The sequence below is a fragment of the Coffea eugenioides genome, chromosome 10, assembly GCF_003713205.1.
Source record: "Coffea eugenioides isolate CCC68of chromosome 10, Ceug_1.0, whole genome shotgun sequence".
Lineage (NCBI taxonomy): Eukaryota > Viridiplantae > Streptophyta > Magnoliopsida > Gentianales > Rubiaceae > Coffea > Coffea eugenioides.
The window spans coordinates 31,812,656-31,879,203 of NC_040044.1; the positions used below are offsets into that span (position 1 = coordinate 31,812,656).

At 34.4% G+C, this 66,548-nt stretch overlaps 4 protein-coding genes across 5 annotated transcripts; 3 read left to right on the forward strand and 1 right to left on the reverse strand.

The window, feature by feature from the left end:
- The first annotated feature begins 8,057 nt into the window (after positions 1-8,057).
- On the forward strand, positions 8,058-11,903 carry LOC113750097 (protein STRUBBELIG-RECEPTOR FAMILY 7-like). Its single transcript, XM_027294032.1, has 11 exons — positions 8,058-8,151; positions 8,243-8,291; positions 9,711-9,919; positions 10,154-10,286; positions 10,420-10,491; positions 10,583-10,654; positions 10,762-10,833; positions 10,911-10,976; positions 11,069-11,131; positions 11,226-11,425; positions 11,673-11,903. The coding sequence occupies exons 3-11, from the start codon at positions 9,823-9,825 to the stop codon at positions 11,771-11,773; spliced, it is 876 nt and encodes a 291-aa protein (XP_027149833.1). The 5' UTR covers positions 8,058-8,151; positions 8,243-8,291; positions 9,711-9,822; the 3' UTR covers positions 11,774-11,903.
- Positions 11,904-14,613: 2,710 nt separating this feature from the next.
- On the forward strand, positions 14,614-27,463 carry LOC113748820 (eukaryotic translation initiation factor 5B-like). 2 transcript variants are annotated; one of them, XM_027292387.1, is made up of 12 exons: positions 14,614-14,801; positions 15,034-16,589; positions 18,834-20,347; positions 20,431-20,531; positions 20,652-20,742; positions 20,961-21,071; positions 21,148-21,213; positions 23,222-23,281; positions 23,718-24,275; positions 24,932-25,051; positions 26,728-26,847; positions 26,971-27,463. In XM_027292387.1, exons 2-12 carry the CDS (start codon positions 15,125-15,127, stop codon positions 27,034-27,036), a joined length of 4,272 nt encoding a protein of 1,423 aa, XP_027148188.1. In that variant the 5' UTR covers positions 14,614-14,801; positions 15,034-15,124; the 3' UTR covers positions 27,037-27,463. The 2 variants fall into 2 exon arrangements, with proteins under 2 accessions (XP_027148188.1, XP_027148189.1); XM_027292388.1 differs by having other exon boundaries at positions 15,034-16,578; positions 18,826-20,347.
- A 3,316-nt stretch (positions 27,464-30,779) lies between these two features.
- LOC113749925 (vacuolar iron transporter homolog 2-like) lies at positions 30,780-31,667 on the reverse strand. The gene has a single exon (XM_027293803.1). It carries the CDS (start codon positions 31,603-31,605, stop codon positions 30,934-30,936), a length of 672 nt encoding a protein of 223 aa, XP_027149604.1. The 5' UTR covers positions 31,606-31,667; the 3' UTR covers positions 30,780-30,933.
- An 11,865-nt stretch (positions 31,668-43,532) lies between these two features.
- LOC113750111 (transcription factor VIP1) lies at positions 43,533-50,072 on the forward strand. The gene is made up of 4 exons (XM_027294049.1): positions 43,533-44,268; positions 45,111-45,243; positions 48,113-48,197; positions 49,508-50,072. Exons 1-4 carry the CDS (start codon positions 43,700-43,702, stop codon positions 49,765-49,767), a joined length of 1,047 nt encoding a protein of 348 aa, XP_027149850.1. The 5' UTR covers positions 43,533-43,699; the 3' UTR covers positions 49,768-50,072.
- Positions 50,073-66,548: the final 16,476 nt, after the last annotated feature.

Below are 66,548 nucleotides of genomic sequence, written 5' to 3' on the forward strand. Positions count from 1 at the left end.
TAAAGTACTAGCTATTTATAGGCATTTTACTCTGAATCATATAATTTATGTTAAATACATAAATGTTTGTAAGTAAAATTTAAAAAGTGATATACTAATATTTTTACGAAAGGAAAACTAGTAGGTTTTGTATTTAATATAAATTAAATACGTGAAAGTAAAAAAAAAAAAAAAAAGAAATTGTCCATAACATATCAGGTCTTTATGGGCTTCCTCTATTACACAAACAAAGTAATAGCTATTTATGAGCATTTTACTCTGAATCATTTAATTTATATTAAATATACTGGATTGGAAAATCTTTGTTGAATCACTCCATTAACTCTGCTAATCTCAAGCAGCTTTTCACTTCATTCACTCGGTGGGAAAGGGGGAAACTTGGAGAAGAAAAGCAGTGGGTTAGAGAAAGAGTAAAGTGTGGACTTGTGTTTGACTTGTGTTGGTTATAAATTGATATTTGGACATTTGTTAACGGCCACGTGGTCTTCACCGTCCAAGTTGAGTAATTCCCGTTTTTTAACTAAATGTGGCAAAAAATCATTAATTCATGTACTCAATGTGTTCCGACGAAAAGTTTGGGGATCAAATGTGTCTTCGTCACAAAGTTTGAGGATGAAAAGTGGATTTTTCCCTTCATCCAATGTACCAATGAATCTAGGGAGAATACATGTATCTTCCTTCTTGAGAATATAAACGGACATCCACATCTTATAATTATTTCATAACACTTTCTAATTAATTACACAATCTTTTTTAATTTTTTGGTCTAAAGTACAAATTAATGATAGCTAACTGTCATTATATATTTTTCAAATGCGACGAGACAATTTAATAGCTGTATACTCCATCTATTTATGTCATGTATTTTTTTTTTCGGCTGTTCATTACATGTCACCGATATTGATGGATATCCGTTAGAGGTTTAATAAATATTGGGTCTGTCTAACGTGGAGCATTTTTTGCCAAAGTAATCTTCTTTTCGGAAAAAATAAAAAATCTTTTTTATTTATTATGAATTTATACAAATGTAAATAATTTAAATGCAAAAATTAATGATAATCATAACAAAGTCATAAAATGCATAGAAAACTTTTGATCTAATTAAACCTCCTTCAAGTTTCTTTCTTTATGCTCCCCCACATTTGTATTAAAATAAGGAAAAAAAATTGGACTCGTTAAGACAATGTAAAAATCTAAAATTTTTACAAGATATGTGGAATCATAACAAATAAATTGGTGAAATAGGTGCTAAAGTAAATCATGATAGTCATTTAATCAAAACTATAATAGTTACAAAATACCAAATCACCAATGACATATACATGTACAAATTCTAAAATTATAATACACAAATTTTAGCAACTGATATCTTCTCATTGAGGTAAAATTTCAACTGAAAAAGGCCTGTTGTTAAGTATATTCAAAGGGAATGATGAAAAATTTTAGTTGATAGAGATGAAATTTTAAATTTTGTATTCTATAAGATAATAATAATAAGGGAAGAGATGATGAACAATTTGAAATACTAATCAACGATATGGCTGTGAAAAAAAGTGATTTATGAGATATGTAAGATTTCAATAATTGTGATTTGAAAAAGATTTTACCATAGTTCTATGTAATAATTTGATTCAAGATAGATGTCATTAAGATAAGATTAATTATTTTTAAATGTTATTTTAAAATTAGAGATAATTTTTAAACATATAATATAATCCAAGTAGGATTCAATATGGGTAACCAATTATAAAATTGTATCATCATTCATATTTGAGAACTACAATCTTCAAAAGTAAACAAAAATTACTAAACTTCGAAATTAAATATCGGTTGGCTAATGGGTATCCATAGGCCATAGGACACTTACTAAGAGGGGTTTCAAGTGTTGGTTTTAAGGAAAAGTGCATTTAATTTGTAAATATATTTAAATGAAGGGGGTATAATAATCTTGATTATGTGTATTTACATCATAAATTAGGTGCTGACAGGTGAAATCTATTAAATACATAACACTTACATCATCCGTTCATACGTCACAGGGTCCAGTGTTTATCCCTAATGAAGGCCAAGTTAATGATTATCCGTAAATTGCTTAAAATTGGAAATCCAAACTGGTGATTTGGTTAGCTGTCCAAGCCCACGGATTTCTCCCCGCCAGTCTAGACCAGTCTATCATTGGAATGCAGCCATTACCCATTACTTACCTTTTTAAGCGTGATGATGGAATTTAATTTCTAATTTAAATTTGCGTAATTAACGAGTGCCTTAATTTGACGATCCGTGTATTTCTATTTGGACAAGATTATGAACGTTTTGGACTCCTGTATATATTACTAAATGTTGAAGATATAAATTAGGGGTCTACATGGAAAAGGATGATTAATGAAGGATAGGGATAATAACAATTCTTTAATAAGAAATTAGAAAAATATAGCAAAATAAGTTAGAACGGGGTAAAATTGGAAGAAAAATGGAGCTTTCAATGGAGCCGGGCTAGCCCAAATCCGGCTCGTTCAGCCTGTAAATAAAATTCGATGAGTCTGATGTTTAATAGGACTGAGCAAAAATTGGGTCTAAATGAAATGTAAGAATTAAATGTGAGTCGAATTTGGATTGCACTAGACTTAAACACTCGATTAAAATTCAGTCCGTTCATATATATATATATATATATATATATAATTGCATATTAAATGATAAATTATATTTAATTGTGTAGTTAATTATGAGATTGAGTCGAGCTCGATATGAGTCCCAATCTGTGAAGGTCCCATTTATTTTTGAGTTGAATTCAAGTTTGCCAAAGCTCGATTCTTCACTCAGAAATCAGAGAAATACAGCAAAATAAGTTAGAATGGGGTAATACTGGAAGAAAAAAAAGAGGAAGGTTTTTTTTTTAGTAAATCTTATATACACTGATTGTATATACACTATCACGATTAGATATATGACATATATATAAAATTTGAGTTACAAATTTAAATTCAAATTATGTGTCAATATATAAAAAATTAATTCTTCTTTTTGGTGTTCGGGTTAGATATCTCCGCGACGTGGTGGGCTTCGGATGTGCTAACAGATAAAGATCGAAGGCTATTCCCCTCCTTTGGCGGTACACCCAATGCACCTGACCAAGAACTTGAGATCTAACAGTTGGACTATTTTAAGTAATTTATTTAATTTGATTCAGTTGTAGATGTCTAATTCCCTGTACCCGTAAAAGATCTCTACAGTTATAGGCTCGATATAGGCAAATGATATTTTCATTATGAAATAATCCTCGGTGACTTTATCCTCCTTCACCTTATAAAATGTTACAGTCGAGTGTTAGGAATTATTTTTCAGGTGCAAATGTTGGTATTTTTTTTTACTTAGAAGTATTTCAAACTTTCGACCAGACTAATCCTCTAAAGTTGTGTAGAATCTTGCCCCAAAAATACATAGTGAAGTAGCACACAGATATCAATCATAGGACTTATTGATAACTATCAAATTACGAAATCAGTCGGACCACTTTCAGTACTGCTTTTTATTAAGATTTAAGGTTACGTGCTCACTGAAATTGTCCTATTGAAAAACTATATTTTAGTGTGCTAAGGTTGAGCAAACACCACCATATCTACACTGCTTTAGAACTGAATCTTATGAATGAAGAAAAATTAAGTCTCATCGAGCTTAAAGAATATGACAAGTTGACAACGATGGAGGAGTAGTCCCAGCTCTTAAAAGAAAATTCAATCTCTAAGCTGCCTGTAACAAAATATATGACAAAGTATAAAGCGTTCGACAGAAACAGATACACATTCCCTTTTCAGAACATATAGACGTGCATTTTACATGATTCCAGTTTTTGCAAGTATTAACCTCTGTTAATCTTCCTTTTCCTCTGTGATTGGGAGTCGTAATAATTCCATCCTTGAATGACACATTGCCTTTTGTCATCATACCTTTTTTCTTTTTTTCCAGTTACAGGATATCCAGAATCAGAAACACTTACTATGATGTTTCGGCACAAAACATGTATAGAAGTCCAAACTATCCATCAAGAACAAAAATGTGAAACATTTTGTCAAAAACACGAGCATCTAATAAGTTGAATTTATGTAAACACAGAGTAGTGAGGAACAATTTTGGTGCTAGCTTTGCATTACTTAGGCCTTGTTTGATAATTCAATTCGGCACTTAAACTTGATAAATTCAGATCTTAACATATTCAGACCATTTGATAACAAAAAATTGAACATCTGAATTAATTAAATGGTACTGAATTTCTTAGGCAAAACTTGCATCTAATAAGATGAATTTGTGTAAACACAAAGTAGTGAGGGACAATTTTGGTGCTAGCTTTGCATTACTTAGACTCTATTTGATAACCCAATTCAGCATTTAAATTTAGTGGAATCAGAGCTTAATATATTCAAACTGTTTGATAATCAAAAATTGAACATCTGAATTAATTAAGTGGCACTGAATTTTCTAGGCAAAACTTGCTCTCAAAATTAAGTGATAAGCTATTCACTTATCACTGAATACGACATGCATTCAAATGTATTAGATTTAAAACTTAACGATTTAATAACTTAATGAATTCGAATTTCAAATTTCAGATTTCATACTTCAATTTTCAAATTTCAATTTTATCAAACACATCCTTACTCTGCAACGCAGAATGTTGGGTGGTGTTCATACAGGGCAACATTATGTTACCTACTAGTTAAAGTGCGAGCTAAGTTGTAATGTTGAGCCCCTTAATACAACACATTACAGATGCAAACTATTGACTGCCAAAACAAGTGAAGAATAATGAGATGGAAAATCAGTTCATTCAAAGGAATTTCCCAAAGCAGCTAGCTTTGGTAAATAAAACAATTTTCCGCCCCTTTTTGCACTTGTACGACGCATTAATAGGTTCAACCCAATAATACCAAAAACTTTTTGCTGAATGCATTACTAAATGCTACCTTTATAGCCTATCACCTCCTAAAAAATTCTTGATCAATCTAAATCCGTAACAGACACCGGAAATTCGAAGAATACTAGTTATCTGCTCTTCTAAAGGAGTCACTCTTCCCCCAAATTTCAATTAGATCAAACAACATATAGGGATTCTTAGCTTTTTTGTTCCTTATGGTAAGCAAAAGCAAATGACTAAAACAGCCCCACTCATATTTCATGGCTGAAACAAAGAACAGCACAAAAATCTTTACCTTAATTCGACTCGACTCATAAAGGTACCATTTTTTCCAGATAAAACACAACTCACTCCATAATGCTTTGTTCTGAACTTATGTCATATGTCCAGTTCAAATTTTTGTTCCTAGGTGTTGAAGGACTTTTAAACAGACCGACCGGGAAAAAAAAAAAAAGGAGCCTTTTATTGTGGATTTTTGAGCCGACAATTGCCCTTGAAATCAAATTTCGTCAGAAAATGCTGCCAATTGAAGCTTCAAAGTATGCAGGAGAAACCAATAACTCTTTAACTTTTACAAGCCCAAGTGACAATTCTCGCAAAGAATTTGAAGTGTTATCAAACCCAAGACGGCCCAAAAAAAAATGCAAATAGAACGGGGCAAAGAAATTCTTGAAGGCTTTATATATCCAAATAAAGGATTGTGAGAGATTTACAAAGCATGTATACGTATAAATGCTAACAAAAGTGCAAAAGTGCTTATGGAGCTGACCAGAAGTGTGCTCAGGTGAGTTGAGGTTTGAGAGAGGGCGACCAGGAGATTTCTCTGAATGCTGCCTTCTCCCCATTAGTGCTGTTTCTGCATTTTGGACCGTTATCTATGTGGGTTTTTATTTTGTTTGAAATTAGTAAACAGGTTAAGAGCCCCAAAGTAAATTACATTGGAAACTAGAATTTTATCCGTGCCTTAGTACGGTCTTTTTTTTTATTTATTGTGGATTTATACAAATATGAATAATTTAAATATAAAAATTAACAACAGTTCTACATGTTCTTTCATATTAATTTTAAAAAAATTAATGTATTTTAAATGTTCAATTATTTACTAATTTTTAAAAATTTGTTTTCATACTTTCAGTATAATATGATAGTATACATCAAATAATGCATCTCATATCCAAAACTTGGTAGATATTCTTTTTTTATAAATATTCTTTTAGATAATTTAAATTTTTATAATGACCATAAACCTAGAATTATATATTCATACTTAATTAAGTAGAAAAAGATCCATTAATCCATTTTTCTTCATCAATAAATATTCGATTTCTAATAATATTAGTAAATCTATCGGTGTAACAGTTAATTCTCTTTTTTACACTAAATTAATTCAAAATTAAGAAGAGATGATGAACAATTTGAATACTAATTAATGATATAGTGGTGAATGGAAGTAATTGATGGGATATGTAAGATTTCAATAATTGTGACTTAAAAAGGTTTTACTATACTTCTATGTAGTAATTTGATAGAAAGCAGATATCATTAAGATAAAATTAGTTATTTTTTAAAGTTATTTTAAAATTAAAGATAATTTTTAAACATAAAATATAATCATTGTAATAATTTGATAGAAAATAGATATCGTTAAGATAAGATTAGTTGTTTTTTAAAGTTATTCCAAATAGGGTTTAGTATGGGTAAAACCAAGTGATTCATAATCCATTAATTCTCTTCAACGAGGCATGTCACATAGGAGTGAGAAACACTGTAATTAAAATAACTACTTTCATATATATATCTTACTATAAGATAAACAAAAGGCTAATGTTATCGTAGCGGCTTCTTTTGCTGACACATGACACAATGAATGAATTTTGAGCTTTTTCTTTTGCTTTGTATATAGGCTTGACATTGTCTTATGAAGTTGGCATTGCTTTAGATGTGCTCAATGACCTTAATTAGATTGCGTTTAACATTTCTTTATAAGGTTGCATTATTTTGGGTAGTCTTTTCAACCTCTACATTCTGAACAAATATAATTCAATTATACAATTTATATATATAATTATTAATATTTACATTAACATTTCAACTTATATTCCACAGATTAACTTAAGATTTAATTATTTCTATTCAAGTTTTCAACATTATGATTTAAAATTAAATTTGTCAAATTAAATTATCATTGAAAGTTAATGTGTTCAATGACCTAAATTAGATTGCATTTAACATTTGTTTATAAGGTTGCTTGCATTATTTTGAGCAGACTTTTCAACCTCTACACTCTGAACAGATATAATTCAATTATACAATTTATATATAAAATTATTAACATTTACATTAACATTTCAACTTATATTTCACAGATTAACATAAGATTTAATTATTTCTATTCAAGTTTTCAACATTATCATTTAAAATTAAATTTGTCAAATTAAGTCATCATTTAAAGTTAATATAAAGCAAAAGATTATTTAAAATTTATGCTATCCTATTATACAATTCATATATAAAATTATTATATTTACATTAACATTTAAACTTATATTTGACAGATTAACTTTAGATTTAATTATTTCTATTCAATTTTTCAACATTATCATTTAAAATTAAATTTGTCAAATTAAGTTATCATTTGTTTTATTGTCATCTAAAGTTATACAATTGACCTAACATTGCCACTTAATATTATATATTTTTATTATCAATCTACTTTAATTCATTTATACGTTTGGTTCTTAAAGTTATATCAATTCTAGTTAAAAGTTGAATACTTCCAATTAAGAGTTGAATACACTTCCAACTTATTTCTATTCAAGAAGCTCTCAGAGTGATCGATTCCAATTAGGAGTATTCCACAGAAAGCAACTCAGAGATTGTTTGGTTGTCCGGTTTTTACTCTGGTTCGTTTGTAACAAAGTCAAAAAAAATAAGCATTCTTTAACCACTCTGCATTCTTCACCTAATCAGATTAGACAAGTGCTTTCTTTGTAAGAGTTAGGTTGTACTTCATAGAAATGTCGTCAATCTTCTGATAAGTTATCAGTTGTACTTTATCTTTTCATAGCCATTAGATTCAAATATAAAGTACTAGATTAGTTGAGATTGAATGGTCCAGCTTTGAATAGTGCAGTCCACGCTACTACATACACTAATAGCTGCTGTCCCGCTTCTTTTCTCTTCCACTCGCGCATACCAGAAACAAATCTTCCTGCACTTTCTTGCATTCTGATCCTTTGGTAATACCATTTTTCTTAGCTTTTCCTTCATCATATATATGCATTAGTAACATATAGCTTCTTTTACATGTTTTCTATTTTCACGTTGCAGCATTGCTTTTAGCATTGAAGATTTGACTTGCACCATCACTTTACTTCAGGTTAGTCATATTACTCGTAACTAGCCTGCCTAATGTTTGATAAAATGCTTGTTAAGCTTTCTTAATGCTTCATATTTACAAATTTCATAAGTATTGGTAGTTACTTATTATTGAATTATATATTCTGTATGCTTATGATTGTGAGCTCCGTTAATGAATTTTCAAGTAACATGGTTAGTCCAAGCTATTTGTTCATGTGCAAGATGTTTGCTTATTTCTTTAATGCATAGCTAAGATAATTGAATGCCTGTTTCATCATGAGTTAAATTTTGACAGTCATAGGAAACGAAGAATGAACTAGACAAGCTAACATAATTATTGACTCGGCTGACAAAGGATGTAATAACAAATTTTATGCTAGTCAATATCAGGAAATTGTAACATGCAAGTTGAAGACCAAAATTTCAAAAGTTCATTGTCTAGATCATCCGCATTACTTTGACTAAATGAGGCAAAAAATTTATTGTCACAAAAACCAAATATCAACGTATAAATTAATTAAAATAAAATTGATAACAAAATTGCATGGTATACTTGGTCATCATTTTAGTTAGCATTAATGCCTCACATTTTAACAAAATATCAATGTATTACAACTCAAAAGAAAATTGAAAAAAAAAATGACTAGGTTCATTTGTTCAAATTCAAATACTAATATTCCAACTTCTCTCTATTTCACAAACATTCCATCAAATTTTGCTAACTTTAAACACCTCAAGGTGGGCACTGGCTGTGCGTAGCACAGCGAGGCCTTACTAGTATATATATATATATATATATATATATATATATATATAGATTGCGTAGGTGGATTCTGCGGGAACTTAAAGATGGCCTTCTAACATTGCTGCTGAATTATGGGCCCTAAGATATGGCCTAATCTCGGCTGATTCGTTGAGCATTATCCTTCTGGAGACTGGGGTTGATGCAAAAGAACTCTACCATCTTTGAGCATTATCCATCTGTACTTAGTCCTATGACCAATAAGAACTCTACCAAATTTCTTTCATCTGCCATTTCCTACAGTTAATTAATTACTTAGCCCCAAAATGAATGTTGTTCTCTCAGGTAACGTACACCGTAGCACTATTACGATTAAATTCAGGAAAAGATTTGCACACAAATCCTTAAAGGAGTTAGTAGTACTATGCATGATCTTCTTCTAGTATTCCTACGTACTTTCCCTGCATTTTTTGTCCATTTTCCTAGTCATACAGGACGATAGTAACAAGTCTATACTTCTGATAAAAGAAAGCTGAAAGAATTCTGTGGCTTTGGATTCTTGGGGCGGATAGTGTCTGCCAGCTTATTAATTTCCTATACTTGGAATGGCAACAGACAGTATAAATTGCTTATTCTGTGATACCACTACGTATATTTGCTAAAATTGCATGCAAGATAACGCGTCAATACAATCAGAATTAACACAGGAAAAAGGGTTCCAGCCAAGCCTTCTTTTTTGGTACTAAACTGGAAGTGGGTTTTGAGTTCTGGTGATGAATGGATAGAGAAAAAAAGTAAAAATAAGGAGATGAGGGCGGTGGAGCTAGCTGTGGAGATCATTTTTCTAGGCTGCATTCTGCTACGGGGGCCAAGCTTCACCAGTGCAGACACAGATCCAAATGATGGTCAGTTTGCTTGCTTGTAGACTCAAAGCCTCTGTCTCTCTCTCTTTTCTTTTCTAATTTTCTGTGGTATGAACTCTGAAGTGAGTTTATGCACTTGAAAAATGAGCCGTAGAATGCATGCAAATGTAGTGTCTCTTCTTACAAACTATAGTCATTGGTGTACATCTTAGTATTGATCTTTTGACTCCTATTAAAGCAGTTAATAGTAGAATTATTGGAATTTTGGATGTACAGTTGCTGCTCTTTTGGACCTGTATAGAAATTTGAGTTGCCCACCCCAGCTGACCAATTGGAAACCAAATGGTGGTGATGCTTGTGAAGAAAATTGGAAAGGCATTACCTGCTCTGGCTCAAGAGTAACAGCAATGTAACTCTCATACCCTAGCACTTTGTCATGATAATTATCTCATTGCCTGTTATTCTCACGCCTCTTTAAGTATAGATTGTTCCTTTTTGTGCCTTTTTTTATCAATGCGTGCCATTTTTGTCCCATGATACAGAAATCTAGCTAGTGATGGCTTCAGTGGTAGCCTTCCCTACTCCATCTCACAGATGACTTCCCTTAAGTACATGTAGGTTAAATGCTCATTGATCTAAATCCTAATTAACTTAGAATTTTTCCTGGAAGTAATCATGTGTCTTTTCTTCTCATTTTATTTGTAGAAATGTTAGTCACAACAAATTTCATGGCCATCTAAGAGATATGTTTGCATCTCTTACAAGTCTATTCATTCTGTAAGACATGCCTCCTTACACCTTCAAATTCTGAAAATTCTTGTAGATGACATGCTTCAAATTGATTTGGGCCTCGAACATGATTTTGTGGTTGCTTTTTTGTTCAGGGATCTCTCTTTTAATGTGATGTCAGGTGATCTTCCTAAAAGTTTCAGTTTATGCTCCAATTTGACTTTTATGTAAGTGCATTATCCTCACCTCTCACAATAGCGTTGAAGAAGCATTATAATACTAATGATAACTTATTATAATGCAGGGATTTACAGAACAATCAGTTTACGGGTACCATTGATGTCCTTGCCAATCTCCCTCTTAAATATTTGTAAGCTAATATTATTGATAGCTTAGTAAAAGAAAAGTATTTGGTGGTTTTCACTGGGAAATTATTGAGCTGATTTGCATTGATGTTGTTAGGAACATTGAGAACAACCATTTCAGTGGCAAGATTCCTGACCGATTGAAAGGCATAAATCTGCAGTAAGCACATCATGTTGTTTGTCAATATTTGCATTTAAAATTCTATATACTAGGTTTTGTAGATACGCATTAAGATATTCTATTCTCGTAACAGAATAGGCGGTACCTCTGGTCCTGCACCTGGTGCTAGCAGACCTAATGGCTTCGGTATTGGAGGTATTTTAGCAACTGTGATTTTCCTTTCAGTCGTGGGAGCCATGATAGCATTTTTTATCATGAAAAGGAGATCAAGGAAGCCATCCACGGTGATAGAAAATTACCCTGTTTTTCCACTTGCTTCGCATGAAGAACAAGGTACTTATCCTGGGATTTACTTCAAGAGGTTTTGGATTCAATCATATGATGCATACTTTTATATTTTACCTGGCAAAAAGTATTATTCCGTTTCCCATGGTGATATGGTTGCCTATTTCACTATCTTGTTTTACAGTGATATTGGATATTTAGCCATAGGAAAGTACAGTAGCAAGAGTATTGGTTTTGTTCATCATTTGCTATGTCTTCTATAATTACTAGGCTTTTTGTGATAATTTTTTTGCAGAGATGAAGTCTATTCAATCTTCTTCCACAACTCGCTTAGAGCCTCCACCTATTGATGATCAGAAATTAGTTGATGAAGATGATACATCAGTGATCATCTAGTATTGAATTAGTTACAGTTACTGAATTTAGGAGATTAGCCAAAAATGAAACTGATGGTTCAAAAGAAAGCATGTATCTAGTATTCAAACAATTACAGAAAGGAACCGAGGCAAATTTCATTTACGGATCATTTTCTAATCTATTTTGCTACCTGAAGTAGACTGTTGCAGGATGATAAAACATGGTCTCAAAATGATTGTTCACATTATTTTAATTATTAGAAGTTAAAGGATAAAAAACAACTCACCGAAAAAAGAATCAAATTGGGGCATGGTTAATTTTACGTGGTCCTAAGAATGTTGAACAGAATTTGCATAATAAATATCATATTTTGTGCTAATGTAACAATTAAAAGAAATCCCAGTATGTATGTCTTGTTTTATATATATATATATATACACACACACACACACATGTATGTATATACATACACTAGTATGTATATATATATTTTACGTAAATATAGCCACTTTTCCCAGCAAAATCAACTGTATTCTTACTTATCCTAATCAAGTAAACTGAATCAATGGTAGTGCACTTTCGTTACCTATCTATCACCTCGGATTAAACATCGTAAAGGTTTCTGGAAAGCTTGATTTAGTTTAGAAAAATTTAATGAATATCCTGAAATGCCCTTATCTTAAAATTTTTAATTTATTCTTCTAAACAATTGTAAAGTAATTTGACAAAATTATAAAAGGAATGAGTGTCAAGTTTTTCATATCAATATTTGTTATCTGATAATTAACTATAACAATAAATATTTTGGTATAATAGGCTACTTTTCATAGTGCGTTATTGGGGATATAGATTCTTTTTAAGATAAAGAAGAAAGTGTTATATATATTTTTTAAATGTTTATGGACTAGTTTTTTTTTTTTTGAAGAAAGTTTATGAATTAGTTCAGTGATGGAACTATCATAGTTTAGTAGTGATTTTGTGCCATTTATTTTTATTTTTATTAATCTATTCTTGAATTTGATACCCAAAAAAAAAAAGAGCTACAAAAAAAATTGGGGATATTCAAAGTTATCAAAAAAAAAATATATTACTAGTTTAATATTTGATCAAAATAGAGGTTAGGGACAATATTGGTAGTTCTTCTATATTTCTAATAAAATATAAGAGAAATGAATAAGAAGGAAAAAAATTATAAAATCCATTCTTTGTATAAACATGGCAACAAGGGAGTTCTATTAAAATATTAAGGTTAGTATTGTTATTTTAAATGGACAAGGAAGGTAGATATAATTTTTAAAACCTTAAGAAAATTAAGTGAAATAGTTAAAAACCACAGGGGAGGTTTCTGAAATTATCCCATTAAAAAAATGATTAACTTCCTCGTTTTAAAAGAAAGATGTTACTTCCAATAAAAAAAAAATACAAAAGACGATAAAACAAACATTTATGGAGGGATTAGATGCAAAATGCCGGCCTTCAAATGTATGACGTTAAGAAGGCCTTGCTGTTGCTTGAGAAGTAAACACGTCTTCAGTTTTCTGACAGGAAAAGCGCATCCCACTACATGATAAAACTCCCGGCAGTCTCACGGACAAAGCAGGCTTTTTCGGTACTTAAAAGCATGGTTTAAGTTACCATGAAACACGCCTTCGCGTCCTTCAACATTTAACTAGCTAGCCCCACAATCAAGAACTCTCTGTGGCAACATGATGTAGTTCCAAATTAGATTAGAACTTGCATTTTTTTTTAACTTGGATCATTCTGTCTAGAAAATCACTACTTATTGTTGATAATGGTGCCTCAAATCATCTCACTTCGTCACCAATTTCACTGGTAGATGTTCCCTTCATGATTTGGTACCAAAGCAAAATCCAAAATGATGTTATCCTTTTGAAATTGGATTTATAATTGAATTTTTCTAGTGTTTCTAGAAGTTTTAATTATATCAGCTAGGTTTAGACATTATTTTATCTCAAACATTTTTAGGGGAACCCGTATACAATTTTACAATTTTCATTGTAATGATATTATTATAAACGCCAGAGTGCTGATGACATATGATATCATATATTGGAAGTTGTCCTTTTGGTTTATTTGGTATTTTATTACATTTTACAACATTATTGCACTTCCATATTACACAAGAAAGAACGTAGCTTTTTCCTTTTTTTTTAATAGCGTAAGTGAGGGGTTTCGAATTACTGCCACTTCATTCTCCAGTAGCACCAAATTCATCCCTCTTTCCCACCTCAAGAAAGAATGTAACCTATCTTCAATATACTTTACTATAGACGGTGTTTGAAGTATAAAAGTATTTATTTTTCTAAAATAGTTTTTTTTTTTAAAAAAATCCCTACCAAACATAGTCACAATTTTAGAAGTCTAATTTTTGGAGAATCAAACACAATCATTTGACAAGTTGTACAATGCAGACTTCAAATCATAAAGGTGATACAGAAAATTTGTTAACACTTAAAAGTTACAATTAATCTTATATGCACTTGATAATATAATACATATTATAGTTGGTACATGATGATACCTATATTAAATTTCAAATTCAAATTTTAATTAATTGTAGGTGACAGTATATACTGTCATATTTAGTAAAATAATTCAAAAAATTATCTTCAAAATGATAAAACAACCATATCCTCATAAAACGAAAATAAAAAAAGCAACTTTCACGTTATTATAGTTTTGTACCGAAAACAATAACAAAAACAAAACGAGAGAGAGAGAGAGATCCTCATTTGGGTTCACAAAACCCAACCCTAAGAGCCACGTACACTCTCATCAATACTCCAATGGACCTAACCATCACGGCCCAAAAACACCCTTTACGAATTCATTTTGCCTCTCTCATTTCCCTTCCTTGCTTCTTCCCCAGCAGCCTATATAGTACTAGTATTTTCTACTTTCTCCATCAGCTAAAATCCAATCTTTCAACCAAAACTTCTTCCCTAAATTTTGCTTTTCATCATATTAGAGACAGAACCCCCGTTAACTTTTATCGGCCTCTGTATTTACTTTGGGATAATATTCTGATCGGAGCTAACTTTTCCAGGTATTTTTCAGTCTGAATATTTCTGATTGATATGAATCAGTATTAGATTGTTCAGGTACTTCTTATAGGTTAATTTTGATATGATTCTGCCAGAAAATCGTTGATGATAATCTACGGTTGGTTATTGGAAACATTTTATGTAGAAAATTTATAATTTATCAGTTAAGTTTGTGTATTTATGTTAAATATCGTAAATATGGATCTAATTTGATTGAATTCTTGTGCTTTTTAGGGTTTCTGATTCCGAGTTTTGAAGATAAAGTTAGGTTTCTAGATTAGAGTTAAGAATATTGTAAAGAATTTGTATTCGTCGATATCTCTCAATGGGTAGAAAGAAGCCGAGTGCTCGTGATGATGAGGTGGCCGGGGCGACGCAGGGTGGCGTTGGTGGGGGCAAGCCTAAGAAGAAGAATTTAGTGATTGATGATGATGAGTATTCAGTTGGGACAGAGTTGTCTGAGGAGAGTAATGTTCAGGAAGAGAAGACTGCAACGGTTGGTGGTGGTAAGAAGAAGGGTAAGAAGGGGAATGCAAAGAAAGGAGGATTAAAAGAAGATGACGATGATGATGACCATCCGGAGGAGAGAATTGATGACAAAGAGCATGATGAGGCACTGGATATACAGTTCGCAGGCAAAAAGAAAGGGAAGGCGAAGAAGGGTGGGAACAATAAGAGCAACAGTGTCTTTAGTTCTGGGAACTTTGGGTTGTTAGGGGATGAAGATGGTGAAACTGAGGTTTCTGAATTAACTCAGAGTAGAGATGGTGAGAGTGGGGGTAGTGAGGATGATGGGGAGAATGTGGTCGCCTTTACTGGTAAGAAAAAGCCTACAAAGTCAAAAAAGGGTGGTGGTAAAAGTGTGTTCAGTGCTGCACCATTTGATGCTATTGGAGTTGAGGATGATGAAGCGGTTGGAGGTTCGGTTTCTGGAGAGCTGTCTGATAAGGATGATGAGACAGTGATTGCATTTTCTGGGAAGAAAAAGCCATCAAAATCTGGTAAGAAGGGTGGCAGTGGTGCATTTACGACATCGCCTTTTGGTGCAATTGGTGATGGGGATGATGGAGGTGTTGATGATTTAGTTTCTGGGCAACAGTCTGATAATGGGGAGCCTTTGATTGAGTTCTCTGGGAAGAAGAAGCCATCGAAAACAGGTAAGAAGGGTGGTGGTAGTTTGTTTTCGACATCTAGTTTTAATGGGCTTGAGGACGGGGAAAACAAAGAAGAGAGTAAAGAGGAAGATGAGGATATTGCTTCTATTACCTTCACAGGAAAGAAAAAGAAGTCTTCCAAGTCTTCGAAAAAAAGCAGTGCTAATTCATTTGATGCTGCAGTTCTTGATGAAGAGACCATTGAAGAAGTTTCTATGTCCAAGTCAGGAGCTGAAGCAGCAGGAGATGGTGCCAGTGCTCTGGATGAATTAGACACATCAGTTGCTATGTTTTCTGGTAAGAAGAAGTCATCTAAAAAGAAGGGTAGTGGCGCAATTACTGCACTTGATGCTGGAACTGGGGATGAGTCCTTGGTTGTAGCTGAGGCTGATCAGCCTAGCGTTAGTGATAGTTCAAAGCAGATAGCTGAAGATGTTGCAGAGACTTTGAAAAATAAGAAGAAGAAAAAGAAGAGTGGAAGAACTGCCCAAGAAGAGGAGGATTTGGACAAGATTCTTGCTGAACTTGGAGAAGCGCCTCCTGTATCAAAACCTTCTCCCACCCCTACACCTGGTCTTCTGGAGCCAACTGCTGAGGAGAAAGTTCAATCTCAGCTTGAGCAAGAAGATGGTGCAGGTCAGTTATCTTATCATCATACTTGTAAATACTATAGTTTTTATTGTTTTCTTATGTATGAATAAACTTCCTGTGTAGTTTAAGAAAACCAAAATAAGGATAGATATAAAGAGAGGATTAAAACTTATGGAATTTTATCAGGGGCAATTAGCTTTCATTTTGCCACCGTAATTGCCTCTTCTTTTCCTACTCCCATACTTGTCTAACTTTTTACTTTTTCACTTTGCACTCTAACTAGGATACGTGTATTTGCTGATTGTGATCTTGTCAATTTGTAATATGAAAAGAATGTTCAACTCCACATTCATTCAATTGATTGATTGCATGTGTGTGTCAGTTTCAATATCTTTATCATAGACAAAATAATTATCTATGTGTACATTTTTTCAATTTTATGGTTCCCTTGTAATAATCTTAAGTTTGACATATTTTGTTAATCACAAACTTTTAATCTTTTCTTTTTAAGTTCTTTCCATGTATACTATGTGACTTAAGGTTCCAGTTGAGTTCCATTGAAGGAAATTCATCTAAATAGCTCTGCAATTATTTTGAGGTCATGATAATTCTAAATATTCTCAGTGGGTATTAAATATAAGCTTACAGTTTGATATAGCTACAGGCTTTTAAGCCTCAATTGTCTAAATTGTGTATGTCAAAAATTGAGTTGAGACTTGTATAATCATCTTTTGCTATCACTGAGCTAGCCTGCATTCTATTTTAGTTTTCGTTCATGTTCTTAATGCATAGAAAATTTTTTATTCAAAATTCAGTCTGATCTCCAGCTTTTTCCTGCAAACTACACCTTTGAAATCATCCCATTTTTTGTTTCCTACGAAACGAAATCGCCGTTCTTTTTAAATTCCTGATCTTTTAAATTCACTCATTTAATTTATTTGCATATTGCTAAATAATTAATGTATCTCTTGCTTATTCATGATCTTAATGATGTTTTATGCTAAAGTTAGGTATAGTAAAGATGGGATTTTTAATTTTAAATTCATTAACCAGAAGCGTAAATTAGGGTAAGAATGCAAGATGGATAGTTTTTTAGTAGATTAAGATTCTTGAAGATCATACTGCCAAGTTACAGGATTACATGGTTTTGTTTAGCTCTTCATTACTAGTAAATTCTGATATTTCTTGAAAATTTTAAGAGCAAAGAGATACTGGTAATTGACAATGTAAATGCACATATCTGAGAGTCTAGCTTCAGTCAGACTATCTTGGGTTTAACATATTAGGAGTAAATTTGGAGTATCTGAAGTGGAAGTAAAGTAATAAGTTGGTGTGGTGTTTGTTTATTTCTTTAATGTTATTGCTTAAGAATTTTTTTTCTGGTTTGGTTAAAGTTGGTTTGATATCCAAAACGTTATACATGGGTTCTACCTGATATCTGTAGCATTCTACATGTCTGTGCATGGTGGGATGACTTTATGATTGTGTCAGAGCTACAGGGCAAGGGGAGAGTTAAAAGATCATGGTTCTGGTTGTAACTGCTGGCTTCTACTATTTCTGCATAGAGGGTGAAACTGAGAGTTGAGAATATTGTTTCTTGAAAATGGTGACTGTTCGTATGGATTTGTTTTGGTTAAAAACATGAAGGGTGCTTACTACTTGAGGTGGTCTAGGTTGTAAGTTGTGAAAAGAAATGTACTGGTGCAAACTTTGTGAGATTTGTATGTTTCTTGAAAATGGTGACTGTTCTGGTTGTAACTGCTGGCTTCTACTATTTCTGCATAGAGGGTGAAACTGAGAGTTGAGAATATTGTTTCTTGAAAATGGTGACTGTTCGTATGGATTTGTTTTGGTTAAAAACATGAAGGGTGCTTACTACTTGAGGTGGTCTAGGTTGTAAGTTGTGAAAAGAAATGTACTGGTGCAAACTTTGTGAGATTTGTATGTGGACTGTGTGTATCGCATGGGAGAGATGAGGGTGTTGAAGTGAGAGGATGTGAGATCTTTGAAGGCAAGACTTTTTCAGTTCTCCTTGAGGCCTTGGTGGTTGGAAAAATGTGTCAGGACAAGGTTCTTCGGCGAACAATGAGGGAAGTGACTGACTGGAGGATATGAAAACAAAAATTGTGCCTAAATAAGTTTAACTTTTTTTGAGGAAATAATTGGTTTTATTCCTAGAAATGGATTAATAATTGCACTAGATCCACTGTATTAAATACGTAGGGGGAGTATGCTTGGCTCAGTCTTAATATGAAATATTCAAGAATGTCTCTTTTGATGCTGGTGCAGGTGAAAAAGAAGCTGAAGAAGGAGGGCCTGCAGAGTCTGCAGCGGCAAAGAAGAAGAAGAAGAAGAAGGAAAAGGAGAAAGAGAAAAAAGCAGCTGCAGCTGCACCTGTGACAGAAGACAAACAAGAAGATAGTAAAAATGAAACCAAGGGTAAAGCTTCGGACAAGAAAGTTCCAAAGCATGTGAGAGAGATGCAAGAGAGACTTGCAAGACTTAAAGAAGCTGAAGAAAGGAAAAAAAGGGAAGAAGAGGAGAAGTTAAGAAAAGAAGAAGAGGAGCGTCGTAGGCAGGAAGAACTTGAGAGGCTAGCAGAAGAAAAGAAACGCTTGAAGAAGGAGAGGGAAAAAGAGAAACTCATGAAGAAAAAGCAAGAAGGGAAGCTATTAACTGGTAAACAGAAGGAAGAAGCTCGTAGATTGGAGGCGATGAGGAAACAGATACTAGCCAATGCTGGGGGCTTGCCATTACCTACAGGGGATGCTGTTGGGGTGCCTACAAAACGGCCCAAGTACCAGACAAAAAAGTCAAAGCCAGCTTCTCAAGCAAATGGTGCGGCTGTTGCAGAGGCTCCTGAAAGCCAAGAAATAAAAGAATCAGAAATTGGATCTGAGGTCGACTCTGTGGAAACAGAAAAGTATGAGGAAGTGCAAGTTTTGGAAGTAGAGAAACCCCAAGAAGTTGAAGTTGAGGAGGAGAATGAGGTTGAAGTAGAAGAAGAAGATGATGATGAAGAATGGGATGCCAAAAGTTGGGATGATGCTGATCTTAAACTGCCTGGTAAAAGTGCTTTTGCTGATGAAGAGGTTGATTCTGAGCCTGAAAATGTGGGTAAAAAGGAGTTAAAGAGCACAAGGCCTGCTACAAATGATGCAGGGTCTCGCCCTTTGGCGTCAAAGACTGCAACTGCACCACTAAAATCTGTGAATCCTGAGGTTGGGGCTGTCGAAAAACAGAAGCAACGAGAAGCACCTACTAAAATGGATGCTGCAGAACCAGTTGCTCTCCCCACCCGGGGTGAAAATAATCTCCGCTCGCCTATTTGCTGCATTATGGGCCATGTTGATACTGGCAAAACTAAGTTACTTGACTGCATTCGGGGTACCAATGTTCAGGAAGGAGAAGCTGGAGGTATTACTCAACAAATAGGTGCAACATATTTCCCAGCAGGGAATATACGTGAGAGAACCAAGGAACTAAAAGCTGATGCAAAGCTGAGTGTCCCAGGTTTATTGGTTATTGACACTCCAGGACATGAATCGTTCACCAACTTGCGTTCTCGAGGCTCAGGTTTATGTGATATTGCTATTCTCGTTGTGGATATTATGCATGGGTTGGAGCCACAAACTATCGAATCACTCAATCTTTTGAAGATGAGGAATACAGAATTTATTGTTGCCCTGAATAAGGTTGACAGACTCTATGGATGGAAAACATGCAGAAATGCACCTATCATGAAGGCCATGAAGCAACAGTCAAAAGATATTCAAGCTGAATTCAACATGAGGCTCACTCAGGTTTTAGAATATATCGATTTCCTTTTCAACATGTTGAGTTTCTTGCTTTAATAATTCATGATTTTCTACTTCACTCACTACAGGTTATTACCCAGTTCAAGGAGCAAGGAATAAACACTGAATTGTACTATAAGAACAAAGAAATGGGGGAGACTTTCAGCATTGTGCCTACTAGTGCAATCAGGTTTTGTTTGTTATTCACTGATGTTGCAGCCCTGGTGTTCAAGTTGTTTTAATTTATGAATTTTTTTGTGTATTTCACGTACAATCTTTAAGTGCGGTTTGGGTTATATTGATGTTACAGTGGTGAAGGGATCCCGGACTTGCTTTTATTACTTGTTCAATGGACTCAAAAGACAATGGTTGAGAAATTAACTTTTCAGGATGAAGTGCAGGTATCCTTTTGTTGGTATTTTCTTTCTTTAGTATCGCTTCAGAAGTTGCTATAGTGCACCTGCTGTATTCAGGGATGTCCTCCGTGTAAAAACTTTCAAAGTTTTGATCTTGCGAAATAAAAATTAATTGTTGGTGTTCAAAGCAGAAAAGGGATATGGTTTATGTGATTTGTAAACAGCATATGCTTTTGACTGAATTACGACTTTCATGTTGGCAGTGTACCGTTTTGGAGGTTAAGGTTGTTGAAGGACATGGGACAACAATTGATGTGGTCTTAGTTAATGGTGTGCTCCATGAAGGAGATCAAATAGTTGTTTGTGGCATGCAGGTAATCTTTCAATTGGTAACTGGTACTTTTGGATCTTAAATAACTGTAATGCTCTTACACTTGTTGTCATTTTTAGGGTCCAATTGTCACCAGTATTCGAGCACTATTGACGCCCCATCCAATGAAAGAACTCCGAGTAAAGGTAAAAAAAAAACCCCCCTTTTTTTGTGAGGATCTTTTTCTGTTTCTGGACTCTGGCCCATTTCACTATTCGTTTGGGAGATATGTCTATTTGTTCTAGGAAAAGTTCATAGTTTGCGGATGGGTTGCATAAACGTGGACCGAAGATCTAAAGGCACTATGCTCGTCGTTTGAATCATAAAAAGTTTTGGAACATGAAGAGTAATCTTACAAATATATTACTAGTATTCCGTGTGGGTCACAAAATATGTAACTTTGGAGGCTGTTCTGAAGTCAGATGACTTAATAACATGAGGTGATGGGTGGTTTCGGGAGATATGTTGGATTTATCCTAGGAAAAGTTCATAGTTTGTGGATGGGTGGAGCAAAAACGTGAACAGTAGACCAAAAAGTGCTGAAGTTGGTAGAATGCTTGTTGTCTGGACCATAAAAAATTGGGAACACGAATAGTGATTTTACAAATATTTACTAATATAGCTTACGTGTTATGGAATATGTAGATTTGGAGGCTGTTCCTGAAGTCAAATGACTCAACTACTGAGTTCCCATAGAACTATTTCTGGGCTTATTTATCATAATCTTCTTGTACCTAATATGATTCCACACATTGCTTTTCCTGTCCCCAAGAGGGAGCAATTCATATATTTTAAGCTTGTTGGGACTTCCCAAAATCAGGATGAGATAGGATCAGGAATATTTCTTGTGTCAAATAAGTATTTTTCACGTAAATGATGAAATAGGTTGTGTTATCATGTTCGAATATCTCTGAAGAGTTACTAAACAGGACTTCTATTTTATATTTTTCATTGACATTTACCTGGCACCATCTAGCATATTGCTTGAATTTTCTTTTAGAATTTGTTCTGCACTCTTGTTTTATTTCTTCATATCGATGCAGAATAATCTTTCTGTTTGGATTTTCTTGAAAAATGATGTGGTTTTCAGTCATGTGGTTTAGGTATAGAAGAATATTTGGCCAAGAAGAAGATATTTCCTTCCGGGGATTTAGTGATGGCTCTAACAAAATGATATTTGTTGGTTCCGTGTTTGAGCTTGAGGAAAAGGATATGTAGCTTAAGATAAATAAGAACGCTCTTTTTGCGGACTTAGCAGCTAACTTAGAAAAGTCGTTATGCAATTAAGTAGTGGTTGATTTAGCACCTGGAAGTGATAGTGGATATGATTTGATTTAGAACCTGTTGGAAGAATCTTTAGAAAATTAGAAGATAGTATATAAATTTTGGCTCTGATAATCTGAGGATTTAGAGTGTAGTAGGAGTTGAGGTTGATGTAAGAGAGCAAGAGGAAGAGAAGTAAGAAGCTGTGGGAATTTTTCCTACATTTTCATGGGATTAGCCATCTAAGGACATAACATTGTTCAATCTCTTCAATGACAAAATGTTTGTGTTTGCTTTTCCAAGGGACTGTACCTTTTGTAGTTGCAGAATAGCTGCTGCAATCATGTTCATCTCTCATGCACTCAGAACTTGGGGACTATGATTTCTTTTTTTAGTGTGTTTTTTTTTATTAGCTATCATTACTTTTGTGACAGTAGTGAAGGATTGAGTATGTCTTTTAGTCATCTGCTGGAGACCATTAAACTAATGGCCTAAAGCTGATAAACCAACTTTTTTCAAACTGCTAGTCCGTTAAAACGTTTAATCTGTGCTTCTTTGCAATCATCTCTTAGTTGGAGCAAATCCTCCATCCAATTATTACTTAAATGATGTACTCACCTTTTTCTTTGTGAAAGAAGTTTAGCTTTTACTTGTACTGTTGCATCAGTACAAAATAAGCACATAAATTTTGTGAGCATTTTTAGGTTTTGGAGCTTGACAATCTGTAGCTGTCTTTGGCACTTTGGGGTTAATGTTTCTTTGCTCTTTTCTTTGTCATGCATACTTCAGTGGAAAGCTAGTCACTTTTGAAGACATTTTTCTCCCATATTAGGTTTTTTATGCTTGTATAGTTGAATTCTTAACTGACGATTTGGTGATTGCCTGATTCAGGGAACTTATGTGCATCATAAAGAAATCAAGGCTGCCCAGGGGATAAAGATCACTGCACAGGTGCTTTTTTGATTTATTTGCTGTAAGACGTTAACCTGTATTCTTTATCACTAAGGAGCAACATGTTCACAAATTTGCCACTACAGTGGACACCATACGTATTCTACATATATCAATTTTAGTTGGACTTCTGTAATCCTGGTTCTATAGTTTTTAGCTTTTGAAATGATGACATGGCTGTCGTGAGCCAACTTTGTAAATTCATCTGTTGCTTGGTAAGTAGCACTGGTGTACTACGAACTTGTCTTGAAGAAGTCTAAACTTTTTGTGGTAAATGGCACTAGCTCAGGAGACCACTGTCTAGTAGCCTCTGGTGTCACAAAGCTTGATTCACCTTTCACAATTAGCTCCCTGCCATAGGAGATCTCTGTCCTGTTGTATAATATTTTTGTTTCCCATTCAGAGGTAGTTTTAGTTTCTCATCTTTTCTTTTCAGGGTCTTGAGCATGCTATTGCTGGCACTGGGCTATATGTTGTTGGTCCTGATGATGATGTAGAAGATATTAAGGAAGCAGCTATGGAGGATATGAGGACAGTGATGAACAGAATTGATAAAAGTGGCGAGGGAGTTTATGTACAGGCCTCTACCCTTGGTTCATTAGAAGCACTACTGGAGTTTTTGAAGACTCCGGTGGTCAATATACCTGTGAGTGGTATAGGCATTGGTCCTGTGCATAAGAAAGATGTCATGAAGGCAAGCGTGATGCTCGAGAAGAAGAAAGAGTATGCCACTATCTTGGCCTTTGATGTTAGGGTGACTCCAGAGGCTCGAGAACTTGCAGATGAGCTTGGTGTCAAGATATTCTGTGCAGATATCATCTATCACCTATTTGATCAGTTTAAGGCTTATATTGACAACCTCAAGGAGGAGAAGAAGAAGGAAGCTGCTGATGATGCTGTATTCCCCTGTGTTCTTAAGATCATACCAAACTGTGTTTTCAACAAGAAAGATCCCATTGTATTGGGAGTGGATGTTCTCGAAGGTGTTGCAAAGGTATTGTATTAATTTTGTGATTCTTAAGATAATTTTCAACAGCTAGTGTGGGACATGGTATTCCAAATAATAACGGAGATGTGAAATTATTCAATTGACATTTTGTTGATTATTCTTGTTAATTTTGGTTTGCATAGTATAGTAAAGATTTGCTTAAATTAGTTACATGTTGATTGATTTATTATTGTTGTTCTAGTTGTCAATTTCATGATGCTGATTTTAGGGAGTAGGAAACTAGAAATTTTGGATTCTAAGAAATGGTTAGGATTCTTTCTTGTTGTGATGATATCTTAAAAGTTTTGTTAGTCAATTTATGTTACTTTTCCATCTTGAATATTGCTTAAGAGTCAGATTTTGCACCACTTTCAACCATTCACTCTGTACCTTTTATAAGTTAAAATGTCATAATACATGACTTCACCATCTTTTCCTATTCCTGAAGAGTTATTTGCTTTTATAGTTTGGTTTTGTCATTATTGTCCTCATTTTGCTATTTTCAGCTCACTCCTGCAAGATGCATGTTATCTTGTAGCGTTTATTAGCATATTGATTCTTGACGTGACATTATTATCTTATATTTCTGTGTTCTGATTTCTTGCTTGCTTATATCTTTTCTCTTTTTGAGGGTTTCTGATGGCAGTTTCCAATGCATGCAGATCGGAACCCCAATTTGCATTCCTCAGAAGGACTTCATCGACATTGGACGAATTGCGTCCATTGAGAACAACCATAAACCTGTTGACTATGCCAAGAAAGGCCAAAAGGTGGCCATCAAGGTACATATCCTGGATTTAGGTTTCCAATATCTAATTTTGAGATTGGTTTTCTGATGAACATGTGCTTCCTTGATGAATTTGGATTGTAATATTAACTTAGTAGTTGAGTAGTTTGTACATATATGCTATCAACGGCCATCAAACTGCAAACTAATATGGTGGTCATAAATTGTAATGGTCATTTGGATAAGGACTTTTTTTGGGACACACTATAGCATGAGATGGAAGCACTTGTTCGCTGCATACTGAAATTGAAAAAGCTCCTGTCTTCATGTAAATGGATTTTTGTAATTTTTAGTCAGAGAATTTTAAGGGGAAAGAGTAAAATCCAGTAGAAGGTTTGTGAAGGAAAGTTGAAGAGGGTGATTAAGATGGTAACTGCCTGCAGTTAGCTAAATCTAGCCATGCAAGGCAAAAGCAGAAACCAAGTGCTCTTCCTTTATTACTAACTTGCATGGTCAAACATTATAAATATCACCGCTTTGACTATCTTTAAAAGGTGTTGATGATTGATTTTTTAGATTTTCTAGATTCTGGCACTGGTTTAGATTTAAAAAGGCTGACAGTGACTGAGAAGTTAATGGTTTGTAAAGGATTCTTGCACTTGGCAAAGCCTTTTGATATTATGTGAAATAAACTTGGTAATGCATCTTATTAGAACAGAACCAATGAGAACTTTTTTCTAAGACTTATTTGCTCAAGTTGGCATGGTGGTTACAGGAATTGGTCTGGTTCAAATGATTTTTATACTGTTGTGCTTCAAGTCTTGAATTTGCAGGGTAGAGATACATATAAAAAATATCTAAATCCTTCAAAGACTTATTGCTTTTTGTTGTTTATCTTATTCTGGATCAATTATCTGGCCATCAAATCAAAAGACAGTTTTTTGCTCCTTTCCATGAAAATCTGAACCCATGGAATCCTGCATTCAGTTCCACTTGATACACTGGAAATTCTTCACCCTTAAATTACATAGAACCCAACTGTTCAAGGTATTAATGGGGCTTAGAATAGCTTCTGGTCCTTCATATTAAGAATTAGACGTATTGTTCTTGATTGAATTGGTTGATTTTAGTAAAAGAAGGTCCTCCTTCCGGAAACCTATGTTCTGTTGATCCAGTTAAAGGGGTTTAAAGTGGCGATGTTTGTGAATAAGAGGTTAGTATATGTGAGGATGAGCTTCCTGTGCAAATGGGAAATGGCAGATGGGGCTTGTCTTGCTTTCATACTCCTGTTTGCTTTGACTTCTCTTTGTGATAATGGAGAGGGAGTCCAAAAACTATTGCAAATCAGAAAGTTAGAATGTAATCATTTTGTATGATCTCAAATGTAGAACAGTCGGGCGCTGCTATTAATCATTTGAGACAACGATAGTGTCTGAATAGGATTTGCACTTTGTGCTGTGACATATTTGTTTCTGCAGTTCAACTGACAATAAATAATATATGCTGTTCTTCATATTCTGATGTCAAATATAGTACTTGGGTTGGTAATTAAAATATTTGGCTGGAGGAAATTCATAACCTTTATGCATTATAAAGACATTGATGATGCCTTTAGTCTTCTCGTGTTTTAAAATGTAATGACAGATTTGTGTTGCTGGAGTTTGTGAGTCCACAATTTGCATTACTGTTTAGGTTTTGTAGTGTTTAATCTTGTCTTTTATGCTTCTACAGATTGTTGGCAGTAATCCTGAGGAGCAACAGAAGATGTTTGGAAGGCACTTTGAGATTGAAGATGAGCTTGTCAGCCATATCTCAAGGAGGTCAATCGACATACTAAAAGCCAACTACAGGGTATGGCAAACTAAATTCTTTACTTATTTCCTCTTCAGGAGATCCTGAAAATTTTTCTCGGGCAGATTCCCAAATTTGAACATGTTATAATTTAAATTCGCTTGTATGCCTAAAAACCTGCAGGAAGATCTGTCTCTTGAAGAATGGAAGCTGGTTGCGAAGCTTAAAAATCTTTTCAAGATACCGTAGATGTAAAATTTAAGAGCGCAAAGAAGTAACTGGTCTGTACAGAGCTTACACTGGTTTGCATTGGCATTTGGTGATTGAACGGAAAGAGGTAATTGCTTGGGGCATTAAGCTTAAGCTTGGAAATCAGTAAATTCGAAGGAAGAAAATGCAAAAAGCAAGGTTTGCTGAGTACTTCGCGAGATCGCCTTCTTGCAGGCTATGGGGATGGATTTTCCTCATTTTTTGTGTGTACCTCTGGAAGAGAGTTTTTTGGCCAAGATGACAGTTTGCTGGACTTCAATTGGATGGTTACTGAGTGTTGGTGGATCATTTTTCCACCCGCTCTATGTATCCGCTTTAGCTGTTGTATTTTCCCACAATGGTTGTCTTTATAAACAATCAATGGTCAATTCAGTTTCCAATCCATATTTGCTTTTTCATTGTCCTATTCTTGATTCTTGTAGAACTATGCTCGTTCTCTTGTCCCTCTCCTCTCCTCTCGTCTCGGACAACAACTTGAACTCCAAAATTGGAGGAATGGTAGGAAGCATGTCGCTTTAACGTGAATCAGAAGGTGAACTCCAAAATTGGAGGAATGGTACACCATTTGAACTTCAAAATGGGAGGAAGTATGTCGCTTTAACGTGAATCAGAAACTAGAAAGTGATATAGAGAATATTTACCAAGAATCTGTTGGTCTAAACAGAATGAAGCGCTATGTCTTATTAGGGGTGAGCAAAACTAACCGTTGATCCGAAAATTTACCATATTCAATCCGCTTTGAAAAATAGGGTATTAGATTCGTATTATTTGACCGGATCAAAAGAGGATCGAATATCTGCTTGTATGCGGGGTGAGTTAGAGTCATACGATTAAGAATTTGCGGGTACCCAACATGTCCAGCATATATATATATAATTTATTTTTTTAATATACACATACTACTACAAAATAATACTTTTAGAGCTTAAAAAAAAAAGTAATTTCCTTGAACAAATTGCACTACAAATAGGGGAGGCTATAGTTTGTTTACAATATTTATTTGTAGAGGTTAAGTTTCTATATTCTTAGTAAAAAGTTTAATTGATGTGGAATATATATTTTTAAAACAGTACTACTTATTTGAAATTTTCATTAATTTTGAGTTCTTTTTTTTTCTTTTTTCTTGTAATCTCTTTGTATGTTTGTTTCTTGGTATGAGACTTTTTTTGAGGAAAAAAAATCTTTGTTAAGTTTAAGATGAGTATGTAAGATACAGAATTAAATTAGTATAAATTATTTTTAAAAAAAATTAAGTAATGAGTGGGGTGAGGAAAATCTGATCCTATTTTAGCGAATAATAGCTGATAACTGAGTATTCGCTGATATGTGGAGCAGATAATAAAAATTAAAAAATGACTAACCGACAAGGTGCGTGTCGGTCAGCCAAATGTTGTACGAGACGGATACCTGACCCATGCCCACCCCTTATCTTTGTTACGTGTTTGTCCATATATTTATCTAGAATTATGCTTGTTTTCTTTTGTAAGGTTAATAGTTGAAACTATTTAACAAGTTTTATCGTTTGAGAAAAGTGTTAATAAGCCTAGCCACTTAATGAGCAATGTGTCTTGTATACATTTTTTTAACAATTATATGCAGAAACACCTTGCATCTTCTCGGGGTCTTTTCCTACTCTTTTTGCGGAATGCGATTGTTTCTAGAACATCTCGATTCATCTAAGAATACGATGAGCCTCAACACCTAAGCTGTTCTTAGTGTTACAGGGCATGTTTAAGTTGACCGGAAAAATGTCCTTTTGGGTTATACATGGATTTTCGTTCTTGGACTACACTAAGAATAAGGAAAAGAAAAAGATAAATAAATAAAAGAGATACTTTGTTTAGCATTTTAGCCACTACTTCTATTGTCCTGTACAAGTACTTACCAAGATTTGCACAATCTCTATGTAGGATCGTAAGATCCCACAAAAAAACTTCCAAATTAACCAAATTAATTAATTTAAAGTTCATATACAGCTTTATACAACCAAAACAATATCAAATAAGTAAATTATTTATAAACATATAGTATTTTTTACCTATAGTTTGACAAGTAATAAAGAAGAAGAATATAAACAGTTATAAATTATAATTACAAGTATTAAAACCAAATGCTTTACAGTTTACACAACAAAAATTTCAAATCCAAGATAATCATTAATCTCCACCAATAATAAAAAATCATAACTTCCAAATCCAAGATCTCCAACATTAAAATTATTAATTATTTACGTATCTCAATTATTTTTAGACCTTTTTTGACTTCTAATAAATCCGAGACTTCTAGTAAAATCCAGACCAACATAGAAGAATAAACACCATTGATAGATTATTAGTAAAACCCAGATCAATATAGAAGAATAAATACCATTGACACAACTTTAGATACAATTCACAAGAATATTAAGTAATACAAGGACAGCAAATATTAGAAACAAGCACTAGAATGAAATCCACAACTATATATATTTTAATGTCACAAAATAACCACACAAAAAAAAGAAAGAAAAGCAACGGAACCCCAAAATGAAAAAAAAGGTCCGGACATCCTGTCAGAAATAAGAATACAACCCACCTTAACAGTTGATAGTACAAACATTTAGTATACATATATAGTTGATAAGTATAATTAAAAGAAACAATCAAATTAGGAGTTACGGGTACTCGCGGTTATTTTCATTGGGCGACTTCTTCTGCTGGAAATTCCTTGAACTTAGACAAGGATACAATGACAATAGAGAATTTGGGATGGGAGATTGGCAAAATTTTGTGAAAATTTATTGAAATCTAGATGGGAAAGAAGTTTGGAATGGAGATGGGGAAAAACCAAAGATGCTTTCTCTCTTTTCATCCTTTGTGACTTTGTTTCTATTTGTTTCATTAATTTGTTCCCGAAACCTTTTTTGTTGTAGCTTTTGTTTTTGAGACAAAAATTGTTGCAACATTATAATTAAAGGATCTAATTCTTTGATACCTGCTCCAAATGTTCTCATTTAGTTCAAAATTTAGCCCTACATTTATAAAATTTTCAAAAATTCAGAGGATCGTATGATCCTACGATCCCACTAACGATTCTAACGATCATATGCATATTAAGGCAATTTTTAATTATATCTACAATCCGGATCGATTTTGCTGATCGATCCTATGATTCGGATAGCAATTTTGACAACCATGTTACTGACCAAACTGGTTGGTCACATTTTGAAGTCAAAACATTCTTGATGATCCAGATTGGAAATAGTTTTAGCAGATCAAAGGCATCACATCTACTTTTACCTTAATTTGCATTTGACTACCAGTGCGACCATTCGTTTTTGCTGATTTCCAAATCTGCATTGCGAATATAAACCAGTAAAAGGAAGCCTCAATTTAGCAATCAACTGGTTTCTTGCGTCAAGGGGGGAAAAGACTAAAAATGAGGTAAAGTGAATCCTAAAAACTATGCACTTTCTGGCCGCTTAATTGATATTAAGCATCTTATTCTTATAAGTATTCTTGCTATTATTGAACTGACCTTTTTAGGGATAGAAAACTGAAGTCCCTCCTAGCAAAGGGCTTGCTGCAAAGTAGTAAGACTGTAAGAGCGTCTCTTGTGACTATCAAATTGAACCGGACTCCTCCATCTCGTTACCAAGAAAAGAAAGATATATTGGATAAAGAAAGTGTCTACCACAAAAGAGACTTGTGTTTAGCAAGAAATATTCTTGGACTAGGATCCACTAGATTCATTGGATGCATGGCAATAACTTATTCAAATCAAAAGACTTGATACACAAGAAAAGGTAGCACAATTATACATGATGTAAAGATTGCAAAAGAAAAAAAAAACAAAAAAAAGGAAAAAGAAAAAGAAGCGAGTTTGATTAACTCTAATTTACAGCCCACTAGAGCCAATCAATTTTGTCAAGCCAAATGTTATGGCCATAGCCAGCCAACCTCCAAAAAGAACCCTAGCTGAGGACCTTATTCTTGGTGCCTTCCCTAATACAGCCCCTAACCATCCAAACAATACTAAAGCAGCAGTAACTGCTGCAACGATCGCACCAAGTCTCAGCTTATATTCCCTTATGAATGATGCAGCAAGCAGTGGAACCAGTGCACCTACTGAAAATGCAAGAGCTGATGCCACTGCCGCTTGTAATGGATTTGGCAAACTCTCCTTATCTCCCTCTTCTTCTTCTGCCTCTTGTCTCTGCATAGTGATCGCCTTTCTGTTGTCTCTCTCCATTTGAGCCACCTCTATGTCAAGTTGCGAGTAAACGGAGACAAATTCCCCGATGGCCATGGAACATGCCCCTGCTACTAAACCAGCAAATCCAGTTAGGATCATGGTTTTGATGTCTGGTTTAACTGCTCCAACTCCCATCATTAAGGAAGCCGTGGAAACCAATCCATCATTGGCTCCTAGGACTGCTGCCCGGAGCCATTGTGCCCTTTTCGAGTAATTAATGTCCTTTTGTTTGATTTCATGGCCCATTTGACGTTCAACATCATTGGCAGAGAAGGAAAGTTTAGCATCCTGAGGAGTTGTGTGATTGGAAGCCATTATCAGCAAGGACGAGCTAATCTCAGTTAGCAAGAAAGAAGGAATATTGAAGAGGGAAGATGAGCTAGAGACTGTGGTGGACACACGCCTTAAAGTCCGCTATTTATAGGCGAAAACAGAGGCTTTTCTTTCACTAGTGGAGGCAAAAGTGGGATTTTTTCACTAAGGTGGCAAAGCCTTTATGGGAAGATAACAACGCCTTTGTGCAATAAAAAAGAAGACGATGAAGTTGCTTTATATAGTGAAGAAAATTTGCTAATATCTTATCAAGATGATCTACCTGTTCTTGTTGGCCAAAAACACAATCACATACAAGATATGGCTCAGTCCTGATGAATATTGGATGCTGCCTTAGATCCTCTATGTCGGTCATTGGTCTGAACAAAATGGTACTGACCAGAATTGACACTAACAAGAAATGACAGGTGGAACAGAATTCGTAATAGTAAGTAGACATAACATTCAAGAAATTACCGTACAATGATTGAGGAGAAGTGGCGAAAGAGGATGAAATACAAGAAAAAGAAGCAGAAGGATTGAGCTTGTTTTATAGTTGAAGATTAACGTTTGTAGATTAAGTTAGTTTAGCCGCCACATTGCAAAAGCATGACTACTACACCTTGCAAGAAACGGAAGAATGAGATAAGTGTTACAAGCCCTTTTGGCTTTTTGATCAGTTTCTTCTGTTATATGGTCCAAAAGGACAAGTTTCCTGCATCATTGCGTTGATCACATGTAATGTATGTGTAGTGATAGAATCGTGGTAAGTAAGGGACTGCTTGTGGTATCTGCCAAGCCTCAAGATTTCGGAATTCTTCTTTTGTTTTTGAGAAGGGGTAGGAGCATGGTTTGCTGTCGCGGGTCACGTTCACGTCATAGTCTTGGTTGTTTCACATCCGTCGCTGCATATCGGTTGAATATCGGGTGATCGCACAATATAGCACATAAAAATTTTCAAAAAATCTAAAAAATTGCTAAAATTAAAAAATACAAAAAAAAAACACAATCTGAAAAAATATTTGAATTGATTCTGAGTGAATTCGGATATATTGGCCGATACCTTGCATCATGGATTTGAATCGGCTGAGTCAGAGCGAGTCGTCGCGAATACAATAATATCCGTGATTTAGGAATCAGTATCGTACTTGTCCTCTCTGTTCCAATTACGACTAGACATCATATCTGTTCCCACCGTTTCGATTACAAATCGACCGATTCGTATCGAAATCGGCCGATATTGCTAACCATGGTAGGAGAATTACGAATTACATCTATTTTATTTTCTTGAAGAATAACATGACCATTCGAGCTCTTTGTATATACTCGTATATATGCCTTTTCATATTCGGCCTCCATCACTAGATATGCTATCCCCTGTACAATGTTTGGGAATCCTGGCACATATATAGTTGCTTTGCATATTGTAGGTCTGAGTCATTGTCAAGTTAGGAACTAATCAACCTTGCTACATGAGTGCAAAACAACATCCAGATGAATATTGATACTGTCAATATCAATATTATTACCACATGCATTTATGATTATCATCTGCGTCTCATTTGCCCTGGGGATTAAAGAGTGGAAGCAGTGGTCGCCAATGGACCATAAGCTAGTATAACTTAGGTGAAAATATTGCACCTTAGCTATCATTTTCTTTCATAGTTAGATGGATTTTGAGAAAACTACTACTTAGATAATAATATTGGTAAATAGAACTGAATTGTCCATTAATGGCTTTCATCGAGTTTTCCAACCAAAATATATCATTTGAAACTACTGCCATCAGATAAGTCATTTTGTTTGACTTCGATTCACGTACGTTCCTGATTTGTATGTTTTGACCAATCCTTGTATATTCTATAAATAACAAGTTGGACAGTTATATTCAACTACTTCATTATTATTGATACCTAATTCTTTTTCAGGGAATCCCACAGGAAAACATTGTACAGTACCAAAATCAGAAACCCTGTACAGCGTACACAACAAGGTCCACTCCTAGTCCTGGATAGGGTTGCAAACGAATCGACCCGTTCGCGAGCAGTTCGAGTCAAGCTCGACTCGAACTTGATCAATATCGAGCTCGAGTCGAGTTCGAGCTGGCTTGAGTCGAAATCGAGCTCGAACTCGAACTCAAAATATTAAGCTCGTTAGTTCGCGAGCGAGCTCAAGTATATATATATATATATATTTTTTATTTTTTTTTTATTTTAAGTATATATATATTTTTTATTTTTTTATTTTAAGTATATATATATATATTTTTATTTTTTTTATTTTAAGTATATATATATTTTTATTTTTTTATTTTAAGTATATATATATATATTTTTATTTTAAGTATATATATTTTTTATATATTTGTAATTTTAATAGTAAAATTACATATATATCCTTAATATTTTATTATTTATTAAGAAAAAAATATTATTTTATTTATTTTTTAAAAATAAATTTTTTATTTTTTATTTTTTTCGAGTTCGAGCTCGAGCTCGAGCTTGACTCGAATCAAGTCGAGTTCGAGCTCGAGCTTGGAATTGTCAGCTCGTCGAGCTCGAGTTGGAGTTCGAATTCAATGAAATTATGTCGAGGCTCGGCTCGATTAGACCAAGACTCGACTTGACTCGGCTCGTTTGCAGCCCTAGTCCTGGGGTGTAATCGACAAGAAATTTCAAGAAACATAACACTAACTTTTTACTGTCCACTCTCATCATTCGAGCATAATTTTTTCTTGGTCTACACTGCAGTAATTTAGGGTCGTTTAAAAAATTCATGCATTTGCTTGCTGGCCCTTAAATCCAACCAATAAACTCTAGATGGATTGCTGAAGAGGATAGCACTAAGTTAATGCAGAAAAGTGGGACTCAGAAATTATTAGTAAATGGGGAGGAGTGTGGAATCCACACGAATGCCACCAACTTTGTTTATCTTATTCGGTTCAGATTAATCCTAATGTTGTGGTGTACACTTTAGTCCGTATAATTTTCTCACATAAAATATGAAGATTATTGGAGGATTCTGGCCTCTGGGCTCCAACTTTTCATCTGTTTGGCCTTTCAGGTTACACGATAATTGGAGTGATAACGTCTTGTCTTATTGTGGAATTGATGCAATGAATCATTTTGAAATTGCACGAATAGACACAAAGATATCTTGCTTTGGCAGATTCGGAAAAAAAGAGAAAGAAAAAGAAAACAAAGTAATCTATCAGAACCCTGAATTTGCATCATGTTTTCTTATTCAACGTTGTGGAATTCATCTCATGAATACATAGATCACAAAAGCTTCACGTATTCTTCAATGACATTGCACTCTTTTCGAATCACTTTGAGAAAAGCAAAACATCGTACGTAAAACTTTGTATAATTTAATGTATGTGAAATGAAAAGATAATTAAAATACATATTTGCAAAATATATCAATAAAAAAGTTTCAAAATAATGACAATATAGAGATTCATGGGATGCAATCTTTAAAGCAGTCAAAGCTTGGAAAAGCCTTTGATAGTATAATAGTTACACGATTGCCGCACTCCCCCAAACCAATGTTCATTGAGAGAAAGGATATTCATGATAACTATGCACTGATCCCAAGGACTCGGAGATGAAAGACCCTCTGATCTTAAAGTTAAAGGTAAGCACTTGTTTTTTGGGAGAAATTAAAAGAAAAAAACATTAGCTTTCTTCTTTCTTCAACTTTTTTCTATTGAAACCTCTTACTGACTTGAGCGTCAGAGGCATAACAGGAGGAAAACTCTGCCATTTTCAGGACATCCCTTCCGTCAACTAAAGCCGTTGGTCACATTCCTGTGTTGCGAATGTTTGCATCTGCACAATGCAAGCTCCGAAAATTTCAGAAAAAAACAAAGAACAAGATATATGCACACAACAAACACGTTCTACAACTATAAAGGAAAACACAGAAAGCTTAAACTTGTAAATATGGTTTGAATCAGATGATATGACATGTAGAATATGGTAGAGAATCATATACTTTGCAAAAGTTGAACGAAAACGTACATCAGAAACCAAATTAAAAGGCTCGTCTAATCAACATTCTTTTTGTCCATCAATACATTCATCATTGTTTTGGTCCATGAGTACCAAAAAAAAAAAAAATGTCCATCAATACAATCATCATTGTGTCTCCTCTTTCTAATTTTTGTTAAAAATCACTTCTTCCATTAAAAAAAATAAAAAAATCTAACTTTCTTACTACTTCCAACGAAGTGGGAAATCCAAAACTCTCTTAACTTCTTGAGAATTACTGCACATGAAACCAAACTGTGACTGGTACAAGAAGTGAGAAGCTCATCATTGTACCAAAAAAATATTAAGATTGGGTTGGCGAAATAATTAACTTCACAGTGGATCTTAGATTCGACAAGAGGAATTTTCTGTTTGATCTCAACTAGCTTCCTCCAACCAAAAATGAAGGACAAGAACATGGTAGAATCAGAAGAGATTCTTCGTCTTACTCGGCATGATGGTGTAGATGGTCATAGAAGTTCATCTGCCCATTTACTTTCTCCCTGTATTACTACTACCAACGAAGAGGGATGTCCTAAACTGCGCTATTGCCCTTTTTCTTTTTCTTTTTTTTTTAGCTTCTGGATATTACTGCACATGAAACCAAATGGCGGTTGGTCATACAATTTAATGAGAAGTTTATCATTGTACCAAGAAATATGTGGATCTATGGATCAAGCACTCATTAGGTTCAATAAAAGGAATTGAGGACAAGAATATGGTAGAGTCAGAAATGATCATTCGTCTTACTTGACATGATGAAGTAGATGGTCATAGCAGTTCATCTATCCATTCAGTAAAGGAGTGCTAAAAAACAATAGGTGCAATATCTTCAAGTTGTGTAATTGTAAAAGCTTAACCAATTATTAATTTAGTGTTTCAAGTTTCTAGTGCTCTTCAAGTGCACGAGGAATATTCTCTTTTCCCAACTTCACTAGAGGGTAGACAGTGCATGACCTTGGCTTCCCATTCTGGACATTGAGGTGACATTTTCCTTACAAGCCATTGTCTTGCTCTTTTGTATTTCCTTTTTCACCTTTGCAATTGTTCCTTAATTTATGCACAATTTTAAGCTATAGTGGATCCGGTTCATGACATTTTGGTTTCACACTGGATCCTCAGTGCCACTTTTCCAGTGGCAATTCAGTGTCACTTCTATATTTATGTCAAGTGTTCTGTTTATTTAATTTGTCATGTGCTATTTATTTAAAATTCTTCTACCATCACGTGATAAGTGGGATTGGCACTGGATTTGACACCGAGTAGTGCCATAGAGGATCCCAACTGTTTTGGTTCATGGGGAAATCAAGCTTCAAGCACAATTATTACATTCTAGAACTAGATCAAGACGCATAATTTGTGGATACATTGTCATTCTACATAGATTATCTTCCTTATCCGAAGGAATACTTACCTACCATTGTGGTTTATGTTCTCTGCAAAGTGCACATAACGTGAGAGGCAATTGAGAATATTTCTATAACTCTTTATATAATTTGCTGTAGACCTAGATGTGTTGTACAGCCTCGGTTATCCTTTTTGTTGATCTCCAGCGAGATTCGTTTTGCTCATACTTTTGCTGAACGTCAATTTCATACATTTCCTTATGTGTACCGTTTAGAAAGTTAAATTCTTAGCGTTGATTCCTTTCTTGTTCGTGTAAAAGTTGTGATATTTAGTTATTCTTTAGTAGTTTTTCATTGATTTTGGATATGTCATTAGGCTTCATGGACATCCTTGATCGACTATATAGAAATAATAGATTCAATTTTTAGTTGATATTTACGTTTAGTTCACATCTTTAGTAGCAGCACTTTGTACAAATCTTGCTCATACTTGAATTCTATATTAAACCTGGTATTATGCAATTGGATTGAACATTATTTCCCCAATTTTATTTGTTTACATCATTATTACAATTTTCAATACACCTTTTTATCTTCTCAATTACCTTTTTATCTCACATACATCACATCACAAAAAGTGCTACAGTAAAAATATCCCAAATAACTTACCATCCAAACAAACCCATCATTTGTTTGTGAACTGAGGTTAGATTAATTAGCCAACCATAACGAATACAGAAGAAATTAAAAAAACCTAATTAACACAATTATAGAACATAACATGCGTAAAATCGGATTACGAGAAGTGTATGCATTTTTTTATGAATGGTTCAAGGCTTCAAGCTAAAATTCAGACTTTCAATTTACATTTTATATTATAATCATAAACATGATTAGCATAGCACATTAGTGTATGAGTTTTTGGTGGCAATGAGGTGCAATTTGACATGAATGAAATCTTACGGGGCTAAAGTGAAAATTGGAGCTTCTAAAGTTTTACAAGCTCGGATGAAGAAATGATCGTCTTCCCAGGAGCTTCTCCACTTGAAGAGCAGCCCATATCAAGCGGCCCAAGACTGTCCATACGTCCACCGCATGCCATGTAGGTTGTGTGCGTTAAGTGACTAAATAAATCCCCCTTCAATATCTTATCTAACAATATATTTCATTTTTTTTTGGAAGTTTTCCAAAAATAAATAAATCAATCAATAATTTTTCTAATGGGTACCGAAACCCAAAACATTAAAATTCATCTAACTTACTATATATATACACATACTAACAATTATTACATTCTTTTTTTAAAAAAAATTAATTATCACTCTCCTTTGTATTTATATACTTTTCCTATTTAATCTTACATAATCTCCCTTATATTTATTTTCTTTTTCTAATTAATTTACATTTTTAAAAATATAACATCTGAACTATATCTTAACAAGTGCCTAATAAACACCTGTTAGACAGACCCATGAATAAAAAGCTTGTGAGACTTATTAAATAACATGTAATGGTCTAAAAAACAAAACGGTGGATGCAATATGAATTGATATATGTAGCAACCAAGAGTAAAAGAATCCTTGATGTGACCCCAAAAAAAAAAAAAAAAAAAAAAAAAAAGTGGAAGAAAGATCGGTATAGATAACCATCATAGGATTTAGATTAAGGTTCCTTTATACAATAGTGAAGTCCTACTTTAAAGAAGGAAAATAGGTCTTTGCTCGTGCTTTCTTGCTATCTCCATAATCTAGGCATCAAGAATTATAGGATAGACTATTTACTTTTTGATCTCCAGAAAAAAAAATGATTGGTATTACAAGCCTCTATTTTTTTTTTTTTTTTTTTGTCAAAGTATTACAAGCCTCTATTAACCTACCAAGAGTACAAGAAAAAGTGTTAGACTCCATTTGGATTGTAATTTTTCGGGAAGATATTTTTTTGAAAAAGAATTACTTTAGTGCTTTATTAGGAAAAAAAGAAGTATATTTGTTTTGTGCATTGCACATGCATTATTGCTAGTAAAAGAAAGTGGAAAGAATAGTACACACTCATATGAGTGCAAAAATCGTGTATTGCACAATGTACTCGTATTGCCTTCTTCTTTCTTAAATAAAGTTGACAAACAAATGAGCTCCAACAAGATATTTTAGGTCCTTCACTAAAAATCTTCTTGCACTTGTCCATAAACGATCAACATTTCACCAAAACTTGGGGCTAAATCCCTTAGGATAAGAACTTCACATACGAGCCCTGTGATATTTTTTTTTTGGTCATGTTTTAGTACTCACCTATTGATCTCATTGCAAAATATTCGAAAGATGAAAATTTTCGATATCAAAAATTGAAGACACTAAACTAACAAATTTAAATAAAAATGTTTGGAAATATAACTAACTTTTATCATTCACTAAAAGTTGTATCTCACAATCAATTCCATTCATTCAATTACAAATCAACTCCATTTGCATTATCAACCGTAAGACACACTGTCCGATTGAACCAACTGTAAATAATCTCTAGCCCTGTCAGAACTAAAATTTGATTGAAATTAATACCAAATTATTCTTTTCACCCTCTTTAACTTCTTCAAAGAGGTCATGTTATCAAATTTTTTTTCTAGTAAAAAAAAATCTCATTCTAGCACGGGCCAAAAATTTGTAATTTATAGCCTTCACTTGTTTCGCAGCATTTTCATTCGTTGGATCCTTGTATTACATGTAAAAAGATACACAAGATTACCATTTCAATGCTTTAACCAAATACTACCTTTTTTTTTTTTTTTTCTGACGCAGGGGTAATCGGGGCCTTTGACCCGATTAATCCCCTGCGGCCCGAGAGGAGAGGCCCCATCCTCTCGAACACGGTAACCATGGGACTCAAAACCTGGTGGGACTGGACAACAGTTCTTAAAGAGGCTTCCGTGACCAACCGAGCTGCTCAATAGTAGAGATTATCAAGACATTTTCTTTCTTGCTTGTTGGAATGCGCTTTCTCCATCTCTACTTTACGCTTTAAGAATAACTATAGTTAAATTCTTTTCTTCTTTTTTATCAGATTCGCTTGATGGATTTCCAGATAGATTCCATCTGTTATAGACATATCGTTTGATGCAAGAAAAAAAAAAGGGTCGAACTTGAGATTTAACCTATAAGTACTGTACATTGATGCTCATCAAGCCTGAGATTTTCTTCCTTGTGAGCTTAAGACTTACAAAGAGTAATTGATGCCCTAGGCTCTCGCAAATCCATCAAATTCACTCATGAGTCCGTTTGGATAGTACAATTTAGGAAAAAAATTTGTAAATATTATTCTAGTTACATTTTAAATACAATTTTTTATCTCACGTGTAGGGGTGGCAATTCGGGTCTAAATCAGGTTGGCGGGTCGGGTCTGACCCGACCCGTCAGAAAATCTGTTGACCCGAACCCGACCCGCCAACCCGTGACGGGTCAGGTATGCTGACCCGAACCCGAAAATTTCAGGTTGACGGGTTGGCGGGTCGACTCGAAACTTAATTTTAATTTATTAATTTATCACTGTAATTTCTAATAAAATCAATTTCTCACAAAACTAATTACATAATCAAGTAATAAAAATTTAAATAAATAATTCCAAACCAAATCTAAAATAAATTAAACACCGTAAAAGTGTTTTATCCCAAACAAAATATAAAATAAATTAAAACAATATAAAAGTAAAAAATAATATAATATATTATTTGTCCAAATATAATAATTTCAACTTCACACAAATTAAATAAATTCATTTAGGATTAAGTAATTAATGCCTTTGAAAAAAAGAATAACTTAGTTTAGTTAGATAAAATTATTTTTATGTTTATTAAATTATTTTTAATTCGTAAACGGGTCATATCGGGCCATATCAGGTCACTACGGGTTGACCCGAAATCGACCTGTTTTCTTTTCGGGTTCATCGGGTCCAACCCGATTCTGACCCGAATTCCCGAAACCTCAACCCAAACCCATTAATTTCGTGTTAGGTTCGTGTCGTGTTTTCAGGTCGTGTCGAAAATTGCCACCCCTACTCACGTGCATTACACCACAAAAGGTACTATATTATTACTTCAAATAAATTTTTTTTTTCCAAATAATCCCATTCCATATAATTGTATATTTCTTTTGGAAGCCGTTAATCTCATAAACCTATTTTCTTTCGTTTTATTATATTTCCTTTACCGAGTACTCTCATAGTCCTCTTCATCATGCAAATCCTCTAGTCTTCTGTTCATATGTCCCCAAACTCTCCTCCAAAACACTGCCAATCCAAATGCCCAATTCTACTGAGTTGTACGATGCTTTTGTGTCAAAAGAATGGATTGCTATTTTTATTTTGTTATAACTTAAACAAATATATTTTTTATGAATTAATCTTTTCTACATTGATAGTGTATATACTATCAGTATTGGATGAATGACAACTATATAAAATTTAAATTTGAAATTCAATTTTTGCACATATGTCATGAATCTAACGATGATAGTGTATATACAATCAGTGTAGGAAAGATTTACTCATTGTTTTATATTTTTATTTTTTTGGGTCAATTCTCTCCCTCCCCATTTTCACTTCTTAAATCCCATCCTTCTTTTTCTTTGCAAAAAAAAAAAAAAAAAGGAGCAAAGTGCAATACGCATAGTCATTCACCAAAGAAACCAAACAAACGCCTCTATATTAAAGTACTAGTACTAACTCTTTTGTTTTTCTCAAAAAAAAAAAGGTACTCCCTCCGTTCCACTTTGATAGTCCTGTTTTCCTTTTCCATCTGTCTCAAATTATAGTCCACTTTCCAATTGAAGAATATAGTTATATTTTAATTTTCCTAAAATTTCCTTATTCAATGTAAGTTGTTGTTATTATAAACCTACCCCATTTAATGAGAGTTTATTCTTTTTTTACCATCAATTCAAGTTCCTATAAAGTTGTACTCTAATTAATGTGAGGGTATTTTAGGAAAATAGTTACCTAAATTGATTGTTCCAAAAAAGTTAACTACTTTTTTTTAAACTGTGTGAAAATCAAATCAGGACTATCAAAGTGGGACGGAGGGAGTACTAAATCTTGTTTTCTTTTTGTTTTTGATGTAGACACTTACGTAAACACTTGTGTTCCTAACGAGCATAATTATAACATTGAGAAAATTGCAGTTTTGATGACAAATATTTGGGACATTGGCGATTTGAGTCCTTAAAATTTTGACGAAAGCAAATCTAGTCCAAATGTTTCAATTTCTAACCATATGTAGTCCAATTGATTGGTTTTGGCAAATTATTAATAGAATTCGATTACATCAATAGCAAGCGCTAGTGGCTAAATTTTTTTTTTACAAAAAAAAGAGAAAAGAAAAAAATGTTGGTGGCCATAATTTGTGATTAAAGGGCAGTAATTAGTCTTTACCCTATATGACTATTGTGCATGCGAGTAATTCGTGCCCTTTAATTATAGATTATTGTTTAGAACAATTAATTCTTTTTTCCTTTTTCCTAATTTTTTTCCCTGAATTTAGAGGTTGGCACATGCTACTTATATGATTGGATTCCAAAACTAATATACCAAAATTAATCAATTGGACTAAATGTGTTTAGAAATTGAAACATTTAGCGCCATATTTATTTTTGTCCAAATCTTTATTTTTATGAATTTTTTTATAGAAAAATTATTATAACGATTTGATATATGTGACGTAAAAAAGCGATTGAAAAATGTGTACACAGAAAAACGTAGCAATTTTTCTTTGAAAATTGAAATCCAAACACACCATTAATATGTTGTTACCCCAAACGTTTGATACCAAAATTGCAATTTTCTCCTCTGACAATCTCCAAGGCAAGTACTAGGATTAGTCACTAGGTGTCCGAACGGAACGATTCGCTACCCGGACCCTTTCCCCAAGAAAACTTTTGTTGTTCTGTCTTGTCTGAGCCGTTTTTCCCGTCCCAGCACTGATGACCGATGACCAAATTCCACCCAATGTTCATGAACAGGAAAGTCCTCTAGGCCTCTCCTAAACTGCCAACTGCCCTAATCCAGTTGCATCATCCCAACAACCCTTAAAGAGTGGCCCCACATGACCCTTTTAGTCAATCCTCCAATCTTAATATAACTCCATTTTTCAAAATTTAAAAAAATTTTAACTGTTATTTTCGATCAAGTGACCAACCCCCTTCTGAAAAAAAGGATTTATTCATTAACTGCTGTGTTTGTTCTAATTATGTGTGTGTGTTATTTTCAGCTTCTGAAAAAAAAGACCAATCCTCCCTTTTTTTTAAATTTGTTTGAATTGATATTTTTCAGAATTTTTGTATATATAAGATAAAAATTTAATTAAGGTATGTGTTCACGAAAAAAATATAAATTTTTTTTGAATTAATTTTTCTTACACTGTCAATTATGTAAAATTTGAATTTGAAATTAAATTTTTACACATATATCATAAATTCAACGATGATAGTTTGTACACAAACAAACAGTATATAAGATTTATTATTTTTTTTTTTTTGAAGAAAGATGGCTTGCTATTGCTACTTGTCAAATAACTACTATTCCCTTACTCTTCACTCCGCCTTGGTACCTTGGTAGTAGTAATAAGACCCTCGAATAGTTTGACTGCTTAGCCAATTTCTCTCCACCATCACCACCGCCGCCACCACCACCACCCCCGACCAGCGTGAACCACCTTGGGTGGTCATTTTTTTGTTAGTGATGATGGAACCCAAGTTCACCGGAAAGCCCATAACGGCCCACAACGCTGTTGACCTGGACCAAATGCCAGACACTCCCAACCGAGGAGCCCACCACCGCCGAGCCCAATCCGAGACTTTCTTCCGCTTCCCTGACCTGGACGACGATATCCTCTTAGACGATGTCGTCGTCTTCGACCTCCCTCCAGGTCCTTCTCTTTCGTCAGATGCTACCCAGCTTCAGCCAAACAACAATGAGTCGGGCCGGGCTCAGGCTCAGCCTGCTAGGCTTATTGAGAAAAGTCATTTCAGGAGCTTATCCGTGGACGCTGACTTCTTCGAGGGTTTGAATTTTGGTGCCTCGTCGTCCTCCTCCGCCGACGGGGTCGGCGGAGGAGGGTCCGCGGCTGCGGGTTCGGGGGCGCCCTTGGGCCCTCGTCATAGGCATAGTAGTTCCATGGATGGGTCGTCGTCTTTTGCTTCGGCCATGACGACGTCGTTTGAAGCTATGATGGCGGATTCTGATAAGAAGACCGCGGGAGCAGATAGACTCCAAGAACTTGCTTTGATTGATCCTAAAAGAGCTAAAAGGTTGCAACTTTTTAAAATTTTTTTTGTATTCTTTTTTCATTTATTTCAGTTCGATTTTATATTTTCGAGTTTTGTTCATTTACATTTTTTTTCTGGTATCAATATTTTGAATGTTATTTATGGGAGCCTTTTATTTATTTATTTTTTTTTCTGGGGGCTCTTAAATTTGGGATGTGATATGGTTTGTGAGGTATTTTATTGTTTTGAAATAATTATTCGAGTAGATATTTGTTAGCCTGTGTTTGGTTCCTCTTGGTGGATTGGAGTTGCTTAATGAAGAAATTTTGGCTACTTTCTCATTTAATATAATTCCAATGATTCTGATAGAGAACCAAACAGAGACTAATTTCATTTCTAATAATCTTTTCAATATGTATCTGATTCTTTTCTTCTTGTGTTTCCTTTTTTTTGGGATCTTGTTTTTGGTGAAAGTTGTTTATTTTGTCCAGCTTCAAGACAAGATGAGACCCAGAGTTTGAACTATTGGCCACATGTCATTCTCTAGATGGTGACATTTCACCACTTGCAATAATACACAGATACACAGAGATAGAAACAAAAATAGCTGTCTAGTTAGATGATCACTTGACAAGGCAGTGCGTACTTGGTTTTGCTCTTAGAAACAGTAGCATCTTGCAATACCTGAGTTAATTTGTAATGAAAATTTATATCATCAACGTTAGCTTACATAAGTTGTAATTATTTACATGTTAGTGCTCTCACTTTATACATTATTTTATAGGTTTGAACCATCAATTCTTTTCTGCATGTTTGATAGATTTTTGTGTGTTATACAGCTATTTTGAGGATAAAAATGTTTTCTTTCGCATGCAATATTGCAGGATTCTTGCAAATAGACAATCTGCCGCACGTTCTAAGGAGAGGAAAATACGCTACACAAGTGAGCTTGAAAGGAAAGTACAAACCCTGCAGACAGAAGCTACAACGCTATCTGCACAGGTCACAATGCTGCAGGTGTGTGTCTTTATGTTCTTATGGAAATTTTATTTCAAATGCTTGAAATCGGATAACATGCATTTTGAGTTAATTCATATGGTTGCCTTTGTTGTGATTTTGGAGTTTATGTTATCATCAGAGGTCAGTCTGATCGTGTAGATATGAAACAGACATTTTTGCATTGTCTCTTTCACATAGAGGTCTTAATTCAACAGCTTTGTAATTTTGTTTGGTTGCTGCTAGTAAGTATTGCTCCATAAATTGACAAGGGATGTTGTAAGATTACAAGGTGTGCTGAGAATATAAAGGATTTAGTTTCATAGCTATGTTGTTTTTTCGTCTTGTACTTTAATCTGATTGGTTTTTTCTTGTCACTTACTGTTTCTGTATAGGCTTTTAGAGTTCCTTGCGTCAATCTTCACTTTACAGTGATATTTCTCTTTCTAGTTTGCATGTCATACCACTATTGCATGGTGCATGGTCCTCAGTTATCTGTTTAGTACAACATGTATATTGTTGTTTTGGGAGGAAAGGAGGGAGGAAAAGGACAATTCAAAAGATTATTTAAGAAAGTTTGAACACTAAAAGAAAGTGAAAGAGTTTTTTAAAGACAATGTATTACTGTTCTTTTATCGCTTTGACTTATCCTGTAAGAACCAAAAAATGGAAGAGAAAATTCAATTTTTTGCTTCAGTCCTCTGCCTTCCATTCCCCAACAACAATAATTGTAGCTCCAATTTTTCTTTTTTTTTTCATTGTCTACAATTTGAGAAACTTTATAGAAATCTTTTTTTTTTTCCATTAGTTCAAGCTGGTGTAACTTCCTGAATTCGGAGAAAATAACTTCTTTTAGCAGCTGAAGACAATTTCATCTCAGAAGATGGAGTCACCTCCTCCTCTGAGATTAAAGATGAGAGATAATGGGAAAATTCCATAAGACACATGCCACATTTAAAACTATAAAAATAAATTAGAAGTTGCTGCAGAAATCTAAGAAGGAAGGAGACCAAAATGCAATACAAGTATGTCACCACAATGATGATTTAGGCACCCTAAATTTATGATATATCACATTGGAGACAAGTTAAGTCGTCAAATATCTACTCCTTTTAATCCTTAAAACAAAATAGGATGATGGGCAGGAGTATTCTGAGATTTTGTTTTTACTTTTAATTTTTTTTCGGGTTGGGATTTTTTTTTGGGGGGAGGGGGGCGGGGAATGTGTTCTGAGATGGTTTTGGCAGGTAGTTGGTGGAAGGAAGTCAAGATAGTCCTGGTCGAGCTAGGTAGGATAGTGTTGGGTGAATAAGTGAAGATCGAAAGGAGATGAAGCAAAGGAAGAGTGGCGAAGAAGATGGCAGCGGGCACAAAAAATGTGGTGGAAGAGTTTGGGTTTTCTGATGTGGTTTTGAGGGAGAGGACAATATCTGAGTTTTTTTGGGGAAAGGAAGATGGGTAGGACATTGAAGAAGGTAATTAAGTACGTTAACTTTATCATGTTCATAGCTTATGATACATCTGTCACCAATTTGAAGGAGTTCAGTAGTTGGCCTATTTTTTGTGGAAATTAAAGACTTGAGGGCGTATAGACACAATTGAAGCTGAGGGAGCAATGTGTTACTGACCTTTAGTTTAGGCTGTTTTAGTGCATTTTATCCTTTTCAATAATGAAGCATGAGTAGAAAAAAAAAGGTAAAAAAAAACCATGAGGAAATAATTGTATTGAAGGTAACATATAAATAACAAATCAGTTGTCTTTCTACTTTAAAGCCATGTTATGTTCCTTATTGAAAAGAAACTAAATGATGCAAAATTGCTCTAGTCATGGTAATGGCTTCATCTGCGTGTATGTGGACCAAATTTTTAGAATTAAAGCTCCCCAAACGTAGTACCTCTTTTCTTGAAGACTTTTGAGTTGTGAAATTGTTTCTTTCATGAGGACCAGAAGCATATCTAAATATCTGCTCAGACTCTTTCTATCAAGGAAGTTAATTGTTTGAAGAAGTTTCAGTCAGCAAGAAAATTTAAATTTAAAATTGTTCAGTTTTTCTTTTTGGTTTATGTCTGATTATGTGGTGGGGAAGGACTGGAAGGATTTTATCTTTCCCTTATACGAAGAGTTTCTCTGTCTAAATATGTCCTTTAGTTTCTTTCCTGGAAATTGTCAGAATATAGAGTGACATGTCAGCCTTGTATGATCCTTTTTTGTCACACTTTTCAGCCACTTCAGGCAGTGACTGGAGGTAGAGTATACTCCACCAGGGTTGGAACCAGAAAGTTTACGTTGAGGGGCTAAGTATAAAACGTCTAATCCTAAGTATACAACATAAAATTATTTTACATTTTTTCAGGGACAAAAGTTTGAATTTTTAAGGAACATATTTAAAAATTTTCAATTATTTATGGAAGGCAAAATTGAATTTTCTTGAACTGCCCCTCTCCCTCCCTTGGGGTCCGCCCTCCTTGAAACTATGCTTATGTTATGGCTAAGAGGCTGTAAAGGCAAGTTTGAATCTACAGTGTTCACCAATACTTATGGTGATTCTCAATGCAAAGCATCTAGCTAAAGTACAGAAAAGTTACATTGGTTCTAATGGTGTATGGTTACTAATAAACATCTTCTGTAGTCAGAATGGTTATATTCTAGTTGTAATTGTCATTGAAGAAGCAGAGCACCAAACTTTCAAGAGGAGAAAAAGATCTAATTTGACAATGTCCATCCATATATTCTGAACTTTTGTCAAAAAGGAAAAAGTGGGGCCTTCTACAAAGAAAGGATATGTTTTTGCAGATACGAGTTCTTTTAAGTACTCTTTTCCATCAGAGTTGTAAATTGAAGAAGTGTGAAAACCCATACCTAGTGTTGACGTAATTTTTTGTTCTGCAGAGAGACACAACGGGGTTAACTGCTGAGAACAAGGAACTCAAGCTGCGTTTACAGGCTATGGAACAGCAGGCACATCTTAGAGATGGTAAGCATAACATGGACTTCTATTCCCCCCCCCAACAAAACACACACAAAAAAAAAAGCCCCCACCAAAATCCAATGATTTGGATAAACGCATCTGTGTACCTCTTACGAAAATGAAGTGTTGCTGGAGTCATGTTTGACTTGGATTTATAAAATTAAAAAAATTGGGAACTATGAAAGTAAGACCAGCCTATATTTTCTAATTATGTAAGATGTTGTAGGTTCATTGTGCATATTAGAGGAAGAAGCAAATTGTTTTATCCTGCAGATGCCTCTATTGTATTTTTTCTGTCTTTGTTTCTCTTTTCTTTTCACTCTCAACTGTGTTATCTTTTTTTTTTCGGTTTCAAATTACATTCTAAATCACCCCCCCCCCCCCCAATCTCTTTCTTTCGGTTATACTTCATTATAACACCGTGTCCTTAAAAGTTTCTAGTGCATGAATTTCCCCCTCTCTCATTCAACCAATGTAATACAGTTTGATCGCTAATTCCATTATATCCAACTTTAAAAGATGTCTTTGCCTTGGATAAATGGTACTGCACCAATCTCCCTAAATAAGCATTACCCACAACTGCCCTCTAGACCTGAGTTTGCTTCCCTGCTCCAATCTCATGCGGTGAATCTCCTCGAAAAAAAAAATAGGAAAAAAAAAAGAAGAAAGAGCACCACCTCCACTTTTTTGCCAGCCCTGCCTAGCTGTCCACCCCTTGTGACCCACATCCCCCCCCCCTCCCCCCAAAAAAGGAATCAGGTGTGAACCTGTCTCCTGGCCCCCATGCTCATTGGCCTTACCCCTTGTCTATGCTTAAATTACCCACTTGTCTATAAAAACAGGCACACCAAGTATTAACTGGCATAAACAATATCCACACATCTTGACCAATTGAAACACATTGTCCACAAGCTGATACAAGAAGATTAAACACCCAAGCACTATATCTGATATACAAAAGGTTAGTTCTTGGAATTTGTTAGCAGCTAAAGTGTGGTGTGTATGTGTGCTTCTCTGCTGTTCTTTCTGTTGCTGCTTTTTGTAGAGGTAAAGAATGACAAAGTTAAGGGTGAAGAGATCAGGGTTGGTATTGTAATAGATGCCGCACTTTTGTTGCCCTTAAGATAGGTGCTGGCCCAGCACCTTTTGGTGACTGAAGCAATACAGAGCACTAAGCACCGTCAAGAGATAAAAGCGCTATGGAGCACGAATGTTTTTCTGAAGTGACCTGGTTATTGTTTTAATATGGGTGGATTCATGCAATTGGGATGTTTACAACTAATCGCTGATGTATTCACTGTGTACATCATCTACAGCACTGAATGACACACTGAGAGAAGAAGTGCAGCGGCTGAAGATAGCAGCTAGCCAAATACCAACTGCCAACGGAAACAATTTTAACAGAGGAATGCGACCACAATATTCCTCCCAAGCTCAGACCTTCCATCACTTCGGCAATCACCAGGCAGAGCAGCACCAGCAGCAGCAACAGCATCACATGCCTCAGTCCACAATGAACCCGGGTTTTAGTACACAGCCCAAACCTAGCTTCCTGGATTTCAATCATAAGGTTTAGTACGGTGTCCATATTTCACGTGGTGGTTAGGTACTGAAATGTAATTGGCCGGATAGAATCTTGTATATGTTACATGTACTGCAGGTAAAGGTGGGGTAAGATTGTACTTGCATGCTGACCATCTGTTAGTATTGTTGTAGTGAATCATAATGATATAAGGGGGAAAAGATATAATGATGACCATCTTGTTATGTTTACTTATCAAATGATCAAATGATATAAGCAGGTGATATTTGTACTTAGAAAGATATCTTGTGATTCTTGTCTACATCAGAATAGCATTTTATTAGTGTTTTTTATGGCCAGTCGACAGATTAGCGCTGAGCTACTAGTCACCTCTTCTTTTGTACCCAACATTAATGGTTGATGGTTCCTTGCCCATCTTTAGCTTTTCTCCAGTTTTCTGCGATCAACTTGGTATGCCTAATGTATACAACCAAACTTCCACACAAGCGCGGCCTAAGGAATTTCATTCGAAATTACGAAAGCTAACTCATACACTTGAGCTAAGAGTTCTAAATCACTGCCATGGCAGTACTATCATGGTTTACTTGAGATTTTAGAACTTCTGTATAATGACATTATCATAGCGCCAAGATGGTAGTCGACAATTGATTCTAAGAGACCTCGTTGCCTCTGTTCATCTTTGAATTAATCAAATTCCAATTTTCAAGTAATTGCTATATATTGCAAAATATGATTGTGAGTGTTGAATTGTACTAAGCACAGGAAGAAATTCAGGAGAGAATCTTCTCTACAATAAGCTGCGTGTAATCTGAATCTCATAAGTTATTTGCAGCATTTGCATTAGTTATTATATCGTCTTGCAATTTCGGGTTTTCGAAAGCTATCAGAAAAAAAAAAAAAAACATCTTTTGTCCTAGACATCTTAAGATTTTGTCAGTGACTTCGTTTATTCCCACAAAAACCAAATTTGTGTCCAGAATTTCCAGTCATTGTTACCCTTGTCCAGAATTTTTTTTTTTTTTTTGGGTTCGGTTTTCTTTCTACACTTACTATAAGATTTGGTGAAAACACCCTTGTGATTCTCGCATTTTGCTTCTTGGAATGAATCCAACAAAATAATTTGGTGCCCAAGTGAAATTGTTCTCCAAACTTTCTTCTATGTTCTATCTCCCGAAAGGTAATAAATTTCGACCATCTGGTTCCATTCAGAACATTAGTAGTACTAGGTAAATACAGCCAGTGCACATGGACTTTTAACTTTTCAGTACAGGCAACACATCTGCAAACTATAGCAAGCTTGTAAACTGCAATCAATCATGTAACAAGGGGCAAAGATGGAGTTACGAGAAGCTAAAACTATATAAAGAAATGACAATTAACTGAAAGAAGGAAATCATCCATGGCCGGAAACAGGTCATTCGATGCAGAAATTTTCTTGTTTAGCTTTTCAAGCACAGAAAACGTTACAAATCATGGATATGCATTATTATAAAGGACCGCCAGGATCATGCTTTGCCTACTTATACAATGTTTCTACCAATCAAATCCATCAAGTGATCCTCTAAACCATCTTCTACTCATCCAACCTTTATTTATTTCTGCTATAAATTCTTCAGCAACCCGTCACTAAATCAAGTAAGATATCATATACACAACATGCTTTTACCCCACCCTTGGATTTTTCTGAAGCAACTATAACAAGGCTTCTACAATTTCGGATCCATCAAGTAATTCTTTGCAACGTGTTCTATGCTTTTCGAATCAGTTTCTCCACACAAATCTTTCAACAATCCATAACCAGACTACATGTTAAGCAATGAACACCACATGCTTTTACCCCAACCTCAAATCTTAAGCAATCATTACAAGATCTCTACTAATTAGATTTGTCAAGTAATCTTCTACATCTTCAAAGCTCTTTGTATCAGTATTTTTTGTCTCGTATGAATCCTTCAGCAATTCATAATTGCAACAAGTACCGCATCATGAACACAAGATGCTTTTACCCCACTCTGGATCGCTCTTTAGCAACATCTTTCAGCAATCCACAAGTGCATAATGTGACAAATCATGAATACGACATGCTTTTATCTCTTTCTTGGATCGCTCTTTACCAACTATTACCATGCTTCTATTAATTAGATCCATCAAGAAATCCTCTGCAACATCTTCTAAGTTGTTCCAAGAAGGCTTTTTGCACAAATCCTTCGGCGATCCACAACCAAGCTCCTCAAACTGGCTTTTTGTATAAATCCTTCAGCTATCCATATGAATCCTTCAGCAATCCATAACCACATCAAATTTTATGCTGGAACTTTTTCATCTTCTTGAAATGCTCCAAAGTAAAGAAAGCATGGCTTCAAATGATCTGGTAAATGCTTCTAGCTCAATTTTAGGATGCCCTTGCACAATGACAATAATACTAAGGTCTTGAGCTATCTGCATCTTGTTCCAACCAATCTTAGTTGTTGTTATTTCTGGTCGTCAACCACATTTGGTCAAGAAGACCAGAAATGACAACAACTGCAAGAGGTAGTCCTTCACATTTTTAGCTAATTGCTTTCCAATTTCAGAGTGTTCCACGAGACAGCCTCCTCAAAGAACCAGCCTTTTCTATATAACTCCAACTTTTATCGTCTCAGAGGAAACGAAGAAGATGAGGATTGCTATTAGATTCATCGTGCAAAGCCATATGACGAAGGGACTTGTGAAGAGGATTCTACTTCCATTGCAATCATCTGGAAGTTGTCACATTCTACCTTGCTCCAGACGTCATCCATGACTATGAGGTACTTCCTTACAGAACTCTTCAGCTAGATCTTCATCACTCATTTTGATAGTGTCGGTGAATAAGATTCACCGTATTATTTAAAATCTCAAGCAATAATTTCCTTTTCTCATATACTTGAGAAACAGAACACCATGCAGGAAAATATGGAGTGATGTATAACTGAAGCATTTAGAATTCAAATTCTTCACTAGCTGAAGTTGTTTTTCCAAATCCAGGCATGCCAACGTTGATACAATATCTAGGTGCAATGATTCCCTTCTAAGTTGGTTGATTATAAATTCAAGTTGATCATTGAGCCCCACCAAGGTTGTAACCCTAATTGTTTCTGATTTCAGATGCCTCAAGAGCACCTCAATTTGGCATTTAACAGAAACAATGAAATGAGTCCTGCAATTCAAAAGCACTCTAAGGTATCCCAAGAGAAAATAAATAAAGCCAAGTTCATGAGCCCTGGGCCAATTAGAAACTGATGACCTAAAATCATGGAGATGCGTTGTTGTGCCCTCCTCAGCCTTTACATTCTTATTTTTTTCAATCAGAGAATCAGAAAGCAATCTGTTCATTTTCTTGACAGTGGCAAGAAATACTCGGAGCAATTGCAGCCTCTCATGAAGGCCTAAAATTTGTTCCTTTGCAGGAACCATCAAATTGGCCTTGTACTTCAGTTGCTCCATCAGGAACACGTCTACTCTAATAAGCTTAATCATTTCAAGCAATTCCGAAAGCATAAGAATGGTATTCTTACTTGCCTTGTCTTCCAGCATCCAATTGAAATGAATCAAGAAATCCAGAACTCCGGCCTCCTTGCCCACTCCTTTGATGACAGACCAGATCAATTCCATCTGAGGTAGGACTGGTTTCAGAAAGGTCCACGCCAGACGAAAGATCCCAACTTGACCATCCACAGATTGGATGATATCAAGAAAAGGGCTGCTTACATCTTGAAGATTCAGCAGAAGAGAATCCAAATTGAAAAGAACAACACCATCAAAACATGGGATTATCTGACCCAGGTCTTGACATGTATCAGAAATTTCTTGACGAGTCTGAACTGCGACAGAAAGGTCGAGATATGATTCCATAGAAGAAGAGCTGAATCCAGCTCAGGCCCTCTAGCTATCACTCAAGAAGAGCAAAGTCATCAGTACAAGTTGAAGACTTCAGCCATTTTCTTTAGACAAAATTATCAATCTTGCAAGAATTTTCATGGGAAGAAATGATGATGAATTGGATACTAATGGTCAGTGGCTTATAAAGATGCACAACTAGGTTTGAGGTAATGAATGATCTAAATTTCAGATCTAGATTTCACTCAAATCCAATAAAGTCAATTCAAGATCTAGATTCTTGGTCTTTTTTTTTGAATATTTTATGCATCCAAACATTTTTTTATCACTAAGCAGGCCTAGTGAACAAAGTTGTCATAGATCCGCATATATCGGTTTGATTTTGCACCTACCTTTCGTGGTGGAGCCTGGATCATTGATCATTTTTTGACTGACTTTTTTCCTTTTTAATCTATCATGATTAAAGAATTGCCGCCTGTTTTGTTTGTTGCTCCTTGTCAGACGCGGATTATTAAGACTTGAACTTTGATCCTCAGCCGTCCAGTTTGTTTTTATTAGTGGTAATTTGCCGGATGGATGACAGGAGTTTGGAAGAGAACGGAAACGGAAGGCGTGACGGTTTTACTGGTGAAAAAGCCACGTTTTTCCATTTGGAGTTCATCAAATTCACGCCTTTAAGTTTACCCAACTTTTTAAACCTTTATATTCACAGGAATCGAGCATTCCGCGTTGAGGGTCCCTACTACTCAAGGTTTATAGTATTACACCTTGAAGTCCTTCAACTTTTTTAAGTAATGATTTTAAGCCCTAAAACAAAGCACCTATTTCGTATTCGTTTTTAATCTTTGCTTTACCTAGTGAGACAAAAAATTTGTAGGAGTAAATGAAGGAAATGATACAATTACTGAGAAAAATAATAAAAGAAATAAAAAATTAGATTTTATTTCTTTGTAAAGCTGACCTAACTTATAACATGAAACTGTTTTATTTATAGAGTTCAAAACAGTTCCACTAACTTCACTGACTACTCCACTAACTCCACCATCTCCACTAACTCCACGGACCAGGTAGAACAAAACAAACAAGCATGGTCAAACTAACAATAGTAAATATTTCTAACAGGAAATTAAACCTATGAATAAAATAACCAGCCTATTAATTTGTCATCATTAGTATGTAGTGCAGTAGTGGCACAACTTAGAAAAATCAAGTACTTGTTTATGGGCAGAAGAGATAACAATTGGACACTAACGATCTTAGATCAGAAAGATGCACAACAAAATGAAATGATGAAGCAATCCCAGATCTAGATCTCACTCAAATCCAACAGGGTAGTCAAGTCATATATGAGTTTGTTTGGGTAGTCAGTCAAATCGAGTTTGTTTGGATAAGAGTTTATTTGGATAATTTATTTGAGATAATTATTGTAGCACTTTTTGTGAGGTGATGTATGTTAGATAAAAAGGTGGTTGAAATTTGTGAAGTAAATTTTTTTATTTGAAATCAAAGCAATCCAAACAAACTCCAATGTTTCTGAGATTTTTGTTGTATTAATTTTGTGTTAGCATGTTGTAGTAATTAATTTAGCAGATCTAGCAAGTTAATCATGGATCCGGATATCCGGGATTTAACATCTTCTTTGGCCGGAGTATTCTTGGACCATTGACTAATTATTTTCACTTATTATATCCCTTTTCTTATCTTACGGTGATTCAAGAATTATTACTCACTACTGATTTCCTCAAACAAAACAACCACTAAGAACTTGCTCTTTCGTATACCATTAGTCAGTTTGTTTTTCATTAGTGGTAGTTTGCTAGATGGAACAGGAGAGAAGAAGGGAGATGAAGGCGTTGATATTTCGCAGCTTAAAAAAGCCACGCTTTTCCATCCATCATCTAAATATCCGGTGTGTTTGCACAAGAGATTATTTAAAATACTTATTATAACATTTTTTTTGTGATTTGATGTATTTGATATAAAAAGCTATTGAAAAAATAAAAAATTATATTTATAATATAAGTAAAATAATATTTGAAATAATTTTGCTATCCATGCACACTCATTATTATTTTTTCCAATAGCAATGGAGGCACGTTATTTGGTGCTACAAAGGCAAAGGCGGGAAATTGTTAATGCTGCAAAAACCACGCCTTTTTGCATTCTCAGGGGAAATGAAAAAGGGCGTAAGTTTGCAATATTATTTGAATAGAGTATTATTTAAAATATTATTTGGAATAATTACTGTAGCACTTTTTATGATGTGATGTATATGAGATAAAAGGGTGAGTTGAAAAATATGTTTATGATGCAAGCGAAATATTATTTGAAATAATATATACTATCCAAACAAACCAAAAGAAGAGTAGGCTCTTACCAGATTCCGCTTTTTCCATTTGAGCCTGTTTTCAAATGATAAACAGAATTATGCTTTCACGTCCTTCGACTTTTTAAGCCATAGATATCCACCCCCAAAACAAGGTCACCTTTCCATATTGCAAGCGACAAACACGAAAACCTCTCTTAATTTTGCTAGTTGAAGTTAGCTCATTTTTGTTTAAAAGATATATTCAATTCATTCACAAGTATCACACTTAATAGGCTCGATTATTTCTATCTTATAGTTGTAGTATAGTGTGTGGCAAAAATGATGAAGTCCCTTATTAGAAAAAAGAAAAGAAAAGAAAAGATATAAACGCTAGTTAATCTCCATGCATCAAAGTTTGTCATTAATGTTTCGTAGACTAATGGTTACATCAGAGAAAAAAGATGTGTAATCCATGAGCATTTTTTGGATATTTTACTTTCATTTGTTATAATGATTTTTGGCATAAATGCATCCTCTGTACAAAATTTTACTCGATATATATGTGTTTATTCATGTTTCAAATGCTTTAATTTGCCTTGCAGTATAACCATTCAAAAGATTTCATAGAAGATGTAAGAGGGCTGTATTTCTCTTTGCAGTAATACAATTCTTTGCTGTCCCTCCTGCTTATTTATTTATTTATTTTTCTGATCATAATTTCTCTTCTCATCTGATCGTATTCATTTTGTTTTCATTTTTTAGTTGTTGTAAGTGGGAGATCTTGAATCAAATCTCTTGCTTATAATCCCTTCCACCTCGCCATCCAATCCAATCCAATCCTCACCCCCCTTCCCGACCCTCATTTCATTGTCATTTTAATTGATATTTTTCGAGCTTTTATCTTTAATTTCAAATAAGTTTTTCTAAGTTCCTTATAACTTCATCCTTGATGTAACAGAAAGTGTAATATAAGATCCAAACTTTTTTAGATAATTTGTCTTTGACTCTCTGCTGTTCATGTTGCTTTTGTCAGGGGTAGTTTGCTGAATGCATGACAATAATGAAGGCAGACAAAAGGCGTTAATATTTTTCTGTTGGTAGAGCCACGCTTTTTCAATATGTATTCTATATTAACCATATCTTCTGGGTCATGTAACGATTTAGGCCTTGAAAGCGTCCGTTCACTTGCATATTACGTTAGCCTTTCCCTATGAGACTTTATATTACACCTCAGGTCCTCCAACTTATTAAGGTAAATACTTTAACCCCGAAAAGAAAGCCCCCCTTTGTATTCCATTCCATGCTACAAAGGTTGAAGATCAAACTTACACCTCCTGAGTTTACTGCCTGAAATTAGTTATATTTCTTCAACAGATGACTCTAAATTGTCCAACTTTGTCACAGGTAATCAACGCATGATTAGGAGAGGAGTAATTTATTCCATCTTAGTGTCCAAACGCGAGAGTTTCTTATGCCCAAAAAATGAAAATGTTGATGCTTCCAATGCTAGTTGATTCTAGTTGATGTTTGTGATCCTCAATCAAAGAAATGTTGCTTGCTTAACTCTACCAACCATTCTCAAATTTTGTGTAATTTAGGAAGAAACTTCTTTTGTAACTGAAACGAGTGTGGAGTTCTATGCAGTGTCAAGAGCAAAAGTGCACTTAATCCCAAGAAGGCCATTAGACTCTGGGGCAAGAAGGTTTTTCTGAAAGATTTGGTTGAAGAATTAATTGTGTTAAATTGGACAACTGGAAAGTGTGTCTGTAGATTGATGTGATACAAACATAATTGAAACAGCGAAATCTGATTATGGAATATAATCAGAGAATTTGTTGTGTTTTTTCTATCTCGATATGTTTTATAGTTTGCAACTGATTACTGAACGAGCACTGACTGAAGCATTGGCAGTTGAAAAGAGCTGCTGCAGCTTAGTGTAGAAGCTAGCCAAATACTCCTCTCAACCTCATGGCTTCCATCTTAAGAGATAAATGCTACCACAATATTGCTTCCGAGCTTAGACTTTCCTTCATATCTTGATTCCTTACCCTTCTTCATCCTTTCTCCAAATTTCTGCTGCCAACCTTGTCATTTGGCTATGACTAATTGTTGCAATATCTTGGCTGTTTCACTTCATTTTCACGCTTATTTGTTGATACAGTTTCCCTGAAGCAGATAGAATCAAAGCATGAGATAGCATGGTGTTTAGCGGTCAATTCTCGGCCAATTAATCCTGTAGTAGAATCCAAGAAAAGCCAATAAAATCTTTTCAACCCCTCACTTTTCCTGAGTTTTAAGGATGTTCTTTCCTGAAGGGAGGGAGTGATGTGTATATAGTATGGTTTTTCTTTAACTTTATTCAGAATCTACTTTCCAACACTAATTCTAGTTCACAAAATCTTTATATAAAAATATAGAAACTAACTCGAACATATGAAATGAGACCTACGACTGTAGTACTATATATCATGCTTTTCTCAGTTTGAGGTTTTCAAACCGATCAAAGATGCATACTATCTCAATCCTCAACAAGAAGGTTTTTCTGAAAGATTTGGTTTAAGAATTGTGTTAAATCGGACAACTGGAAAGAGTTATGATAGATCGATATGACACATACAGATGAAACAACATAATCGAACTGTGGAGTATAATTAGAACTCATTGTGTTTTTGTTGTACCTCGATATGTATTATAGTTTGTAACTGATTACTGATATATTAACTGTGTATGTGGCATCCAACACTGATTACTAATATGGTCATGCCCTCCATCTCAACGGAGGTATGCTACAATCATAATCCTCCCAAGCTTAGACCTTCCTTCCACATCTTTTCACACTTCTGCAGCCAATCTTTTCATTTTGTTATGACAAATTGCTGCAGTATCTTGGTTGTTATACTTCATTGTTACACTTATTTGTTTATATAATCTCCCTGGAACAGATGGAATCCAATCCTGTGACAGAAGGGTGCTTGGCGGTGAATGTCTCAGCAAATGAATCCTGTAGTAGAACTCAAGAAAAGCCAGAAAAAAAAAATTGCTGTTCTACCTTTATTTTTGGGACTTCCAAGGATGTACTTCATTGGTGAAATTGCTATTATCATACAAGTCTTCTCTTTCCGGAAGGAGGGAGTGATATGCATAGTATGGTTTTTCTTTAACTTTATTCAGAATTTACTTTCCAAACTAGTTCCAGTTAACAAGATCTTTATAGCAAAATATAGAAACTAACTCAACCATATGAAATAAGACCTATGAATGTAGTACTATCATGCTTTTCTCAGTTTGAGGTTTTAAAACTAATCAACAATGGTATGCTCTCTCAATCCTCATCAACAGAGTATTATGTTGGTTTATACTAAATGGAAAAGAGCAAATCAGAGAAATCTTGAACACAATAAGCTATGTATAATTTGAATTGCAGTATCAAATAACATAACAATTTATTACACCACATGCTTTTACCCCACCCTTGGATCTTTTGGAAGCAACTATTGCAAAGCTTCTACCTATTAGATCCATCAAGTAACCCTTTGCAACATATTTAAAGCTTTCCAAATCAGTTCTTTTGTACAAATCCTTCAGCAATCCATAACAACATCATGTAACACATCATGAACACCACATATGTTTATCCCACCTTGGATCTTTCTTTTTTTTTGGGTAAGTGATATCGCATATTTTTTAAGCAAAGGTTACCAGACTTTCTATCAATTACATGCATCAAATCAATCTTCCGCAATATCTTCTATGCAGTTTGAGCCAATTTTCATTTTTCAGATAAACCTTTCAGCAATCCGTAATTGCATGAGGTACCGAATCATGAAGGCGACATGCTTTGGCCTCATGTTTGGATTTTGCTTTGGCAACATTATTTTGGCAACCCACATTTATGGGACATGCTTCTACCTCTCTTAAAGTCTTTCTGTCGACTAGTGCCATGCATCTATCGATTTGATTTGTCAACTAGTCTTCTGCAATGTCCTCTAAGTGCTTTGAAATCATTTCTGTATGAATCCTTCAGCAATCCATAACAACATTTGTCTTCTGGAAATGCTCCAAGGTAAAGGAAGCAGGATTCAACTCAAGTAGTTGATACTTGCAGCTGAATTCTAGAATGAACTTTCATCAAATCATGAAGCAACATTTTGCTGAAGGACCATGACGGTGTTTACTCAATAAAACTTATTTTCCAAGTCCGGTCATGCCAACAGTATCTCGCTGCAATGATTCCCTGGTAATTTGCCTCATTGTTAATTCCAGTTGATCATTGAGCCTCACCACAACGTCAGTAATAGTAATTGAGTCTGGTTTAAAATGCCTCAAGAGCACCTTAATTTTGCAGTTCATATGAGCATTTAGATCAGCCGTGCAGTCCAAAAGCTCCCCCAGGTTTCCCAAGAAGAAATCACTGCTGCCAAATTGATCATTCTTGGGCCAATTAGACACTGAAGACCTTGCAACATGGAGAGGCCTTGCTCCGGCCTCCTCTGCCTTCACATCCTTAATCTTTTCAATCAAAGAACCAGACAGCAATTTCAGCCCCTCATGAAGGCCTAAAATTCGTCGTTTTGCAGGAAAGTTCAAACAGATCTTATACTTCATTTGCTCCAACAAGAATACAGCTACTTTAACAATCTTCAACATATCAAGCAATTTATAAAGCACCAGATTTGAGTGATTACTGACCTTGTCTTCCAGCATCCAATTATAATGAAGCAAGAAATCCAGAGCTTCCCTATCCACTTCTTTGATAACAGCCAATATCAATTCCATCTCAAGTAGGATTTTTTCAGAAAGGACAATCCCAGATGAAAGATCTGAACTTGACTGTCTATAGAGAGGAGGAAACCAAGAAGCAGATTGACCATATCTTCATCAATCAAGGAACCGACAGATCATATCTTCATCTCCAAGTTTTCTTCAATATAGCCAACAAGAGAATAAGAATACCTTGAGGATTTTTTCAGTCTGGCATGAGCAGCAGTCAAATGAATTTTTGGCCTGAAAAGATCAATCGCTCTTGGGAGTTGGAACATAATCTATGAGAAAGTACAACGTCGTCGAATGAAACAGCTTTGCATCTTCACAAATATCAGCAAGTTCAGATCGCAAATTTGATTAAAACCACAAGTTGATCAGAAAAGCTGAATCCCATCTCGGAACCTCTAGCCAATTCAAAGCAAAATCAACACAAGTTGATGCTTTTGCTGTTTTCACTCACGAAAATCACTCTCTTTTAGTAGTAGCACTTCTTCACCGGCACAAGTGATAGTAAAATTGACACTAAAAATATATGGACTCTAAAGATGCACAGCTTAGATCAGGCGATGAAGAAATCCCTGATACAGATTTCAGTCAAATCCAATAGAATATCAACTTGTAGAATGTTAGGTGCCGTTTGGATTGGAGTCAAAATAAATAGAGGTGCAAGTGCATCTAAATTTTAAGGTATATAGTTATAATTATGTTACCAAATTATAGTTATTATTATGTTACCAAGTAATTGTGAACCAAACATGAATCATGGGGTTTATTCCAATTTTTCGTTCCGAAATCTTTTTACCAAACGCCACCTAAATATATATTATAATTATTTAGTTAAATATAATTATAATTATATAATATATATTATAAATTTATTTATATTTTATAACAATATATTTATAATATATATGTATATTTATAAATGTATATTATATGTACATATAATTATAATTATTATTTTAAATATAATAATATATAATAATAGCTATATTTAATATGTAATATATAATTAATATTTGTATATATTATATAATTATAATTATATTATAACATTTGTATATTTATATTTAATTATATATATAATATTTAATTTAATTAGTTACAAACTTATAATAATATTATTATTAGTTATATGTATTATATAATATATATTAATATATGTAATATAATTGATATTATTAATTATACTAATAATTATGCATGTTAACTAATAGAAATTATTAATTAGTTATACTAAATTTACTAATACATTTATACTAATATATTTAATTAATGAAAATTTCTTATATCCCATTTACAAAGAACCAACGAACCAAGCATCAACTACAGTAATGATATACATTCCTGGCACTGAACCAAACAAAGGTATTGTAATAATTGATTCCATTCCAAATCCAAGATGAATGATTCCGAATCCGAATCCGATTCCAACATGCAAACCAAATGCCACCTAAGTACTTTTTAACTGAGTTTATGACAAAAATAGTTAACTTTTCTCCCTTAACTAATGGGAGAATTTTATTTTTTTTTGGTGTTAACAAATAAGAGGCGAGGTCCCTCTTATTCTGAAGTCAAGAGGAGTGATTCTTGAATTTTATAAAAACTAGAAAGGAAGTTAATATAATTTACCTTATACTAAAACATAATGGAAACTTTTTTTTCTTTTCTAATTTTTATGAAGGAGTCTGCGGTAAAATGTTCATAACTTGTGATGTAATTTATCATTTTCAATTATTGCCATAATGTATATTGGTCAGTAAATAAGAAGGCTTAAAAATATAACGTGTATATAGTATCGTGCACACCTTTATAGATATAAAAAAGCTAATCCAGTGTAACTTTTGCCAAACAATAAGTTGGAAAATTAAGTATATTTTTCAGAATCAGCATTTTGAAAAATTAGGAATGGATAATATTTTGCTGAATTTGGTTTTTAGCTCATTAAAAAAGCATTGGATCGATCAATTTAGGTGTTATGGACTTTGCAGGATTGTAATTCATTGTTCAAGTTAATCCCTAAATAATCTTTTATCAACGTCCTATGATACCCTTGAGGTGATAATTATGTAGGTGATATATAGATTATGGACAAAATAGTCAATTATAATTGAGTCTGTTTGGTTACCATAATTTATAAAAAAGAATTTTCAAATATTATTTAGATTTCATCATAAATACAATTTTTAACTATTTTTTTAATTTCACATACATTATATCACAAAAATTAGGATTAATTTCATTTTGCATCCTTTAACTATATCTAAATTTTCACTTTAGTCCCTAAACTTCAAAATGGGATATTGTTGTCCCTAAACTATAAAATTTGTTCTACTTAAGCAAGATCTTTGAGGAAATGAGCCAGATTATATACTTACATGGGTATATTTTAGGGACTAAAGTATGACTAATTTTATACTTCAAAGATTAAAAATGGAACATGTTTTCAAAAAACTTTAGTGACTAAAGTGGGACAAGTACTATAGTTTAGGGATTTAAATGTTTCACTTTGAAGCTATGTTTTGAAATTTGGACGGGGCAGGGACTCCATCGGCCTTAAGGGTCAGAGATCAATGGGTTCAATCGGTTAGATCAGGGTTAAATCAAATGACGTCATAAATATATATTAATAATATATAAACAAAATAATATATAAAAGTTATCTTTAAATTGGTGGTTTACAACTTCATTTACATATTTGATAAGTTTAGATTAGTTTAAAAGGATTCAATTTAAAAATTTTAAAAATTATAGGTGAAAATATAACTTGAAAAATATATTAGGTTATTTTACACTTTATTAAAATAATGAAGGGCCAAAATGTAATTAACATAAACTTTTAGGGTATTCATCAATGCTAACAGATATCAAACCTAATTCATCTTCTTCCTTGTTTTTTCCGGCCGTCAATTCCTCTTCCTCCTCATCTCCCCCCCCCCCTCTCTCAGTCTCTCTCTCTCTCTTAATCTTCCATTTTTCTTCTTCTTATTCTACACCAGGACTCTATTTTTTCTTTCATCACACACAATAAACAAACATGGAAACTTTTTCTTTTCTTCATTCTTTTCTTTTCCCCTCCTCTCTCTTCTCGTCTTTTTTCTATTTTTCCTATTTAATATGAAATCTTTCAAGAACTTGGAGAATTTAGAGAATGAAAATTTTCTCTTAATTTGGATTCTTAATGAAACATTTCAGACTCAATAAAAAGAACAATTCATCTAAACCATGAATTGATCTCAGATTCAAGCAAAGAGGAAGGGATCTCCCCCTTTTCCTCTATATTCTATACATGACAGCAGAGTTGAGAAGAAAATGATGTGTGGTCATGGCGTAAATCATGCTACAATCACCAAATGAATTGCTTGACATTGACCATTTCATTCGGATTTTTCAATTGTTGGAAAGTTGCAGAGGTACGAAACTCTCTACACGATCAAAGAGAGGGGGGAAAAAAGCCATCAGGATAGAAAAATGGAAAAACCGGCTCATAGCACTGATTTCTTTTCTGTTTAATGTTTGAAAAATTTTTTTAAAAGGAAATTAATGTTTAAAATTCAAGTAGTCGCATAATTTAATGGGTATGACTGGAAGGGAGTTCTATTGCAATAAATAGGACGATGGAACAACAATAAAAATACTTGCGCAGACTACGACGTAACGACGTCCCTCAGCACATACACGTGAAGGAAAGAAAACTTTTTCTAGCACTTGTGCAAGTTAAAAGCCGGTTTTGCTGGTTTTCGATCAAATCCAGATTTGATCGAATTTTTTGACAACCGGCTTTTGAGGAAGATTCGGGCAAAATACCTGATCGGTTCATGGTTCGATCAGTCAGACCGATTAATTTGATTCGAATTTGAAAACATAGTTTTGAAATTTAAGAATCAAAGAATAAGTTGGATCGTTTGATCGTTTGATAGAGAGAGTGTAAACGAAAGATCTCGAACTCAACTCTTACATACACTAGAGAGATGGAGAGAGAAAATCTTAATAAGTTGACATGATGAATAGAATCAGAATGAAAATGGATTTAACCTTCTCCATGAATGGTATATAATGTACACTTGATGATTGCAGGAAAACTGGGAATGCTTTTGAAACCATTTTTGCACTGAATTTATATGTAGGGACCGATTAGTTGATTCGGCATAAAATTACACACAGCCAAATAGATAAGGAAAGAAGATGAAATTGAAATCCATTACTTGCCGAAAGCGTTCTAATTGGCTATGTATTATAGGGACTTAAAATAACCTGACATTTTGGTCCTAACTGACCGTCTAACCTGCTCAATGACTTTGAGAACGTACTTGCTTACATTGCTGCAGAGGACAAGAAACAAATGGAAAAAAAAAAAAAAAAATCTTGTATAACGTACTTGCTTAGGTGTATATTACCTGATATTTAGATTCACTTTGATAAATCTTTCCCCTATAATTGAATTAAAGTAAAGAAATTTTCACCATATGGCTTCATTACTTAATTGTAGTGTTTATGATGCATCCATATATTTGATTTTTGAACTTGATTTTATTTCTCCCCACCAATTTTTTGAGAAGTATAGTACTCTATGAGTAATTTTGATAAGTATGGAGTATTAAATAATCCAAAAGTCTCTTATTTAGTCATTTAGTTCCTTAGAAACTTGTAATTTGTTTTTTGTCAACTAAATTATTTATGTGGGGTGTTATCAAGAAAATAAAACATATATTATTTCAACACAAATAGTAGTATGATAGTTAGTTTGGCTATTTATGCTTTTTAAATAAAAATCTATACAGGTTGCCCATGCACTTTCTATTCAAATGACGCAGACAATGCTTGTTTCTTTCTTTCTTTTTTTTTTTTGTCAAAATGTCATCATTGTATAAATCAGAGGATTAATAGTTACAATTTACTTACATAAGACCGGCATCTGCCAGAGAATCAGTGTGTGCTTCTTTCTTAATCCACACAGGAAAGATTTCCTTCCATCCACCTGGTAGCGTCAACAAGGTTAATGGCGAATTTTGCCAACCCTTACAACTGCTATTACATTCCCTCTCAATGAAGGTGAATGAACATAGCCAAAAGGCCCTACTTAGACATAAGATATCATCTACCAGCACATCTAAAGAGGAAATTCCATTTCATTTCAAGTTAATTCTGTCAACTAAAGCATTACAATCAGAATGAACCAGAATTGAAGTCGAGTCCACGTCCATTGCCTTGAGCAGGGCAGTCCTGATAGCCTCAGCTTCCAAGATAGCAGCAGCATCATCTCTGACTGTTGTTGGAAATGCCCAGATGGTAACGAGGCTGTGATTGTGATTCTTCACAGCAATACTAGTACCCCCTTTGTTCTGGATTTTGTTTGAGGTGGCATCTGTGTATGTATATAAGCACTGAGTGTTGGTTCTGGAGTGCTCTTAGCTCTTCATGCCTTCTTGTGGTTGGGCCCGTATCATCCTTTTCCATTTTCCTCGAGCTTCCAAGCTGTTTGCATTCATACCATTCATCCATTGCCTTCTCTGTGATTTGTAGCTAGGACGTCAAGCCTATCATTATTGAAGTTCTGCATGTATGTTTCTGGCTTTCCATATATATTTGTCACAGAAAATTTGCTATGGCTTCGGTATGACGCAGTCCATCTGCGCTCCTTCTAGCTTCCTGTAAAGCTTCCGACCAATTCCAGAATTTCCACTTGTGTTCCTTCAGTCCGTCCTCCCATTTGATTGGAAATGTCCTCTCTCGCTTTACAATGAAACAGTAGGTGCTCTAAGGTACTTGTTCTGCTGTGAAGTTCTTCGTTAGTAGGCAAGATATTGTGGAGACATTTCCATAAGACGTGCTTCACCTTATGTTTGATGTTCAGGTCCCAAACTTGACGCCAAGGCTTCGAATT

Bases quoted from the DNA above. Each gene is read 5' to 3' on its own strand.
- LOC113750097 (XM_027294032.1), top strand. From the start codon at position 9,823: ATGAGGGCGGTGGAGCTAGCTGTGGAGATCATTTTTCTAGGCTGCATT. The intron at 10,492-10,582 runs GTAGGTTAAATG...TTTTATTTGTAG, and splicing joins ATGACTTCCCTTAAGTACAT to AAATGTTAGTCACAACAAAT. The intron at 10,977-11,068 runs GTAAGCTAATAT...TGATGTTGTTAG, and splicing joins AATCTCCCTCTTAAATATTT to GAACATTGAGAACAACCATT.
- LOC113748820 (XM_027292387.1), top strand. From the start codon at position 15,125: ATGGGTAGAAAGAAGCCGAGTGCTCGTGATGATGAGGTGGCCGGGGCG. The intron at 20,743-20,960 runs GTATCCTTTTGT...TCATGTTGGCAG, and splicing joins CTTTTCAGGATGAAGTGCAG to TGTACCGTTTTGGAGGTTAA. The intron at 26,848-26,970 runs GTATGGCAAACT...AAAAACCTGCAG, and splicing joins TACTAAAAGCCAACTACAGG to GAAGATCTGTCTCTTGAAGA.
- LOC113749925 (XM_027293803.1), bottom strand. From the start codon at position 31,605: ATGGCTTCCAATCACACAACTCCTCAGGATGCTAAACTTTCCTTCTCT.
- LOC113750111 (XM_027294049.1), top strand. From the start codon at position 43,700: ATGATGGAACCCAAGTTCACCGGAAAGCCCATAACGGCCCACAACGCT. The intron at 44,269-45,110 runs GTTGCAACTTTT...GCAATATTGCAG, and splicing joins GATCCTAAAAGAGCTAAAAG to GATTCTTGCAAATAGACAAT. The intron at 45,244-48,112 runs GTGTGTGTCTTT...TTTGTTCTGCAG, and splicing joins CACAGGTCACAATGCTGCAG to AGAGACACAACGGGGTTAAC.